At 42.3% G+C, this 72089-nt stretch overlaps 4 protein-coding genes across 7 annotated transcripts; all 4 read right to left on the reverse strand.

Annotated features, from left to right (window-relative positions):
- Positions 1-3033: 3033 nt before the first annotated feature.
- On the reverse strand, positions 3034-56520 carry LOC124287222. 3 transcript variants are annotated; one of them, XM_046723729.1, is made up of 6 exons: positions 56086-56520; positions 10598-10682; positions 9399-9725; positions 4725-4877; positions 3409-3531; positions 3034-3211 (listed from the first exon to the last, which is right to left on the reverse strand). In XM_046723729.1, the coding sequence occupies exons 2-6, from the start codon at positions 10659-10661 to the stop codon at positions 3039-3041; spliced, it is 840 nt and encodes a 279-aa protein (XP_046579685.1). In that variant the 5' UTR covers positions 10662-10682; positions 56086-56520; the 3' UTR covers positions 3034-3038. The 3 variants fall into 3 exon arrangements, with proteins under 3 accessions (XP_046579685.1, XP_046579680.1, XP_046579694.1); XM_046723724.1 differs by lacking the exon at positions 10598-10682 and adding an exon at positions 33915-33999; XM_046723738.1 differs by lacking the exons at positions 9399-9725; positions 10598-10682; positions 56086-56520 and adding an exon at positions 7803-8128.
- LOC124287261 lies at positions 15655-30563 on the reverse strand. The gene is made up of 4 exons (XM_046723764.1): positions 30531-30563; positions 17359-17415; positions 16062-16184; positions 15655-15866 (listed from the first exon to the last, which is right to left on the reverse strand). Exons 2-4 carry the CDS (start codon positions 17402-17404, stop codon positions 15694-15696), a joined length of 342 nt encoding a protein of 113 aa, XP_046579720.1. The 5' UTR covers positions 17405-17415; positions 30531-30563; the 3' UTR covers positions 15655-15693.
- LOC124287245 lies at positions 39803-43325 on the reverse strand. Of its 2 annotated transcripts, none has more exons than XM_046723747.1 (4): positions 43190-43325; positions 41897-42019; positions 41531-41699; positions 39803-40244 (listed from the first exon to the last, which is right to left on the reverse strand). In XM_046723747.1, the coding sequence occupies exons 1-4, from the start codon at positions 43233-43235 to the stop codon at positions 40097-40099; spliced, it is 486 nt and encodes a 161-aa protein (XP_046579703.1). In that variant the 5' UTR covers positions 43236-43325; the 3' UTR covers positions 39803-40096. The 2 variants fall into 2 exon arrangements, with proteins under 2 accessions (XP_046579703.1, XP_046579708.1); XM_046723752.1 differs by having other exon boundaries at positions 41516-41699.
- Positions 49220-54692, reverse strand: LOC124287303. Its single transcript, XM_046723803.1, has 5 exons — positions 54577-54692; positions 53414-53733; positions 50749-50901; positions 49604-49726; positions 49220-49407 (listed from the first exon to the last, which is right to left on the reverse strand). The coding sequence occupies exons 1-5, from the start codon at positions 54690-54692 to the stop codon at positions 49235-49237; spliced, it is 885 nt and encodes a 294-aa protein (XP_046579759.1). The 3' UTR covers positions 49220-49234.
- Positions 56521-72089: the final 15569 nt, after the last annotated feature.

A 72089-nucleotide genomic window follows, 5' to 3' on the forward strand; every position in this document is an offset into this window, starting at 1 on the left:
TACATGTACTGTTGCAAATCCGGTAGCGTATGAATATTGATATGTACTTTTCAACGTTTGCTAAGAATCAAGTTTTGATTATATCAAACATTAATCCAGCAGATAAAGATTAAAATATCCCGGTACACGATGATAGGTAACCCCTACTGGACCTCAGTTTCAAGATGAACGAGCTGCAGATTGCCTTCTCCGGACATCCTGTCTCCCAACAACCCTTCGGTTTTGTTACTTTGTTATGTAACGTCGAACTCAGAAGTATTCCAGCTATATGGCGGCAGTCTGTAAATAATCCAGTCTTGACCAGACAAGCCAGTGATCAACAGCATGAGCATCGATATACGCAGTTGGGATACGATGACATGTGTCAACCAAGTCAGGGAGCCTGACCACCCGATCACGTTGCTCGCCCCTCACGGAATGCATGGGTTGCTGGAGACCAATTCTAACCCGGGCCTTCACGGGTTCCAACAGCACTACAGGAGCCCAGCAATGAAGAGCGAGACAATCATCCATTGGCAATCGGAGATGATGGCGCTTGGATGTAATCTTGTGTGTTTTAAATATGGGTCTGTTTCTGTGATTTGCTGACGTTTCAATTTCGGTCAGATACTTTAATTTTGACATGTCATCTGAGTGATTATTGCTCACATGCTGTTAGTCATTGTCATGTCAGACCACAGACTTCACGCCATGTTGACTGTGGTTATCTCAACACATACACTTGATTAGATTATTTCCTTAAAAGGTCATCAATAACATAGAGAAGCATACGCTCAAACATGGACGATGTGAACATGTCTGTTTACACTAGTGGTGGTCCGATTAATTAAAATAATCGAAGATAAGTCGCAGTGACTAAACGACCAAGCAATCGATTATGTTTTCTCATAATCGAATGCAAACAATTCTTGAAACACTTGTTTTCATAAACAATATTTTTCACAAGGTTGGTTTTGTCTGTTACATTTCATAAGCACTACAAGCTCGTTTCAAGTCATGATTGAATTTATCTTAAAGACTCCAAGAAATGTATGCTCCTGGCATACTAGTCATCCTTTAAAGAAGTGAAATTTTGCCAAAAACACCCCAAAAGAACTACATGTTTTTTCCTTATATTTATGTGCTTTAACAAACATTAATGACGCTAACCAATTTGTTTCGATGATTGATCGGTTGTAATAAACCAATCATCAATTATGAGATTTTAACCAATTCCCAACACTAGTGTACACACATTAATCAAGGGTTCTTTGTTCTGTTACGCCCATTAATGATTTTATGAGCACTTCAGTCAGTTTACCCTAATAGAGTTACCTCCCCCGGTGGGACTCTTCCGGAGAAGATAGACTTGTGATCCCTCACAACATGATGTCGTCTGCTTTCAGCAGCTCATATTTATAGGAACCAATTAACCAAGGTTAGACAATTACACAGTCCCCCCAGTGGAAGTTTTATTCCCTTTTATCTCTGTAAGGTTTTTGCCACTTTCACTATTACTTTTAGTCAGGAAATGAGCATTAAATGTAATTTTAAATGTTTTGAACTTGTTCTGTGTTTTGGCTCCATTAGCGGAGGTCACACATTTTTACTTCACTGAAAATATGATTTTATATTTGAATTCTCTCTTTATTAATTATTGATGTAGGAATCATTTCCATGAATTAAATGCATTCTTGTTTCATATTAGAATGTCTAAATAAGCTTAAACATTTTGTACAGTTTTATTTCAATGACCTTTTGAATTAGTCATTACTGATTTATCTAGCCACTATTGTAGAACTAATTCGAATCCATTTCAGTCTTTTATACAAGACTGAATAACTGGTTGTACATTCTTGCCATTAGGTGTGCTGTTATTTATCAACTTCAATATTTACGTTTAACTTCAACTAAAGATAGTTTGCATGGAACTAATGCGACTCAACACAACGCCAAATAGGGGGTCTCCTAATCTCAGGTACTCTGACACCGCCCACAGCCTCACTATTGTTTTACAACAAAGTACTCCTCATCTCGGGTGTCTTGGGCGCCAAGTAGGTACGCGTTTTATAAGTACCGCCATCTTCACTGGGACAATACCATGTCAGGGCATCTTGTACCTAAATATAGAATGTGACCTGGGCTGGGAGGGAACGTCTGTATTCAAAGCCTTGTAGGTGTGGTCAGGGTGAGTGTTCGGACATATGTCTGTGCCACACCTCCACGGTGTTCACTGTGTAGTGTTGTAGTCGGCCGTGTCTCCTGTCTGTATTCACGTAGTGTGGTGTCTCTGTACCTCCACGGTGTTCACTGTGTAGTGTTGTAGCTGTGTAGTGTTGTAGGCCGTGCATCTTGTACCACTGTCTGTATTCACGTAGTGTGGTGTCTCTGTACCACCACGGTGTTCACTGTGTAGTGTTGTAGTCGGTGTTCGTGCATCTTGTACCACTGTCTGTATTCACGTAGTGTGGTGTCTCTGTACCTCCACGGTGTTCACTGTGTAGTGTTGTAGTCGGCCGTGTCTCCTGTCTGTATTCACGTAGTGTGGTGTCTCTGTACCACCACGGTGTTCACTGTGTAGTGTTGTAGTAGGCCGTGTCTCCTGTCTGTATTCACGTAGTGTGGTGTCTCTGAACCTCCACGGTGTTCACTGTGTAGTGTTGTAGTAGGCAGTGCCTCTTCTATCACTGTCTGTATTCACGTAGTGTGGTGTCAGTGTACCACCACGGTGTTCACTGTGTAGTGTTGTAGTAGGCTGTGTCTCCTGTATCCCTGTCTGTCACGTAGTGTGGTGTCTGTACCACCACGGTGTTCACTGTGTAGTGTTGTAGTAGGCCGTGTCTCCTGTATCCCTGTCTGTATTCACGTAGTGTGGTGTCACTGTACCACCACGGTGTTCACTGTGTAGTGTTGTAGTAGGCTGTGTCTCCTGTATCCCTGTCTGTATTCACGCAGTGTGGTGTCTCTGTACCTCCACGGTGTTCACTGTGTAGTGTTGTAGTAGGCCGTGTCTCCTGTCTGTATTCACGTAGTGTGGTGTCTCTGTACCTCCACGGTGTTCACTGTGTAGTGTTGTAGTAGGCCGTGTCTCCTGTATCCCTGTCTGCATTCACGTAGTGTGGTGTCTCTGCACCCTCCACGGTGTTGACGTACTGCCTCGGAGCCATGGCGTATTGGTGATCGACGTCATCGTACGCTGATGTAGAGGCGTATACGTTTGTAGCTTGGGCATCTGAAACAAATAACACTTCAAATGTTACTTCAAGTACGGAGAGTATTTTATGACAAATTTCCGTTTACGTCACTCGTGTCCTAGCATGTTTAGTGTACAAAGCATTCTTGTGTTTTTGACTGTCTAAGTCATTCTCATTCTTGTTTTTTTGTGATAACATCATGCATGTAACACCTATAACAAGGCATGTTCCACACCTTTGGTCTTGTTCTTGTTGTGCGTCCACAGGGCGACGACAACGACAGTGACGACGCTGCCGAACACAGCACCGCCAACAGTTCCAGCTGCTACGTAGACGCCACTGGGGGAGGTAACACACGCTGTAAATGGGAAACAACAGTCACTATCCTGGGTCAAAATTCGAATTTTGTTAGGGCTCGGGGCTCACGCTACCAGAACAGAGTCGGAATTACAATCAGTGAACGGTTTCCCAACACGTGGACACAAATATCTCCCCGAATCTGTTGTCGTGCTCTATGAATGAATACTACAGACATTAATGACCATAACAGTGTTAAACTGAGTAGATGTAACATTGCTCAAACATACTACACAATCTAAACAATAAACATAAAACAACATGGTAATCGTTTAAGTGTATATACTTTATTATTATAATGTATGCAATTTTAAACAATGTGAAAACGTATCACTCCAGTTGTTTTAAGTCATTGCATATGTTTAACTGGTCAACTACACAATATGGAACAGTATATGTAACTCTGGTTAAAGTTATACAACATTCTCGGTGTCTTCAATGATGGTCAGTTCTGTGACAATCTTGTAGGTTGAGCTCCTGATTTCAGAAGAGATATTGATAACTTTTAACAATTGATTCACTTTTCTAGTACTTTTTCTGTTATTATTATATGCCACATTTCTTTAGCGCCCTATATGACCTACTTCCAGATCACTCTAAGGCGCATCACAAGTTGTTTTCCCCTCGATTATTGGATGTCAGTCTCAAACGTCACATTACATTATCAATCGCAACTCCCTGGGGCATCATACAACTCTTGCAGCCACTAGGCGCACCGAGTTAATGTGACTTTCGCATCCTTACTAGGTACCCATTCACAGCTGGGTGGACTGGGACACATAGTCACAGTACTTTGTCCAAGTTTACTGCACATTGCTGCACTCGCAACTAAGTGTTTGAACGTATTCATGTGGCCACCATCTGGTCATATACCACCGGATTGGGTTGTTTAAGTACTGTACACTAAGGGTTGTGACAACACTGAGAGACTCTGCACACAGAGTTGTGCACTGTACACTAGGGGTTGTGACAACACTGAGAGGTTCTCACTACACTGAGAGAGTCTGCCGGTCACAGGTTGGCACTGAAAGAGTCTGCACACAGATACTGTACCGGGGTTGTCAAGCTCGTTGGATCACTAGCCTCGCGCCTTAGACAGCTCGCCCACCACGCCCACGAAATATGTTTTGTTTTACTTGTCCAGCAGATCTGGGTTTTATCTGAAGGTAAAGCCAGCGTCCGTTACGAGCCTACCTGGACATTGCTGTGTCGTTGTCACAGGGGGAGTACTGATGGACATACTAGTGTCACCTGGGGAAACTGTTGACGCAGACGATGATGATGTTGTGGTTGTTGTAGAAACTGTAGAAACTGATGCAGAGTGTGTTGACTGGTGAACAGTCACATCTGAAGCAAAGGGGACAAGTTAATAAGTACCAAAAGGTTAAAACTTTCCGTCTTAGGCACATTCTGTTAGAGAGCGAATGAGTGAGTGGTTTACGTCATTAAAGGCACAATGTCACACAATAGTTTGGCCTATATTATATATACTACAAACAAAAAGTATGGGAACACCCTACAATTTGATAGTTATATATAAACCTAAACGTGGTGAGGTCATTCATACTCTAAGGTAAATGCAACGTTTTGTGTGCTTAATGGGTACTTTGAACGACATGTTGGAAAAACATGCAGTGAAGCAACTGATTCAATATTCTTAGAGGTTCAGTGTAATGACTCATTGTCAAAAACAGCGAAAAACAAGGGTGCTAAAACACACCAACACCGTGTTTGATTCATAGGTCCAAACACAGCAGCCTAGTGCATGTGGAAGTCAGACAGACAGACAGACGGCGGGGGGGGGAAAGAGAGAAAGAGAGGAGAAGAAGAGAGTGTGTGTGTGTGTGTGTGTGTGCGTGTGTGTGTGTGTGTGTGTGTGTGTGTGTGTGTGTGTGTGTGTGTGTGTGTGTGTGTGTGTGTGTGTGTGTGTGTGTGTGTGTGTGTGTGTGAGAGAGAGCATCCTAGGGCTGATATTTTTCCCTAATTTGTGTACGCCAGCTACGTATATACCGCTAGCTAAGTATATACCGCTGACCAATCAGCGTGGTCCGTCTGTAAAATACACAGCAGCTGCTCATCCATTCTGTTATTCAAAATGTTGGTGACCTAGGCAGTTCCGATATTCCAGGACAGTGTCACAGTATGCACTCTCTTCTCTTATTTATCTCTGAAATAACGTTCTTTGATGTCAGCGTCTAAATCGCGTACTTTATATTACACATCTCTATCCCCCTGAAAGTAAACCTGTGTATACATGTAGCAATGACACAACACCCTGTAATCACTGTGTCGTTTATATTGACAGTAAACGAGTCGAGAGTACACATGTAACGGATACTGATCAGGTGCAAAGGTATGTATTCTCTCCAAGCGGAAAAGGGCCCTCATTCCTATAAATACTTTGATATGTTGACCTAATGTGAATGCCAGAATACCTTCGAAATATTCCAGAATAATGCACCAAGGAGTGAGTGAGTGAGTATGGTTTTACGCCACTTTTAGCAATATTCCAGCAATATCACGGCGAGGGACACCAGACATGGGCTTCACATATTGTACCTATGTGGGAAACCGAACCCTGGTCTTCGGCGTGACGAGCGGGCGCTCTGGCCACTAAGCTACCCCACCGGCCCTTGTACAAAGGAAGTGAGATGTAGGGATTTGTCCCGGTCAGTGTCACCATCCTCATCTTGATTCATAGGTCCAAACACAGCAGCCTAGTGCAAGTGGAAGTCAGACAGACAAACAGACACGGGGGGGGGAGAGAGAAAGAAGAGAGAGAGTGTGTGTGTGTGTGTATGTGTGTGCGTGTGCGTGCGTGTGTGTGCGCGTGCGTGCATGTGTGTGTGTGTGAGAGCATCCTAGGGCTGATATTTTTCCCTAATTTGTGTATGCCAGCTACGTATATACCGCTAGCTAAGTATATACCGCTGGCTACGTATATACCGCCACTGATGACCTCTCCTGGTACACACACACTGCACATTTTGAATAAAAAAGTACTAGCAGTGCATCAACTAACAAAATCCTCTGGCACAAAGATTCCTAAAACCAAATATGTGATAGCAAAGTCTTTTAGTACAGCCTGGATCCTTCAGTCATAGCACATGGCTTGTATGCATTTACTTTCCACTTTCGCCTTCATCTTCATCTTATGTATTTGACACATTATCGGATAGGGTTCCCACCTGTTCCTGTGATTTCCTGAACTGTTCTGTGGGTAATTATGTTGTTAAAATCATTAATCAACCTCACTGCATGAATGAAAGCAGTTTCATTTGATTCATTTGACATGCATGTGAAGCAGTATAAAAGCATTCGTGTGGCATACATGTAAAAACGCCTATCGCATCCTGTCACACTCATTAACCTTTGAAGTAATTTTGCACTTAATATGCAAATTTTGTGATCTAAACAGTTTGCCTGGAATATAATTCTGTCAACAATAAGAAAACATTCAGCCTTGCTTTGCATTTGTTTGCCAAAATGCTTGTAAAAAGTAGCCCTTCACGCAAAATCTAAAAGTCGCTCCATAAGGGAAATATTTGCAAAAATACAAATTTTTTCCTTCAGCATTTCCATGAATCCAACATTTTGAAATCCTGTGGTAACATTATTAATCAATATATTGTAAAAAGAGTTCATTGTATGGATGGAGAATGATAAATAAAACATTTTTTTTTAAATTTGGATTTTGCACTCATTGACCTTTGACCCCAATTTGTGACCTAATTAGGCATTTTTGAGCTTAGCAAACAACAGATTCGTATTCAGCACGAAAAACTACCCTAGAAAATGCTATTTGCTGGCTTTTACTCAAAAATGCCTCATGCATCATTAAACTCCACATTTCTTAGAAATGTGACGAGACGATAAGCGGGTGAGTTGTGACAGGCGCTGACAGTCTAAGGGAGATAACTTTAGCTACCTGAAGTTAGAATTAATGCAGACACTATCAGTGAGTTGGGATATATGCACGGCAACTGGTAAGTAAATCTACATTATTGAAGCAGTTTTGTACATCTCACCAGGATATCTGGTGGTTTCAGATTATGTTGATGTACAGATATTGTAGAAACAGCCGTTTTGCGTCTGGTTACAGAATGTATGTTGTAACAGGCTGTGCTGAAGACTGATCTTTCAGTTGGGGGAATGTCCAAACTGATGCATGTCTTGGGTGTTTATTTTGTTGTCGACCAACGGCTTGGTGCTGACAAATCTAATGATGCAATGTTGTTGCTGATAATGAACAAAGAAAACACAGCGCCTCACATATCGCCATCGTATTGCTCGTCTGTCTGTCGAAAGCATCCCAACACTGCCACCTGAATCCATTGTCTAGGGCGGAGTTGATCCTGAGAGTCACATTGTGTTGTGTGACATCACAGCTCACATTGACACGACCTGACAGAATCCTGTCGAAGATGTAACTGTTGCCTACACTGGGACTGGTGGAACTTTGTTTTGTGGTGAAGACTGGTGATACACCATCTCTGTTCCACTGTCTATCTTGTCCCCCAGTTGTGTTACTGCTGCAGATCAGGGTGAACAGTTCTCCGTCTGTCACTGTCATGGGGGAACTTGTCAGCACTAAAGAACCTGATAAAAATCGCACATGAAAAAAGATATCACAATCTTATTAAACCCGGGGACAAAAATAAGTTAGTAAGTATAATGTGATGTACAAAAGATAAGGATTGCTCGTATGGATCCTTCAGTCATAGCACATGGCTTGTATGCATTTACTTTCCACTTTCGCCTTCATCTTCATACTATGTATTTGACACATTATCGGATAGGGTTCCCACCTGTTCCTGTGATTTCCTGAACTGTTCTGTGGGTAATTATGTTGTTAAAATCATTAATCAACCTCACTGCATGAATGAAAGCAGTTTCATTTGATTCATTTGACATGCATGTGAAGCAGAATAAAAGCATTCGTGTGGCATACATGTAAAAACGCCTTTGAAGTAATTATGAACTTCATATGCAAATTTTGTTATCTAAACAGTTTGCCTGGAATATAATTCTGTCAACAATAAGAAAACATTCAGCCTTGCTTTGCATTTGTTTGCCAAAATGCTTGTAAAAAGTAGCCCTTCACGCAAAATCTAAAAGTCGCTCCATAAGGGAAATATTTGCAAAAATACAAATTTTTTCCTTCAGCATTTCCATGAATCCAACATTTTGAAATCCTGTGGTAACATTATTAATCAATATATTGTAAAAAGAGTTCATTGTATGGATGGAGAATGATAAATAAAACATTTTTTTTTAAATTTGGATTTTGCACTCATTGACCTTTGACCCCAATTTGTGACCTAATTAGGCATTTTTGAGCTTAGCAAACAACAGATTCGTATTCAGCACGAAAAACTACCCTAGAAAATGCTATTTGCTGGCTTTTACTCAAAAATGCCTCATGCATCATTAAACTCCACATTTCTTAGAAATGTGACGAGACGATAAGCGGGTGAGTTGTGACAGGCGCTGACAGTCTAAGGGAGATAACTTTAGCTACCTGAAGTTAGAATTAATGCAGACACTATCAGTGAGTTGGGATATATGCACGGCAACTGGTAAGTAGTAAATCTACATTATTGAAGCAGTTTTGTACATCTCACCAGGATATCTGGTGGTTTCAGATTATGTTGATGTACAGATATTGTAGAAACAGCCGTTTTGCGTCTGGTTACAGAATGTATGTTGTAACAGGCTGTGCTGAAGATTGATCTATCAGTTGGGGGAATGTCCAAACTGATGCATGTCTTGGGTGTTTATTTTGTTGTCGACCAACGGCTTGGTGCTGACAAATCTAATGATGCAATGTTGTTGCTGATAATGAACAAAGAAAACACAGCGCCTCACATATCGCCATCGTATTGCTCGTCTGACTGTCAAAATGATCCACACACTGCCACCTGGATCCATTGTCTACGGCGGAGTTGATCCTGAGAGTCACATTGTGTTGTGTGGCATTACAGCTCACATTGACACGACCTGACAGATACCTGTCGAAGATGTAACTGTTGCCTACACTGGGACTGGTGGAACTTTGTTTTGTGGTGAAGACTGGTGATACACCATCTCTGTTCCACTGTCTATCTTGTCCCCCAGTTGTGTTACTGCTGCAGATCAGGGTGAACAGTTCTCCGTCTGTCGCTGTCATGGGGGAACTTGTCAGCACTAAAGAACCTGATAAAAATCGCACATGAAAAAAGATATCACAATCTTATTAAACCCGGGGACAAAAATAAGTTAGTAAGTATAATGTGATGTACAAAAGATAAGGATTGCTCGTATGCTGTTCTGCATTACAAGTAAAGACATTTTTCCATGCCGTTAATGTCATCCCATATGAACGACTGTCTTTTTTAGTCTTCCTAATTGAAGGTTATTTCACCTTCTCGAATGTTTCTGAGTACATAGACATTCTTTCAATATTGAGAAGTAACTACTAATAACATGCTGATGAATTCATAGCTGCAGAGCTAAAGTGAGTGAGTGAGTTTAATTTTACGCCGCACTCAGCAATATTCCAGCTATATCGCGGCAATCTGTAAATAATCCAGTCTGGACCATACAATCCAGTAATCAACAGCACGAGCATCGACCTGTGCAACTGGGAACCGATGACATGTGTCAACCAAGTCAGCGAGCCTGACCAGCTGATCCCGTCAGTCGCCTCTTACGACAAGAATATGCATGGGTTACTGAAGGTTCATTCTGACCCGCATCTTACACGGGTTTGCAGCGCTAAAGACGTTGATTTAGTTTTCTGTTACATTAAATCCGAATCGGGATTCGAACCCACTGCCCTCAGAAAGTACTCAATGATGTATTCCGAAATACAGCATGTGTTACATCTGACCACTTTCTGAAAGGCACTGTGTATTGCATCACCGTTGTTGTGAGTCACATTAACACGACACTGCAAACATTGGATTGGAAGACTATTCTGCATGAAGAACATATGCACAAGAGTAAGTAGTTTATATTACGATACTAGTATCAGGTAGCTAACTGCATATGTCAGGAAAATACTAGTCCGTTTAACGAACACCCACCTACGTGTTCTGTGAAACCAACGAATGTCAGTAGCATCAGTCGTGAAATCCGATACATGACCATCCTACAGTCAGTGTGGTCCGTCTGTAAAATACACAGCAGTTGCTCATCCATTCTGTTATTCTACATATTGGTGACCTTAGCAGTTCCGATATTCCAGGACAGTGTCACAGTATGCAATCTCTTCTCTTATTTATCTCTGAAATAACGTTCTTTGATGTCAGCGTCTAAATCGCGTACTTTATATTACACATCTCTATCTCCCTGAGAGTAAACCTGTGTATACATGTAGCAATGACACAACACCCTGTAATCACTGTGCCGTTTATATTGACAGTAAACGAGTCGTGTGTACTCATGTAACGGATACTGATCAGGTGCAAAGGTATGTATTTTCTGCAAGTGAAAAAAAGCCCTCACTCCTATAAATACTTTGATACGTTGACCTAATGTGAATGCCAGAATACCTTCGAAATATTCCAGAATAATGCACCAAGGAGTGACTGAGTGAGTATGGTTTTACGCCACTTTTAGCAATATTCCAGCAATATCACGGCGAGGGACACCAGACACGGGCTTCACACATTGTACCTATGTGGGGAACCGAACCCGGGTCTTCGGCGTGACAAGCGGGCGCTCTGGCCACTAAGCTACCCCACCGCCCCTTGTACAAAGGTAGTGAGATGTAGAGATTTGTCCGGGTCAGTGTCACCATCCTCATCTAGCACTGCAGCACTAAAGGAACTAAAGGAACCCCGCAATGAAGACAATCATCCATTGGCAATCGGAGATGATGGCGCTTGGATGTAATCTTGTGTGTTTTAAATATGGGTCTGTTTCTGGGATTTGCTGACGTTTCAATTTCGGTCAGATACTTTAATTTTGACATGTCATCTGAGTGATTATTGCTCACATGCTGTTTGTCATTGTCATGTCAGACCACAGACTTAACGCCATGTTGACTGTGGTTATCTCAACACATACACTCGATTAGATTATTTCGTTTAAAGGTCATCAATAAGATAGAGAAGCATACGCTCAAACATGGACAATGTGAACATGTCTGTGCACACACATTAATCAAGGGTTCTTTGTTCTGTTACGCCCATTAATGATTTTATGAGCACTTCATTCAGTTTACCCTAATAGAGTTACCTCCCCCGGTGGAACTCTTCCGGAGGTGATAGACTTGTGATCCCTCACAACATGATGTCGTCTGCTTTCAGCAGCTCATATTTGGGGTAATTAACCAAGAATAGGCAATTACACAGTCCCCACAGTGGGAGTTTCATTCCCATTTATCTCTGTAAGGTTTTTGCCACTTTCACTATTACTTTTAGTCAGGAAATGAGCATTAAATGTAATTTGAATTTGTTCTGTGTTTTGGCTCTATTAGCAGAGGTCACACATTTTTACTTCACTGAAAATATGATTTTATATTTGAATTCTCTCTTTATTAATTCTTGATGTAGGAATCATTTCCATCAATTAAATGCATTCTTGTTCATATTAGAACGTCTAAATTAGCTTAAACATTTTGTACAGTTTTATTTCAATGACCTTATGAATTATCAAGTCATTACTGATTTATCTAGCCACTATTGTAGAACTAATTCGATCTTTTTATGTCCATTTCAGTCTTTTAGTACATTCTTGCTATTAGGTGTGCTGTTATGACTTCAATATTTACGTTTAACTTCAACCAAAGATAGTTCAAGTGCATATGTAACAGCTGCGATCACTCAACACAACGCCAAATAGGGCGGGTCTCCTAATCTCAGGTCCATTCTGACGCCGCCCACAGCCCTCGCGGTGCATTGCTCGGTTTCCCCAGACGCATCAGCAAGTTTATACCTTGGGAAGTGATGTCAATGTGACGGCAAGGGAAGAAATATTATCGTTATAACACTGCACTGAAATAGAGGATAATGTCAGTTACGACTTAAAACCGAGAGCATCGTCACCGTCAGTAAGATGAAATAACTATCATCTAACACTATTGTTTTACAACAAAGATCAACAATATTACTCCTCACATATCGGGTGTCTTGGGCCAGGTACATGTTTTATAAGTACAGCAGTTTTATAAGTACAGCCGTTTTATAAGTGCCGCCATTTTATAAGTACAGTCGTTTTATAAGTGCCGCCATTTTATAAGTACAGCCGTTTTATAAGTACCGCCGTTTTATAAGTACAGCCGTTTTATAAGTACAGCCGTTTTATAAGTACAGCCGTTCTATAAGTACCGCCGTTTTATAAGTACAGCCGTTTTATAAGTACAACCGTTTTATAAGTACTGCCGTTTTATAAGTGCAGACGTTTTATAAGTACAGACGTTTTATAAGTACCACCGTTTTCACTGGTATAAGACAATACCATGTCAGGGATACCAGGAATGAGCTTCAGACAACGTACCTAAACATAGAATGTGACCTGGGCGTGGGAGGGAACGCTTTAACCACTCGGCCACCTCACCGCCGGACCAAACCACCAAAGCCTTGACACCAGATGAAAGGTGTGGATTCGAGGGTCTAAGAGATCAGTTCGGACATATGTACCCAAGTAGCGTCTGCCACATCTGGCCTACTAGTGTCATGTAGGGATGAACGTCGTTGTTTTCTGATGCTACACTCATGTTCCAGAAGTTCAGGTAATACACATAGTGTGGTGTCTCTGTACCTCCACGGTGTTCACTGTGTAGTGTTGTAGCAGGCCGTGCATCTTGTACCACTGTCTGTATTCACGTAGTGTGGTGTCTCTGTACCTCCACGGTGTTCACTGTGTAGTGTTGTAGTAGGTCGTGCATCTTGTACCACTGTCTGTATTCACGTAGTGTGGTGTCACTGTACCACCACGGTGATCACTGTGTAGTGTTGTAGTCGGCCTTGTCTCCTATCTGTATTAACGTAGTATGGTGTCTCTGTATCACCACGGTGTTCACTGTGCAGTGTTGTAGTAAGCTCTGCCTCTTGTACCACTGTTTGTATTCACGTAGTGTGGTGTGTCCGTACCACCACGGTGTTCACTGTGTAGTGTTGTAGTAGGCCGTGCATCTTGTACCACTGTCTGTATTCACGTAGTGTGGTGTCTCTGTACCTCCACGATGTTCACTGTGTAGTGTTGTAGTACGCAGTGCCTCTTCTACCACTGTCTGTATTCACGTAGTGTGGAGTCTCTGTACCTCCACGGTGTTCACTGTGCAGTGTTGTAGTAAGCTCTGCCTCTTGTACCACTGTTTGTATTCACGTAGTATGGTGTGTCCGTACCACCACGGTGTTCACTGTGTAGTGTTGTAGTAGGCCGTGTCTCCTGTCTGTATTCACGTAGTGTGGTGTCTCTGTACCACCACGGTGTTCACTGTGTAGTGTTGTAGTAGGCCGTGCATCTTGTACCACTGTCTGTATTCACGTAGTGTGGTGTCTCTGTACCTCCACGATGTTCACTGTGTAGTGTTGTAGTACGCAGTGCCTCTTCTACCACTGTCTGTATTCACGTAGTGTGGAGTCTCTGTACCTCCACGGTGTTCACTGTGCAGTGTTGTAGTACGCTTTGCCTCTTGTACCACTGTTTGTATTCACGTAGTGTGGTGTCTCTGTACCACCACGGTGTTCACTGTGTAGTTTTGTAGTAGGCTGTGTCTCTTGTTTGTATTCACGTAGTGTGGTGTCTCTGTACCGCCACGGTGTTCACTGTGTAGTGTTGTAGTAGGCCGTGCATCTTGTACCACTGTCTGTATTCGAGTAGTATGGAGTCTCTGTACCTTCACGGTGTTCACTGTGTAGTGTTATAGTATGCCGTGTCTCCTGTCTGTCTTCAAGTAGTGTGGTGTGTCCGTACCACCACGGTGTTCACTGTGTAGTGTTGTAGTAGGCTTGTGTCTCCTGTATCCCTGTCTGTATTTACGCAGTGTGGTGTCTCTGAACCTCCACGGTGTTCACTGTGTAGTGTTGCAGTAGGCTGTGTCTCCTGTATCGCTGTCTGTATTCACATAGTGTGGTGTCTCTGAACCTCCACGGTGTTCACTGTGTAGTGTTGTAGTAGTCCGTGTCTCCTGTATCCCTGTCTGTGTTCACGTAATGTGGTGTCTCTGCACCCTTCACTGTGTAGTGTTGTAGTACGCTCTGCCTCTTGTACCACTGTCTGTATTCACGTAGTGTGGTGTCTCCGTACCACAACGGTGTTCACTGTGTAGTGTTGTAGCAGTCCGTGTCTCCTGTATCCCTGTCTGTGTTCACGTAATGTGGTGTCTCTGCACCCTTCACTGTGTAGTGTTGTAGTACGCTCTGCCTCTTGTACCACTGTCTGTATTCACGTAGTGTGGTGTCTCTGTACCACCACGGTGTTCACTGTGTAGTGTTGTAGTAATTCGTGTCTCCTGTATCCCTGTCTGTGTTCACGTAATGTGGTGTCTCTGCACCCTTCACTGTGTAGTGTTGTAGTACGCTCTGCCTCTTGTACCACTGTCTGTATTCACGTAGGGTGGTGTCTCTGAACCACCACGGTGTTCACTGTGTAGTGTTGTAGTAGTCCGTGTCTCCTGTATCCCTGTCTGTATTCACGTAGTGTGGTGTCTCTGCACCCTCCACGGTGTTCACTGTGTAGTGTTGCAGTAGGCTGTGTCTCCTGTATCGCTGTCTGTATTCACATAGTGTGGTGTCTCTGAACTTCCACGGTGTTCACTGTGTAGTGTTGTAGTAGGCTGTGTCTCCTGTATCCCTGTCTGTATTCACGTAGTGTGGTGTCTCTCTACCACCACGGTGTCCACTGTGTAGTGTTGTAGTAGGCTGTGTCTCCTGTATCCCTGTCTGTATTCACGTAGTGTGGTGTCTCCATTACCACCACGGTGTTCAGTGTGTAGTGTTGTAGTAGTCCGTGTCTCCTGTATCCCTGTCTGTGTTCACGTAATGTGGTGTCTCTGCACCCTTCACTGTGTAGTGTTGTAGTACGCTCTGCCTCTTGTACCACTGTCTGTATTCACGTAGTGTGGTGTCAGTGTACCACCACGGTGTTCACTGTGTATTGTTGTAGTAGGCTTGTGTCTCCTGTATCCCTGTCTGTATTCACGCAGTGTGGTGTCTCTGAACCTCCACGGTGTTCACTGTGTAGTGTTGTAGTAGGCTGTGTCTCCTGTATCCCTGTCTGTGTTGACGTAATGTGGTGTCTCTGCACCCTCCACGGTGTTGACGTACTGCCTAGGAGCCATGGCGTATTGGTGATCGACGTCCTCGTACGCTGATGTAGAGGCGTATACGTTTGTAGCTTGGGCATCTGAAACAAATAACACTTCAAATGTTACTTCAAGTACGGAGTGTATTTTATGACAAATTTTCGTTTGCGTCACTCGTGTCCTAGCATGTTTAGTGTACAAAGCATTCTTGTCTTTTAGACTGTCTAAGTCATTCTCATTCTTGTTTTTTTGTGATAACATCATGCATGTAACACCTATAACAAGGCATGTTCCACCTTTGGTCTTGTTCTTGTTGTGCGTCCACAGGGCGACGACAACGACAGTGACGACGCTGCCGAACACAGCACCGCCAACAGTTCCAGCTGCTACGTAGACGCCACTGGGGGAGGTAACACACGCTGTAAATGGGAAACAACAGTCACTATCCTGGGTCAAAATTCGAATTTTGTTAGGGCTCAGGGCTCACGCTACCAGAACAGAGTCGAAATTACAATCAGTGAACGGTTTCCCAACACGTGGACACAAATATCTCCCCGAATCTGTTGTCGTGCTCTATTAATGAATACTACAGACATTAATAACAGTGTTAAACTGAGTGGATGTAACATTGCTCAAACACACTACACTCTAAACAATAAACATAAAAACAACATTGTAATCGTTTAAGTGTATATACTTTATTTTTATAATGTATGCAATTTCATACAATGTGAAAACGTATCACTCCAGTTGTTTCAAGTCATTGCATATGTTTAACTGGTCGACTACACAACATGAAACAGTATATGTAACTCTGGTCAAGTTATACAACATTCTCGGTGTTTTCAATGATACTTAGTTCTGTGACAATCTTGTAGGTTGAGCTCCTGATTTCAGGAAGAGATATTGATAACTTTTAACAATTGATTCACTTTTCTAGTACTTTGTTTGTTATTATTATATGCCACATTTCTTTGGCGCCCTATATGACCTACTTCCAGATCACTCTAAGGCGCTTCACAAGTTGTTTTCCCCTCGATTATTGGATGTCAGTCTCAAACGTCACATTGCATTGTCAATGTCAACTCCCTGGGGCATCATACAACTCCTGCAGCCACTAGGCGCACCGAGTCAATGTGACTTTCGCTTCCCTACAAGGTACCCATTCACAGCTGGGTGGACTGGGACACATAGTCACAGTACTCTGTCCTAGTTTACTGCACGTTGCTGCACTCGCAACTAAGTGTTTGCGCGTGTTCATGTGGCCACCATCTGGTCATTTATCAACGGATTGGGTTGTTTAAGTGCTGTACACAGGGGTTGTGACAACACTGAGAGAGTCTGCACACAGGGTTGTGTACTGTACACTAGGGGTTGTGACAACACTGAGAGAGTCTGCACACAAAGTTGACTCCAAGGTTTTTACACCCGGTCACAGGTGGGCTCGATCCCGGCACCTCAAGCTCGTTGGATCACTAGCCCGGCGCCTTAGACAGCTTCCCCACCACGCCCCACGAAATATGTTTTTGTTTTACTTGTCCAGCAGATCTGGGTTATATCTGAAGGTAAAGCCAGCGTCCGTCACGAGCCTACCTGGACATTGCTGTGTCGTTGTCACAGGGGAAATACTGATGGACATACTAGTGTCACCTGGGGAACCTGTTGGGATATCATATGCTTGAAAACGGTAAAAGAATCTATACCAAAACATCACCAAAGTTGCGAAAATTCAGAAGTTGGTCATGCATAAAGTTTTGTCATCTCTGGTTGCTACACTTGGTTACAGAGAAAGTCATAATGTAACTGTAACTGTAATTGTGTTGAACAGAGAATACTGTACTCGTGGGATACCATGGAAGGTAAACGGGTTCCGGTAACACGGTATCTATAGTGGGGTGTGTATTATTTTTGTCACCCAATTCAAATGACACATGTAATACATGTATATATGACAATGTCTGTTTGTTTTAATGAAATACGTCGTCATATGAGCGAAATAGTCTCAAGCACGACGTAAAACCCAATTTCACCTCACCTCACCTCTAATGAAATACATGTACTGCTGAAAATCCGGTTGCGTATGAATATTGACATGTACTTTTCAACGTTTGCTAAGAATAAGGTTTTGATTATATCAAGCAATAATCCAGCAGATAAAGATTAAAATATCCCGGTACACGATGATAGGTAACCCCTACTGGACCTCAGTTTCAAGATGAACGAGCTGCAGATTGCCTTCTCCCGACATCCTGTCTCCCAACAACTGTTCAGGTTTGTTACTTTGTTATGTAACGTCGAAATCAGAAGTATTCCAGCTATATGGCGGCAGTCTGTAAATAATCCAGTCTGGACCAGATAATCCAGTGATCAACAGCATGAGCATCGATATACGCAACTGGGATACGATGACATGTGTCAACAAAGTCAGCAAGCCTGACCACCCGATCCCGTGGTGGAGTCTACTAATGCCTACAGTGAATAATGCCTACAGTGTTAAATAAACAACTTTACGCACCACTGCTGCTGATTGCACCTGCCTTCAACCTTTCAATAAAGTGGCATGGTCCTATTTCAAAGTGCACTAATGCCTACAGTATATAGAAAACAGTAACTTTCTATGTTGAGAGACATTTTATTTGGTCATTCATATACATATGTACAGTCATATACATATCTTTCACATTGTTGTCATATTTTTCTTAATTTTCTTAAACTTTATTCATATCTTTCACATAGTAGTTTGTTTTGAGATAAATAAATTTACATAAATAAACATAATCATTTATTTGGATTAAAATGTAATTAAAACTTAATTTGATTCATGTTTATATATACTACCACATTCATTAATAAAGTCATTGTGGTAACCAAAAGTAATTTACATGTATACACACAGTTTCACACATTCATCAACATAGTCATTTGGTTTTCAAGCTAGCTTGATCAAATATCTTGCAGCAGTCAGGAATTCCAGGGGTGTCTTGATACCAGATGTCAGCTGGGCCTTCAGACGAGTGAGTCTCTGGTCAATTTCTGTGTACGTCCTCTTGCGGGGTGGGGGACGGGCGCCATGAGCCATCTGCACCAGCTTATTTCTCTCCGCTTTCTCCAGCTTCTGCAGAACCTTCACAAGAGCGAAAATGTTCGGGTGGGCTCTCTGGACGGTCTTGTTGAGATGCGAATGCCAACCCTCGAGATGATTGTTCGTCCTTGGGCCGCTGGTGTCGTGGTGATTCCATAGTCCGGCTCGGAACCGTGCATGGTCGTCTACCCAGGTGCTGGTGATGTAGTCCTGGAACTCATCCTTCTGTCCAATGGCAGGGGCGTCGTCCATGACCTCTATCCAGGCATTTTGTACCATGGCCACTGGGAGGAGGTGGAGTGCTGCTGCTCGTCGGACCCATCTGTGGACCTCAGGATCCTGCTGGTAGGCTTCGCTGAAGCCGAGGTTCTGTACTTCTCCTCCAGAGAGCCTGGCTGTAGTGGAAATAGCATCCACGGACGTCGCAGTTGGGGAAGACGGTCTCAACAGCGTTGATGGCAGCGATTTCGAAATCCGTCTGGATGACATCAGGCTGAAGGGCGATCCGTTGTCTGCTGGATCTTGTCGTTCAGGAGACGTAGCAGGCGTTCATAGGTGCGGCGTTGACGATTCGGCAGTAGACAGAAGACCAACTGGGTCATCTTCCTCCGACTAGGCCATGGATGACGTACAGCTGATCCCAGAGAGGAGGACAGGAGTAGAAGGTGCCGTCCATGTAGAGGGTGTCCACTTCTTGCAGGAGGGTCAGGCGGTCACTTGTGGCGAAGCAGAGAATCTTGTCATCATCGCCGTCATCAATGCAGAGGAAGGGCAGTCCATCTGTAGTCTCCTTGAAGAAGTCGGGTAGATTCACCTCGCTGAGCGTCTGGGGAAGTGGCGGCATCATCTTACGTCTCTGCTTGTAGAGTCCACTCTTCATGGAATGGAACGACTTGACTGTTGCTGCTTCACCTCGGTCAAGTCGGGAAATCTCCTCATCGTAGATCACCTGAACTGGCGTCGTCTCAGTCTGTACCCGCTGCCTCAGAGAACTGGCAATCTTCAGGGCTACCTGGTCTTCTTGTGGGTGGTTGTGTGGGGTCTGATTCCGAACAAACTGTCCGACTGTCGTACACTTGCCAAAGCAGCCACCTTGAACACACTTCCAGTGTACACGTCTGTCGCCTGTTGTTGAGTCTGTGGCGGTATCCTCCAAGAGTACCTGCTGTCCTCCTTTCTGTGATGTGAAGTATTCGACTTTCTTGGGATTTGCCATGATTTGCAATGAAGATTTGTATCACAAGCATTTTAAAGCAATACATTTCCTTCTCCTTTAATAATCTCTCAATTAATTACTCTATTCTTCAATTTTAAAGCAATACATTTCCTTCTCCCTTTAATAATCTCTCTATTAATTACTTTACTCTTCAATTTCCTTCTCGTGTGAGAACTAAATGCGTATGGAATTATCAAAACATAAGCTAGCTAACGATTTAATACTCTTGATCTTACTCTTTACTCTCCTTGCTGGCCTCCCCTAATCCCTTTGTAGGCAATAGTGCACACTAAGTGGAACAATCTACTTGTGTGCAAGTAAGCGTATCGCTGTCACTGCAAACGTTGTAGCTATTATTCCCTGTAGGCATTATTCACTGTAGGCATTAGTAGACCTAACCGATCCCGTTGGTCGTCTCTTACGGAATGCATGGGTTGCTGGAGATTAATTCTAACCTTGGTCTTCACGTGTTCCAACAGCACTACAGGAGCCCAGCAATGAAGAGCGAGACAATCATCCATTGGCAATCGGAGATGATGGCGCCTGGATGTAATCTTGTGTGTTTTAAATATGGGTATATTTCTGTGATTTGCTGACGTTTCAATTTCGGTCAGATACATTAATTTTGACATGTCCTCTGAGTGATTATTGCTCACATGCTGTTAGTCATTGTCATGTCAGACCACAGACTTCACGCCATGTTGACTGTGGTTATCTCAACACATACACTCGATTAGATTATTTCCTTAAAAGGTCATCAATAAGATAGAGAAGCATACGCTCAAACATGGACGATGTGAACATGTCTGTGTACACACATTAATCAAGGGTTCTTTGTTCTGTTACGCCCATTAATGATGTTATGAGCACTTCGGTCAGTTTACCCTAATAGAGTTACCTCCCCCGGTGGGACTCTTCCGGAGGAGATATACTTGTGATCCCCCACAGCATGATGTCGTCTGCTTTCAGCAGTTCATATTTAGGAACCAATTAATCAAGGTTAGACAATTACACAGTCCATGAATTAATGCATTCTTGTTCATATTTGAATGTCTAAATAAGCTTAAACATTTGTACAGTTTTATTTCAATGACCTTTTGAATGATCATTACTGATTTATCTAGCCATTATTGTAGAACTAATTCGATCTTTTTATGTCCATTTCAGTCTTTTATACAAGACTGAATAACTGGTCACAGTACATTCTTGCTAGTAGGTGTGCTGTTATGACAGTAGCAAGGATCAACTTCAATATTTACCTTTAACTTCAACTAAAGATAGTTTAAGTGCATGGAACAGCTGCAATCACTCAACACAACGCCAAATAGGGCGGGTCTCCTAATCTCAGGTCCACATTCTGACACCGCCCACAGCCTCGTGGTGCATTGCTCGGTTTCCCAGACGCATCAGCAAGTTTATACCTTGGGAAATGATGTCAATGTGACGGCAAGGGAAGAAATATTATCTGTATAACACTGCACTGAAATAGAGGATAATGTCAGTTACGACTTAAAGCCGAGAGCATCGTCACCGTCAGTAAGAAGAAATAACTATCATCTAACACTATTGTTTTACAACAGAGATCAACAATATTACTCCTCACATCTAAGGTGTCTTTGGCGCCAAGTCTGAAGCCAGGTACGCGTTTTATAAGTACAGCCGTTTTATAAGTACCGCCGTTTTCACTGGTATTCGACAATACCATGTCAGGGACACCAGAAATGAGCTTCAGACAACGTACCTAAACATAGAATGTGAACTGGGCGTGGGAGGGAACGCTTTAACCACTCGGCCACCTCACCGCCTGACCAAACTACCAAAGCCATGACACCAGATGAAAGGTGTGGATTCCAGGGTCTAAGACATCAGTTCGGACATGTGTACCCAAGTAGCGTCTGCCACATCTGACCTACTAGTGTCATGTTGGGATGAACGTCGTTGTTTTCTGATGCTACACTCATGTCCCAGAAGTCCAGGTAATACACATAGTGTGGTGTCTCTGAACCTCCACGGTGTTCACTGTGTAGTGTTGTAGATAGATAGATAGATATTCTTTATTTCCTCCATAGTTTGCAGATTACAAAGTGTATGTATATTATACAGTCATATTAATGGTACATGATACAACAGAAATGCTCATGAAATAATTTATACAGGGTGGTAAGGTGAAATACAACAGTTATAAATATTTTTCCATTTACATACAGAATTTGAGACACATATTATAACATTTGCCCACACATCATAGTTTAGCTGGTCCTTTACATCTTTTGGTATTCCGCCAAGTAGAAATTTCAGAAATTCATCATCATCATCGTAGGTCCATAATTTTACAAAGATATTAACATCAAGTAAGTCACAAATTTGTTCAAATAAGACATTTCTTTCAGCAATATTAACCTTACAAGACAAAAAAACGTGCTTTAAAATATCGTGCGCCACAGTGCCACATTCACATTCCTTTGACTGAATGGGAACAGAACCCAGTTTAATAAGAAAACCAATACGTTTATAGTACCTTGGTCTCTCAAGCGCCAGTTGCCATAGTCGATTTACACCGTCCGATCTTATTGACTGATACCATATCAATGACAGCCTTGACTGCATGGCATACTCTGCTGCTTTTCTATCACATTGTAAGACCTTTTCCCGTACCATTCTTGACCATTTCCTTCCACATAAACATTTAGAACATACTACATATTGTTTAATTTCTTCCTGGATACCTATTTAGCAAATAATTCCAACATATGAAATATAGGAGATTTCATATCTCGTTTATGCTTTCTGCCAATCATAATTTCATTGTCATATTGCAAGATTCTATGTAAAAACAGCTGTTTAAAAGAAAACTTAATACTGCTGTTACATAATCTGCCAAGTAGCAACAGAGAACGTTGATCTATATAAGCTTGTAATGATAAAATACCAAGGTTATCCACAACAACTTCATTAGGTATATACCTATCAAAACCCTGCATCCTATTACAGAAATAACGCTGTGTGGTTTCCAACATATCATATTCTTCATTAGATAGCTTCCCCCCATACACTGCATCCATATAGGCAGCATGGCAATGTAACTCTGTCCCATATACGAATTGCAGCAATAGGATTTAATCCTCCAAAATGCAACCCTGAGTCATGGTTAATATTAATCATTTTTCTCAGTTTCTCACAAACATTACCTGTTCTATTAACAGATGATTTGGAGGTAGTAAAATACACTCCGGCATAAATAATGAATTGTTTTACAGGTACATGGATATTACAAAATAAAAGGTCATTGGGCGATACATTTTTGTTGTTACCAAACATCAATACAGCACTCTTACTTACATTATATTTCAGCTTCCATTTGTTTGCATAACATTGAGTTACGCCTAACAAACATTGTAATCCCTTGGGGTTGGAGCTGGTAAGGGTTGTGTCATCAGCTATCAATAAGCCGGGACATTTTCCCCATGGGAGGCATAATCCACAACTTGTTCTACTGAGATCATATAATAAATCATTTATGTACAGTGTAAAAAAGCCACGTTGATATAACACGGACTTGCCCGACACCTTGTTTAACATGAAATTGGTTCGATTTGAACCCTGCAAAACCAACATAAGAGTGCATAGACATATAAGATAAACGAAGGCGTCTCCACATTTTACCAGATATACCAAGTCTGTCTAATTTATAAAATAGACCATCAAGCCACACACGATCAAACGCTTTCTCATTGTCGAGAAAAGCACAGTATACTGGTGAGTTCTTTTCATTGTAATATGCAATGGTTTCAGTAATTGTAAGCGCTGCCATCTCAGCTCCTGCGTGTTTTCTGAAGCCAAACTGGAAAGGGTGGGGGAAGGAAGTTTTATTATCTGTCCATTTCTCAATTCTATCTAGGAGCAGACGTTCCAGGAGCTTACTCAGGGTAGATGTTAACGTTATGCCACGATAATTAGATGGATCAGTTTTACTTTTGCCTTTACCTTTGTGTATTGGGAGAATTTCGCCAAGATTATACATAAGTGGCACGTACTCATATCGGATGATGGCATTAAACAAGGCGACAATATGAGTGATTAATGATCTCCCTGCGTATTTGATATGTTCATTGCTCAGACAATCTGGGCCCGGGGCTTTGTTGTTTTTTAACCCTTTCACTGCATTTAGTACCTCTCTAAATGTAATAGCACATGATAAGGGGGAGGTAGTATCATCTGCTTCAGATTGTTTGGCTTCAGTTTCAGAAACATACTTTTCGCATTCATCTGAAAAAAGCACTATCAAAGGCACTGTCTAAGTGGGGAATCGAAAGATGCTTGAAATATTCACCAAAAATAGTGCATATGCTTTCAGCATCTGAGCCTGTATTACCATCATATACTAGTTTGTTAATAGTACCAGAATTTCGTTTATACCGTTTACTGGCCTTAAAATATTCATGAATATCAACTTCAGCAGCTTCACAAACTTCATTAAATCTATTTTCTAAAAGGGATTGTTTAGATTTTCGATGCTGCCTTCGAAAGATACGTTTTGCCTTTTTGTAGGATGCATAGGAACTATCATTTTGATTATGTGATTTCCCATTCTCTATCCAGAAACGTCTTTTGCAGCGCATATCATAATGAAGATCTTGTAAATCATCCTTTTTCCAGTAAGGTTTAAGATGTGGGTGGAATTTGGAAGAAGGGATATACATGATTGCAGATGCAGTAAGTGCGTTTGTAATTGATTGATTATATGACTCAATGAAGTCGGCATTGGATGAAAAGTGGAAAGGGTTACATATATCGTTACAGAAATAACTTTCTGTTTCATAACGATATAACATATGATCTGTTTCAGAGGCTTTCCTCCAACTTAATTTAGATCCACCGTAGGTAACATTTCTAAATCAAAACCTACTAGAATAGGTTTATGATCAGATACATTGTATGGAATAGTACAGTCAAAAGTCAACTACGTTATGTAAATTGTCAATATGTACAAATACATTATCCAACATTGTTTTAACCTCATTACATTTTGTTGAGAATGAATACTTAGCCTCATCGCCCAAGGGTACAACCGAGAATAAAGATCGTTCATCCAGCACTCTCTGTAACAGACGAGATCTGGTTTTATTGTTAACACAATGACGAATGTTTGCATTGAAATCACCAACAAGTATGGCCGTCCCCTGCTGTGAATATATATCAAATAGGTCCATCGTGTACTGTAACTGTTCTCGGTAGGCCGTGCATCTTGTACCACTGTCTGTATTCACGTAGTGTGGTGTCTCTGTACCACCACGGTGTTCACTGTGTAGTGTTGTAGTCGGCCGTGCATCTTGTACCACTGTCTGTATTCACGTAGTGTGGTGTCTCTGTACCTCCACGGTGTTCACTGTGTAGTGTTGTAGTAGGCCGTGTCTCCTGTCTGTATTCACGTAGTGTGGTGTCTCTGTACCTCCACGGTGTTCACTGTGTAGTGTTGTAGTACGCACTGTCTCTTGTACCACTGTCTGTATTCACATAGTGTGGTGTCTCTGTACCACCACGGTGTTCACTGTGTAGTGTTGTAGTAGGCCGTGTCTCCTGTCTGTATTCACGTAGTGTGGTGTCTCTGTACCACCACGGTGTTCACTGTGTAGTGTTGTAGTAGGCTGTGTCTCTTGTACCACTGTCTGTATTCACGTAGTGTGGTGTCTCTGTACCACCACGGTGTTCAGTGTGTAGTGTTGTAGTAGGCCGCATCTGTCTCCTGTCTGTATTCACGTAGTGTGGTGTCTCTGTACCACCACGGTGTTCCCTGTGTAGTGTTGTAGTACGCACTGTCTCTTGTACCACTGTCTGTATTCACGTAGTGTGGTGTCTCTGTACCACCACGGTGTTCAGTGTGTAGTGTTGTAGTAGGCCCTGTCTCCTGTCTGTATTCACGTAGTGTGGTGTCTCTGTACCACCACGGTGTTCACTGTGTAGTATTGTAGTAGGTGGTGCCTCTTGTACCACTGTCTGTATTCACCTAGTGTGGTGTCTCTGTACCACCACGGTGTTCACTGTGTAGTGTTGTAGTAGGCCGTGTCTCCTGTCTGTATTCACGTAGTGTGGTGTCTCTGTACCACCACGGTGTTCACTGTGTAGTGTTGTAGTAGGCTTTGCCTCTTGTACCACTGTCTGTATTCACCTAGTGTGGTGTCTCTGTACCACCACGGTGTTCACTGTGTAGTGTTGTAGTAGGCCGTGTCTCCTGTCTGTATTCACGTAGTGTGGTGTCTCTGTACCATCCACGGTGTTCACTGTGTAGTGTTGTAGTCGGCCGTGTCTCCTGTCTGTATTCACGTAGTGTGGTGTCTCTGTACCTCCACGGTGTTCACTGTGTAGTGTCGTAGTACGCTCTGCCTCTTGTACCAATGTCTGTATTCACGTAGTGTGGTGTCTCTGTACCACCACGGTGTTCACTTTGTAATGTTGTAGTAGGCTGTGTCTCCTGTCTGTATTCACGTAGTGTGGTGTCACTGTACCACCACGGTGTTCACTGTGTAGTGTTCTAGTAGGCTGTGTCTCCTGTATGTATTCACGTAGTGTGGTGTATCTGTACCACCACGGTGTTCACTGTGTAGTGTTGTAGTAGGCTGTGTCTCCTGAATCCCTGTCTGTATTCACGTAGTGTGGTGTATCTGAACCTCCACGGTGTTCACTGAGTTGTGTTGTAGTAGGCTGTGTCTCCTGTATCGCTGTCTGTATTCACGTAGTGTGGTGTCTCTGAACCTCCACGGTGTTCACTGTGTAGTGTTGTAGTACGCTCTGCCTCTTGTACCACTGTCTGTATTCACGTAACGTGGTGTCTCTGTAACATCACGGTGTTCACTGTGTAGTGTTGTAGTAGGCTGTGTCTCCTGTCTGTATTCACGTAGTGTGGTGTCTCTCTACCACCACGGTGTTCACTGTGTAGTATTGTAGTAGGCGGTGCCTCTTGTACCACTGTCTGTATTCACGTAGTGTGGTGTGTGTCTCTGTACCACCACGGTGTTCACTGTGTAGTGTTGTAGTAGGCTCGTGTCTCCTGTCTGTATTCACGTAGTGTGGTGTCTCTGTACCACCACGGTGTTCACTGTGTAGTGTTGTAGTAGGCCGTGCCTCTTGTACCACTGTCTGTATTCACGTAGTGTGGTGTCTCTGTACCACCACGGTGTTCACTGTGTAGTGTTGTAGTAGGCCGTGTCTCCTGTCTGTATTCACGTAGTGTGGTGTCTCTGTACCGCCACGGTGTTCACTGTGTAGTGTTGTAGTAGGCCGTGTCTCTTGTACCACTGTCTGTATTCACATAGTGTGGTGTCTCTGTACCGCCACGGTGTTCACTGTGTAGTGTTGTAGTAGGCCGTGTCTCTTGTACCACTGTCTGTATTCACGTAGTGTGGTGTCTCTGTACCACCACGGTGTTCACTGTGTAGTGTTGTAGTAGGCCGTGTCTCCTGTCTGTATTCACGTAGTATGGTGTCTCTGTACCTCCACGGTGTTCACTGTGTAGTGTTGTAGTAGGCCGTGTCTCCTGTCTGTATTCACGTAGTGTGGTTTATCTGTACCACCACGGTGTTCACTGTGTAGTGTTGTAGTAGGCCGTGCATCTTGTACCAATGTCTGTATTCACGTAGTGTGGTGTCTCTGTACCTCCACGGTGTTCACTGTGTAGTGTTGTAGTAGGCTGTGTCTCCTGTATGTATTCACGTAGTGTGGTGTCTCTGTACCACCACGGTGTTCACTGTGTAGTGTTGTAGTAGGCTGTGTCTCCTGTATGTATTCACGTAGTGTGGTGTATCTGTACCAACACGGTGTTCACTGTGTAGTGTTGTAGTAGGCTGTGTCTCCTGTATCCCTGTCTGTATTCACGTAGTGTGGTGTCTCTGAACCTCCACGGTGTTCACTGTGTAGTGTTGTAGTAGGCTGTGTCTCCTGTATCGCTGTCTGTATTCACGTAGTGTGGTGTCTCTGAACCTCCACGGTGTTCACTGTGTAGTGTTGTAGTACGCTCTGCCTCTTGTACCACTGTCTGTATTCACGTAATGTGGTGTCTCTGTACCACCACGGTGTTCACTGTGTAGTGTTGTAGTAGGCTGTGTCTCCTGTATCGCTGTCTGTATTCACGTAGTGTGGTGTCACTGTACCACCACGGTGTTCACTGTGTAATGTTGTAGTAGGCTGTGTCTCCTGTATCGCTGTCTGTATTCACGTAGTGTGGTGTCTCTGAACCACCACCGTGTTCACTGTGTAGTGTTGTAGTACGCTCTGCCTCTTGTACCACTGTCTGTATTCACGTAGTGTGGTGTCACTGTACCATAGGCCACGGTGTTCACTGTGTAGTGTTGTAGTAGGCCTCCTGTATTGCTGTCTGTATTCACGTAGTGTGGTGTCTCTGTACCACCACGGTGTTCACTGTGTAGTGTTGTAGTACGCTCTGCCTCTTGTACCACTGTCTGTATTCACGTAATGTGGTGTCTCTGTACCATCACGGTGTTCACTGTGTAGTGTTGTAGTAGGCTGTGTCTCCTGTATCGCTGTCTGTATTCACGTAGTGTGGTGTCTCTGTACCACCACGGTGTTCACTGTGTAGTGTTGTAGTACGCTCTGCCTCTTGTACCACTGTCTGTATTCACGTAGTGTGGTGTCTCTGTACCATCACGGTGTTCACTGTGTAGTGTTGTAGTAGGCTGTGTCTCCTGTATCGCTGTCTGTATTCACGTAGTGTGGTGTCACTGTACCACCACGGTGTTCACTGTGTAGTGTTGTAGTAGGCTGTGTCTCGTGTATCGCTGTCTGTATTCACGTAGTGTGGTGTCACTGTACCACCACGGTGTTCACTGTGTAGTGTTGTAGTACGCTCTGCCTCTTATACCACTGTCTGTATTCACGTAGTGTGGTGTCACTGTACCACCACGGTGTTCACTGTGTAGTGTTGTAGTAGACTGTGTCTCCTGTATCGCTGTCTGTGTTGACGTAATGTGGTGTCTCTGCACCCTCCACGGTGTTGACGTACTGCCTCGGAGCCATGGCGTATTGGTGATCGACGTCCTCGTACGCTGATGTAGAGGCGTACACGTTTGTAGCTTGGGCATCTGAAACAAATAACACTTTAAATGTTACTTCAAGTACGGTGTGTATTTTATGACAAATTTTCGTTTGCGTCACTCGTGTCCTAGCTTGTTTAGTGTACAAAGCATTCTTGTGTTTTTGACTGTCTAAGTCATTCTCATTCTTGTGTTTTGTGATAACATCATGCATGTAACACCTACACACCTTTGGTCTTGTTCTTGTTGTGCTTCCACGACAACGACAGTGACGACGCTGCCGAACACAGCACCGCCAACAGTTCCAGCTGCTACGTAGACGCCACTGGGGGAGGTAACACACGCTGTAAATGGGAAACAACAGTCACTATCCTGGGTCAAAATTCGAATTTTGTTAGGTCTCGGGGCTCACGCTACCAGAACAGAGTCGGAATTACAATCAGTGAACGGTTTCTCAACACGTGGACACAAATATCTCCCCGAATCTGTTCTGGTCTTCTATGAATGAGTACTACAGACATTAATGACCATAACAGTGTTAAACTGAGTAGATGTAACATTGCTCAAACATACTACACAATCTAAACAATAAACATAAAACAACATGGTACTCGTTTAAGTGTATATACTATCTTTTTATAATGTATGCAATTTCAAACAATGTGAAAACGTATCACTCCAGTTGTTTTAAGTCATTGCATATGTTTAACTGGTCAACTACACAACATGGAACAGTATCTGTAACTCTGGTCAAGTTATACAACATTCTCGGTGTCTTCAATGATGGTTAGTTCTGTGACAGTCTTGTAGGTTGAGCTCCTGATTTCAGGAAGAGATATTGATAACTTTTAACAATTGATTCACTTTTCTAGTACTTTTTTGGTTATGATTATATGCCACATTTCTTTAGCGCCCTATATGACCTACTTCCAGATCACTCTAAGGCGCATCACAAGTTGTTTTCCCCTCGATTATCGGATGTCAGTTTCAAACGTCACGATGCATTATCAATGTCAACTCCCTGGGGCATCATACAACTCTTGCAGCCACTAGGCACACCGAGTTAATGTGACTTTCGCATCCTTACGAGGTACCCATTCACAGCTGGGTGGACTGGGACACATAGTCACAGTACTTTGTCCAAGTTTACTGCACATTGCTGCACTCGCAACTAGTTTCACTCCGAGGTTTTCACTCCCGGTCACAGGTGGGCTCGATCCCGGCACCTCAAGCTCGTTGGATCACTAGCCTGGCGCCTTAGACAGCTCGCCCACCACGCCCCACGAAATATGTTCTTGTTTTACTTGTACAGCAGATCTGGGTTTTATCTGAAGGTAAAGCCAGCGTCCGTCACGAGCCTACCTGGACATTGCTGTGTCGTTGTCACAGGGGGGGGGAGTACTGATGGACATACTAGTGTCCCCTGGGGGAACTGTTGACGGAGACGATGATGATGTTGTGGTTGAGTGAGTGAGTGGTTTACGTCATTAAAGGCACAATGTCACACAATAGTTTGGCCTATATTATATATACTACAAACAAAAACTATGGGAACACCCTACAATTTCATAGTCATATATAAACTTAAACGGACATACTAGTGTCACCTGGGGGAAGTGTTGACGCAAACGATGATGATGTTGTGGTTGTTGTAGAAACTGTAGAAACTGATGCAGAGTGTGTTGACTGGGGAACAGTCACATCTGAAACAAATGGGGACAAGTTAATAAGTACCAAAAGGTTAACACTCTTCGTCTTAGTCACATTCTCTTAGTGAGCGAGTGAGTGAGTGGTTTACGTTATTAAAGGCACAATGTCACACAATAGTTTGGCCTAAAGTGCGTGCGTGCGTGCGTGCGTGTGTGTGTGTGTGAGCATCCTAGGGCTGATAGTTAGTATTATTGAGAGAAAAGCAGTATTTCCTTTTAGAGAAGTGTGGTGTGATATAGTGCCTTATCACGGACAATAATAAGTTTCTGCCCTTTTGGCATCCCACAGAAATTTCTATAATACGTACAAAGACCTTGTGTGCATATTTTGCATTTGTGTACACTTTAGAATGTATTATTAGGGTAGAAACATGGCTCGTTTTCTGCTTGCTTTCGTGACTCTGACAGAAAATACACAAGGTCAAGTCCACTGTTGAAGTACCCCTGCGTAAAGAGCAGTATCCTTCATCTGAAACACCAGTCTGTTCATTTCCTTGTGAAGCATTCGACTGTTCCTTCGCCAGCCTTACATTTATTTTTCCCTAATGTGTGTATGCCAGCTACGTATATACCGCGTATATGGCTACGTATATACCGCTGGCTACGTATATATACCGCCACTACGATGACGTCTCCTGGTACACACACACTGCACTTTTGAATAAAAAGTACAAGCAGTGCATCAACTAACAATATCCTCTGGCACAAAGATTCCTAAAACCAAATATGTGATAGCAAAGTCTTTTAGTACAGCCTCGATCCTTCAGTCATAGCACATGGCTTGTATGCATTTATTTTCCACTTTCGCCTTCATCTTCATACTATGTATTTGACACATTATCGGATAGGGTTCCCACCTGTTCCTGTGATTTCCTGAACTGTTCTGTGGGTAATTATGTTGTTAAAATCATTAATCAACCTCACTGCATGAATGAAAGCAGTTTCATTTGATTCATTTGACATGCATGTGAAGCAGTATGAAAGCATTCGTGTAAAAACGCCTATCGCATCCTGTCACACTCATTAACCTTTGAAGTAATTATGCGCTTAATATGCAAATTTTGTGATCTAAACAGTTTGCCTGGAATATAATTCTGTCAAAAGGAAAACATTCAGCCTTGCTTTGCATTTTTTAGCCAAAATGCTTGTAAAAAGTAGCTCTTCACGCAAAATCTCAAAATCTTTCCTTCAGCATTTCCATGAAATCCAACATTGTGAAATCCTGTGGTAACATTATTAATCAATATTAATCCTGTGGTAACATTATTAATCAATATATTGTAAAACGAGTTCATTGTATGGATGGAGAATGATAAATAAAACACTTTTTTTAAAATTTGAATTTTGCACTCATTGCCCTTTGACCCCAATTTGTGACCTAATTAGGCATTTTTGAGCTTAGCAAACAACAGATTCGTATTCAGCACGAAAAACTACCCTAGAAAATGTTATTTGCTTGCTTTTACTCAGAAATGCCCCATGCATCATTAAACTGCACATTTCTTAGAAATGTGACTAGACGATAAGCGGGTGTGTTGTGACAGGCGCTGACAGTCTAAGGGAGATAACTGTAGTTACCAGAAGTTAGAATTAATGCAGACACTATCAGTGAGTTGGGATATATTAATGTTGCACGGCAACTGGTAAGTAAATCTACATTATTGAAGCAGTTTTGTACATCTCACCAGGATATCTGGTGGTTTCAGATTATGTTGATGTAAAGGTATTGTAGAAACAGCCGTTTTGTGTCTGGTTACAGAATGTAGGTTGTAACAGGGTGTGCTGAAGATTGATCTTTCAGTTGGGGGAATGTCCAAACTGATGCATGTCTTGGGTGTTTATTTTGTTGTCGACCAACGGCTTGGTGCTGACAAATCTAATGATGCAATGTTGTTGCTGATAATGAACAAAGAAAACACAGCGCCTCACTTATCGTCATCGTATTGCTCGTCTGACTGTACGCAGCATCCATACACTGCCACCTGGATCCATTGTCTATGGTTGAGTTGATCCTGAGAGTCACATTGTGTTGTGTGGCATCACAGCTCACATTGACCCGACCTGACAGATGCTTGAAGATGTCATTGTTGGATACTCTGGGACTGAAGGAACCTTGCATTGTGGAGAAGACTATTGTATCATCTCTGTACCACTGTCTATCTTGTCCCCCAGTTGTGTTTCTGCTGCAGATCAGGGTGAACAGTTCTCCGTCTGTCGCTGTCAACGGGGAACTTGTCAGGACTAAAGAACCTGATAAAAATCGCACATGAAAAAAGATATCAAAATCTTATTAAACCCGGAGACAAAAATAAGTTAGTAAGTATAATGTGATGTACAAAAGATAAAGATTGCTCGTATGCTGTTCTGCATTACAAGTAAAGACATTTTTCCATGCCGTTAAAGTCATCCCACGACTATCTGTTTTAGTCTTCCTGATTGAAGGTTATTTCACCTTCATAGACATTCTTTCATTTTTGAGAAATAACTACTAATAACATGCTGATGAATTCATAGCTGCAGAGCTAAAGTGAGTGAGTGAGTTTAGTTTTACGCCGCACTCAGCAATATTCCAGCTATATGGCTGCAGTCTGTAAATAATCCAGTCTGGACCAGACAATCCAGTAATCAACAGCACGAGCATCGACCTGTGCAATTGGGAACCGATGACATGTGGCAACCAAGTCAACGAGCCTGACCACCCGTTCCCGTCAGTCGCCTCTTACGACAAGCATATGCATGGGCTACTGAAGGTACATTCTGACCCACATCTTACACGAGTTTGCAGCGCTAAAGACGTTGATTTAGTTTTCTGTTACATTAAATCCGAATCGGGATTCGAACCCACTACCTTCATAAAGTACTCAATGATGTATTCCAAAATACAGCATGTGTTACATCTGACCACTTTCTGAAAGGCACTGTGTATTGCATCACCGTTGTTGTGAGTCGCATTAACACGTCACTGCAAACATTGGATTGGAAGACTATTCTGCATGAAGAACATACACACAAGAGTAAGTGGTTTATATTACGATACTAGTATCAGGTAGCTCAACGCATATGTCAGGAAAATACTAGTCCGTTTAACGAACACCCACCTACGTGTTCTGTGAAGCCAACGAATGTCAGCAGCACCAGTCGTGAAATCCGATACATGACCATCATACAGTCAGCGTGGTCCGTCTGTAAAATACACAGCAGTTGCTCATCCATTCTGTTATTCTACATATTGGTGACCTTGGCAGTTCCGATATTCCAGGACAGTGTCACAGTATGCACTCTCTTCTCTTATTTATCTCTGAAATAATGTTCTTTGATGTCAGCGTCTAAATCGCCTACTTTATATTACACATCTCTATCTCCCTGAGAGTAAACCTGTGTATACATGTAGCAATGACACAACACCCTGTAATCACTGTGTCGTTTATATTGACAGTAGACGAGTCGTGTGTACACATGTAACGGATACTGATCAGGTGCAAAGGTATGTAGTTTCTCCAAGCGAAAAAAAGCCCTCATTCCTACAAATACTTTGATACGTTGACCTAATGTGAATGCCAGAATACCTTCGAAATATTCCAGAATAATGTACCAAGGAGTGACTGAGTGAGTATGGTTTTACGCCACTTTTAGCAATATTCCAGCAATACCACGGCAAGGGACACCAGACATTGGCTTCACACATTGTACCTATGTGGGGTACCGAACCCGGGGTCTTCGGCGTTACGAGCGGGCGCTCTGGCCACAAAGCTACTCACCGCCCCTTGTACAAAGGAAGTGAGATGTAGGGATTTGTCCGGGTCAGTGTCACCATCCTCATCTACCACTGCAGTGATGACCTATCTACAGATAACAGTATTATCCTTACACCCTGTAAACAGCCGAACATCGTTGTGTTGAAGTTAAAGAAACACGTAAATACGTCGAGTTTCACAAGGTTCAACACAACATTAGATAATGGCTGAAACAAATTCGGGAGGCATTTACTTCAAGACAACCGTTGGTTCCATACATCAAAGTTCCACACAACGGTGTTTATCTGTACTTCAAGAGCTTCGTGTCAACAGAGCTGCATTAACCTGTGTATGTACATAACATGGAACTGCCACGGGCGTCCCGGAGTCTCCGTGGCGTAGTCAGTGAGCTATCCGTCACAAGATAAGATAATGTTATACAGTCAGCTTGGTATTTATTTTCTCAAACAAGGAAGTTATTGTTGTTACGCACTCATTACAGTGCAATATTACCACGCTATTATTATCAGCGTATACACTCACCATCTGCGGGAGTACGGCAGGCTAACTTTAATCTCATCCTCGATAATCTCCACTGGAGAGTTATCGTAACGTATACCCTGGAGATTATCGAGGATGACTTTCATCTGTGCGAGATCATTTCAGCGGTCTGATGAGTTTTACTTTCATTCCTTGGTTCTGTTAAGGTGTGAGAGTCAGACGCTATAGTTCCCGTACCTCTTCACAGAACTTTAATGTATACCTTCCCTCGAATAATCACATTTTATTTAGGAAATAAAGTTCGCTCTACCCCAATGTGTTTTGTAATAAAGTATAGTTTTGCCCTGAACTATTATAATTAAAGCACGAGGACGGTAGTTATTGATGTTATAATAGTTCAGGGCAAAACTATACTTTATTACAAAACACATTGGGGTAGAGCGAACTTTACATCTTTTCTAAGATGCTAAATTTAATACTTTCTAAGGATAATTACGATTAATTTAAGGCAGAAAACAAATGACGGTGTCGGTGACCTAAATTAAGAATCCTCGCACAGGGCTAACTGGTGCGCTGTTCTATTGATGTGTCTGCCCCCCTACGTTAAGATGAACGTTACCAGAAAAAAACAAATGATAACAGTTTGATGACGGTTTACGTTCGGATTAAATATCTTCTCTGAATTATTTTAATTACATCTGTCATTAACGTAAACCATATGGGGCAATATGAACGTCGCATTTCTACTACCAACGTAAGTTTAGATCAGTACATCCAGATGAAGCTGAGTAGTCAAGCGACATTCCACGGTTGCATTGTGGGAATGTAAACATTGCGAACGTTACCGTGTCGCTGAAAACTTGTGAGTCGAATTGACACATTTTAACGTCGTAAAACATAAACGTAATGTTTCCACCAGTGATGTTAGCTGCGTGAAGCAACTGCAAACCAAGAAACGGGATGCAACGGAGTAGTTTACTGTAGGAGGCCGTACGAGGCGATGACAACTGACATGCATCGTGACGTCACTTACATTGTGACGTAATGTAAAATAATTCGATTACGAGGGGGCACACTAGAATGGCGCAGTGACGGGATAACGTCATTCAATTGTTACGTCATCAAAAAACTATACCTTTATTGTCTCATAATGTTGGTTTTTTTCGATTGTTCTAACCGCTAGGCATCTTAGAATATTCATTCTAAAATAGTTTTTAAACTTGATAAGTAACTCAATGCACCAATGTTTGTTGTATGTTATGTAAAAGATAAACCAGTTAGGGCTTTCCTCAGAGATACCATTTGGTGTACAGGACAAAAGAGCTGTGAAAATCATGTGGATGGATCACAGAAAATCAGTGATGACACCAGGTGTTCGCGAAAAGAGTAAGTATGTCCTGCCCTACTGGTAGCAAATGCCATTGTTACGGCATTCCCCTTGTAGTCTCTCTGTGTGAATGTCAATATAGAAGTACAATGTATGCGTTTCACATTACAGCGACAAGTGTATTATACCAGTACTTACTTAGCTTAGCCTCTCTCTCTCTCTCTCTCTCTCTCTCTCTCTCTCTCTCTCTCTCTCTCTCTCTCTCTCTCTCTCTCTCTCTCTCTCTCTCTCTCTCTCTCTCTCTCTCTCTCTCTCTCTCTCTCTCTCTCTCTCTCTCTCTCTCTCTCTCTCTCTCTCTCTCTCTCTCTCTCAATGGTATATCACTCTCTCTCTCTCTCAATGGTATATCACACAATACTTTCATTGCCGCTTTTACACTGATGCAGTTCCAAATGATGCAGTTACAAACAATAAGAGTTGTTAGAATAGTGCAGATTGCGACTTTGAAATGCATATTTCAAAAAGGTCAAGTCAATGTTGATATTGACATCGACAATACTAGTGAACGGTAACAAACTCCCACTTCCTAACCCGTTATCAACTTGTGTGAACCAGTTTGAGTCCTGTGGATGAAAAACCTGTGTTACACAGGGACGTGTAGTCTGTCTCACAGTCCCTGAACCACATTATTTTCCCTACTGCCTAGCCCTCTCTGCAGTGCTAAAGCCCTAAATAAAGCAAGTCTAGATTTCCTCAGGTTCAGGTTCTGAATCTCTGGTCTTCCTAGGGCTCCTTTTCAATTTACATGAGCTTGTTTGTTCCTATCAAAATTATATATATTCAGACACTAAGCATTAGTCGAAGGGACGTGCTGCGATCCCCTCTCGTGCTACGATGTGACACAGTGTGAGCACCCAGACTGTACTTTAGATGAACCAGTAACGCATACTCCTCTGAAGTCTCCTCTGACGAATTGTGTTCCACCCTCGTTTAAGCCTGGTTGTTACATTTGTTTGAGTGGCATTCTAGAAGTTGGTGGTATAGAGATGACACAACTTTAGGGATATCATATGCTTGAAAACGGTAAAAGAATCTATACCAAAACATCGTCATTGCCAAAATAAAGAAATTGATCATCCATAACGTTTCGTCATCTCAGGCTGCTACACTTGGTTACAGAGGGTGTGTTAGTTTGATCACCCAATTCAAATGACACATGTAAATATATATGACAATGTCTGTTTGTTCCAAGGAAATTATTCGTCATATGAGCGAAATATTCTCAAGCACGACGTAAAACCCAATTTCACCTCACCTCTAATGAAATACATGTACTGTTGCAAATCCGGTAGGGTATGAATATTGATATGTACTTTTCAACGTTTGCTAAGAATAAGGTTTTGATTATATCAAGCAATAATCCAGCAGATAAAGATTAAAATATTCCGGTACACGATGATAGGTTACCCCTACTGGACCTCAGTTTCAAGATGAACGAGCTGCAGATCGCCTTCTCCCGACATCCTGTCTCCTAACAACTCTTCGGTTTTGTTACTTTGTTATGTACCGTCGAACTCAGAAGTATTCCAGCTATATGGCGGCAGTCTGTAAATAATCCAGTCTGGACCAGACAAGCCAGTGATCAACAGCATGAGCATCGATATACGCAGTTGGGATACGATGACATGTGTCAACCAAAGTCAGCATCCGATCACGTTGCTCGCCCCTTACGGAATGCATGGGTTGCTGAAAATCAATTCAAACCTTGGTCTTAACGGGCTCCAACAGCACTGGATGAAATCTTGTGTGTTTTGAAATATGGGTCTGTTTCTGTGATTTGCTGACGTTTCAATTTCGGTCAGATACTTTAATTTTGACATGTCATCTGAGTGATTATTGTTCACATGCTGTTAGTCATTGTCATGTCTGACCACAGACTTCACGCCATGTTGACTGTGGTTATCTCAACACATACACTCGATTAGATTATTTCCTTAAACAGGTCATCAATAAACAGGTCATACAAGCTCGTTTCAAGTCATGATTGAATTTATTTTAAAGACTCCAAGAAATGTATGCTCCTGGCATACTAGTCATCCTTTAAAGAAGTGAAATTTTGCCAAAAACACTCCAAAAGAACTACATGTTTTTTCCTTATATTTATGTGCATTAACAAACATTAATGACGCTAACCAATTTTTTTCGATGATTGATCGGTTGTAATAAACCAATCATCAATTATGAGATTTTAACCAATTCCCAACACTAGTGTACACACATTAATCAAGGGTTCTTTGTTCTGTGGGGCGGTGGGGTAGCCTAGTGGTTAAGGCGTTCGCTCGTCACGCCGAAGACCCGGGTTCGATTCCCCATATGGGTACAATGTGTTCAGCCCATTTCTGGTGTCCCCCGCCGTGATATTGCTGGAATATTGCTAAAAGCGGCGTAAAACCAAACTCACTCACTCACTCTTTGTTCTGTTACGCCCATTAATGATTTTATGAGCACTTCAGTCAGTTTACCCTAATAGAGTTACCTCCCCCAGTGGGACTCTTCCGGGGACATTTAGGAACCAATTAACCAAGGTTAGACAATTACACAGTCCCCACAGTGTAAGTTTTATTCCCTTTTATCTCTGTAAGGTTTTTGCCACTTCCACTATTACTGTTAGTCAGGAAATGAGCATTAAATGTAATTTAAATGTTTTGAACTTGTTCTGTGTTTTGGCTCCATTAGCAGAGGTCACACATTTTTACATCACTGAAAATATGATTTTATATTTGTATTCTCTCTTTATTAATAATTGATGTAGGAATCATTTCAATGAGTTAAATGCATTCTTGTTTCATATTAGAATGTCTAAATAAGCTTAAACATTTTGTACAGTGTTATTTCAATGACCTTTTGAATTATCAAGTCATTACTGATTTATCTAGCCATTATTGTAGAACTTATTCGATCTTTTTATGTCCATCTCAGTCTTTTATACAAGACTGAATAACTGGTCACAGTACTTTCTTGCTATTAGGTGTGCTGTTATGACAGTAGCAAGGATCAACTTCAATATTTACCTTTAACTTCAACTAAAGATAGTTTAAGTGCATGGAACAGCTGCGATCACTCAACACAACGCCAAATAGGGCGGGTCTCCTAATCTCAGGTCCACATTCTGATACCGCTCACATCCTAGCGGTGAATTGCTCGGTTTCCCAGACGCATCAGCAAGTTTATCCGGGAAGTGATGTCAATGTGACGGCAAGGGAAGAAATATTATCTGTATAACACTGCACTGAAATAGAGGATAATGTCAGTCACGACTTAAAGCCGAGAGCATCGTCACCGTCAGTAAGAAGAAATAACTATCATCTAACACTATTGTTTTACAACAAAGATCAACAATATTACTCCTCACAGGTACGCGTTTTATAAGTACAGCCGTTTTATAAGTACCGCCGTTTTATAAGTACCGCCGGTTTATAAGTACAGCCGTTTTATAAGTACAGCCGTTTTATAAGTACCGCCGTTTTATAAGTACCACCGTTTTCACTGGTATTAGACAATACCATGTCAGGGACACCAGAGATGAGCTTCAGACAACGTACCTAAATATAGAATGTGACCTGGGCGTGGGAGGGAACGCTTTAACCACTCGGCCACCTCACCGCCTGACCAAACCACCAAAGCCATGACACCAGATGAAAGGTGTGGATTCGAGGGTCTAAGAGATCAGTTCGGACATATGTACCCAAGTAGCGTCTGTCACATCTGGCCTACTAGTGTCATGTTGGGATGAACGTCGTTGTTTTCTGATGCTACACTCATGTCCCAGAAGTCCAGGTAATACACATAGTGTGGTGTCTCTGAACCTCCAGGGTGTTCACTGTGTAGTGTTGTAGCAGGCCGTGCATCTTGTACCACTGTCTGTATTCACGTAGTGTGGTGTCTCTGTACCTCCACGGTATTCGCTATGAGTGTTGTAGTAGGCCGTGCATCTTGTACCACTGTCTGTCTTCACGTAGTGTGGTGTCTCTGTACCTCCACGGTGTTCACTGTGTAGTGTTGTAGTAGGCCGTGTCTCCTGTCTGTATTCACGTAGTGTGGTGTCTCTGAACCTCCAAGGTGTTCACTGTCTAATGTTGTAGTAGGCCGTGTCTCCTGTCTGTATTCACGTAGTGTGGTGTCTCTGTACCTCCACGGTGTTCACTGTGTAGTGTTGCAGTCGGCCGTGTCTCCTGTCTGTATTCACGTAGTATGGTGTCTCTGAACCTCCACAGTGTTCACTGTGTAGTGTTGTAGTAGGCTGTGTCTCCTGTCTGTATTCACTTAGTGTGGTGTCTCTGTACCTCCACGGTGTTCACTGTGTAGCGTTGTAGTACGCTCTGCCTCTTGTACCACTGTTTCTATTCACGTAGTGTGGTGTCTCTGTACCACCACGGTGTTCACTGTGTAGTGTTGTAGTAGGCCGTGCATCTTGTACCACTGTCTGTATTCACGTAGTGTGGTGTCTCTGTACCTCCACGGTGTTCACTGTGTAGTGTTGTTGTCGACCGTGTCTCCTGTCTGTATTCACGTAGTGTGGTGTCTCTGTACCTCCACGGTGTTCACTGTGTAGTGTTGTAGTCGGCCGTGTCTCCTGTCTGTATTCACGTAGTGTGGTGTATCTGTACCACCACGGTGTTCACTGTGTAGTGTTGTAGTAGGCTGTGTCTCCTATCTGTATTCACGTAGTGTGGTGTCTCTGTACCACCACGGTGTTCACTGTGTAGTGTTGTAGTACGCAGTGCATCTTGTACCACTGTCTGTATTCACGTAGTGTGGTGTCTCTGTACCACCACCGTGTTCACTGTGTAGTGTTGTAGTAGGCCGTGTCTCCTGTCTGTATTCACGTAGTGTGGTGTGTCTAAACCTCCACGATGTTCACTGTGTAGTGTTGTAGTAGGCTGTGTCTCCTGTCTGTATTCACGTAGTGTGGTGTCTCTGTACCTCCACGGTGTTCACTGTCTAGTGTTGTAGTAGGCCGTGTCTCCTGTCTGTATTCACGTAGTGTGGTGTCTCTGTACCTCCACGGTGTTCACTGTTTAGTGTTGTAGTCGGCCGTGTCTCCTGTCTGTATTCACGTAGTGTGGTGTGTCTAAACCTCCACGGTGTTCACTGTGTAGTGTTGTAGTAGGCTGTGTCTCCTGTAACCCTGTCTGTATTCACGTAGTGTGGTGTCTCTGCACCCTCCACGGTGTTGACGTACTGCCTCGGAGCCATGGCGTATTGGTGATCGACGTACTCGTACGCTGATGTAGAGGCGTATACGTTTGTAGCTTGGTCATCTGAAACAAATAACACTTCAAATGTTACTTCAAGTACGGTGTGTATTTTATGACAAATTTTCGTTTGCGTCACTCGTGTCCTAGCTTGTTTAGTGTACAAAGCATTCTTGTGTTTTTGACTGTCTAAGTCATTCTCATTCTTGTTTTTTTGTGATAACATCATGCATGTAACACCTATAACAAGGCATGTTCCACACCTTTGGTCTTGTTCTTGTTGTGCGTCCACAGGGCGACGACAACGACAGTGACGACGCTGCCGAACACAGCACCGCCAACAGTTCCAGCTGCTACGTAGACGCCACTGGGGGAGGTAACACACGCTGTAAATGGGAAACAACAGTCACTATCCTGGGTCAAAATTCGAATTTGTTTTGTTAGGGCTCAGGGCTCACGTTACCAGAACAGAGTCGGAATTACAATCAGTGAACGGTTTCTCAACACGTGGACACAAATATCTCCCTGAATCTGTTATCGTGCTGTATGAATGAATACTACAGACATTAATGACCATAACAGTGTTAAACTGAGTAGATGTAACATTGCTCAAACATACTACACAATCTAAACAATAAACATAAAACAACATGGTAATCGTTTAAGTGTATATACTTTATTTTTATAATGTATGCAATTTCAAACAATGTGAAAACGTATCACTCCAGTTGTTTTAAGTCATTGCATATGTTTAACTGGTCACCTACACAACATGGAACAGTATCTGTAACTCTGGTCAAGTTATACAACATTCTCGGTGTCTTCAATGATGCTTAGTTCTGTGACAATCTTGTAGGTTGAGCTCCTGATTTCAGGAAGAGATATTGATAACTTTTAACAATTGATTCACTTTTCTAGTACTTTTTTGGTTATTATTATATGCCACATTTCTTTAGCACCCTATATGACCTACTTCCAGATCACTCTAAGGCGCTTCACAAGTTGTTTTCCCCTCGATTATTGGATGTCAGTCTCAAACGTTACGATGCATTATCAATCGCAACTCCCTGGGGCATCATACAATTCTTGCAGCCACTAGGCGCACCGAGTTAATGTGACTTTGGCATCCTTACGAGGTACCCATTCACAGCTGGGTGAACTGGGACACATAGTACTTTGTCCAAATTTACTGCACATTGCTGCACTCGCAACTAAGTGTTTGCACGTATTCATATGGCCACCATCTGGTTGTTTAAGTGCTCTACACAGGGGTTGTGACAACACTGAGAGAGTCTGCACACAGGGTTGTGTACTGCACTAGGGGTTGTGACAACAATGAGAGAGTCTCCACACAGAGTTGACTCCGAGGTTTTTACACCCAGGCACAGGTGGGCACCCGACACAGGTCGATCCCGGCACCTCAAGCTCGTTGGATCACTAGCCTGGCAACAGCTCACAGCTCACCCACCACGCCCGACGAAATGTGTTTTTGTTTTACTTGTCCAGCAGATCTGGTTTATATCTGAAGGTAAAGCCAGCGTCCGTCACGAGCCTACCTGGATATTGCTGTGTCGTTGTCACAGGGGGAGTACTGATGGACATACTAGTGTCACCTGGGGGAACTGTTGACGTAGACGATGATGGTGCTGTTGTGGTTGTTGTAGAAACTGTAGAAACTGATACAGAGTGTGTTGACTGGGGGAACAGTCACATCTGAAACAAAGGGGACAAGTTAATAAGTACCAAAAGGTTAACACTTTTCGTCTTAGTCACATTCTGTTAGTGAGCGAGTGAGTGAGTAGTTTATGTGATTAAAGGCACAATGTCACACAATAGTTTGGCCTATATTATATATACTACAAACAAAAAGTATGGGAACACCCTACAATTTGATAGTCATATATAAACTTAAACGTGGTGAGGTCATTTATACTCTAAGGTAAATGGGTACTTTGAACGACAGGTTGGAAGAACATGCAGTGAAGCAACTGATTCAATATTCTTAGAGGTTGAGTGTAATGAAACATTGTCAAAAACAGCGAAAAACAAGGGTGCTGAAACACACCAACACCGTGTTTGATTCAAAGGTCCAAACACAGCAGCCTAGTGCTTGTGGAAGTCAGAAAGACGGGGTGTGTGTGTGTGCGTGCGTGCGTGCGTGCGAGCGAGCGTTCGTGTGTGTGTGTGTGAGCTTCCTAGGGCTGATAGTTAGTATTATTGAGAGAAAAGCATTCTTTCTTTTTAAAGAAGTGTGCTGAGATATAGTGCCTTATCAAGGACAATAATAAATTTAAGCTCTTTTGGCATCCCACAGAAATTTACAGTCAGTGTGATAGCATGATTCGGCTGCTATTAAATCATTCACGTCTATAATACGTACAAAGACCTTGTGTGCATATTTTGTATTTGTGTACACTTTAGAATGTATTATTAGGGTAGAAACATGGTTCGTTTTCTGCTTGCTTGACTCTGACAGAAAATACACAAGGTCAAGTCCACTGTTGAAGTACCCCTGCGTAAAGAGCAGTATCCTTCATCTGAAACACCAGTCTGTTCATTTCCTTGTGAAGCATTCGATTGTTCCTTCGCCAGTCTTACATTTATTTTTCCCTAATGTGTGTATGCCAGCTACGTATATACCGCTGGCTACGTATATACCGCTGGCTACGTATATACCGCCACTGATGACGTCTCCTGGTACACACACACTGCACTTTTTGAATAAAAAAGTACAAGCAGTGCATCAACTAACAAAATCCTCTGGCACAAAGATTCCTAAAACCAAATATGTGATAGCAAAGTCTTTTAGTACAGCCTCGATCCTTCAGTCATAGCACATGGCTTGTATGCATTTATTTTCCACTTTCGCCTTCATCTTCATACTATGTATTTGACACATTATCGGATAGGGTTGCCACCTGTTCCTGTGATTTCCTGAACTGTTCTGTGGGTAATTATGTTGTTAAAATCATTAATCAACCTCACTGCATGAATGAAAGCAGTTTCATTTGATTCATTTGACATGCATGTGAAGCAGTATGAAAGCATTCGTGTAAAAACGCCTATCGCATCCTGTCACACTCATTAACCTTTGAAGTAATTATGCGCTTAATATGCAAATTTTGTGATCTAAACAGTTTGCCTGGAATATAATTCTGTCAAAAGGAAAACATTCAGCCTTGCTTTGCATTTTTTAGCCAAAATGCTTGTAAAAAGTAGCTCTTCACGCAAAATCTAAAAATCTTTCCTTCAGCATTTCCATGAAATCCAACATTTTGAAATCCTGTGGTAACATTATTAATCAATATATTGTAAAAAGAGTTCATTGTATGGATGGGGAATGATAAATAAAACACTTTTTTCTAAAAATGTGAACTTTGCACTCATTGACCTTTGACCCCAATTTGTGACCTAATTAGGCATTTTTGAGCTTAGCAAACAACAGATTAGTATTCAGCACGAAAAACTACCCTAGAAAATGCTATTTGCTTGCTTTTACTCAAAAATGCCTCATGCATCATTAAACTCCACATTTCTTAGAAATTTGACTAGACGATAAACGGGTGTGTTGTGACAGGCGCTGACGGTCTAAGGGAGATAAATTTAGCTACCAGAAGTTAGAATTAATGCAGACACTATCAGTGAGTTGGGAAATATTAATGTTGCACGGCAACTGGTAAGTAAATCTACATTATTGAAGCAGTTTCGTACACCTCACCAGGATATCTGGTGGTTTCAGATTATGTTGATGTAAAGGTATTGTAGAAACAGCCGTTTTGCGTCTGGTTACAGAATGTATGTTGTAACAGGCTGTGCTGAAGATAGATCTTTCAGTTGGGGGAATGTCCAAACTGATGCATGTCTTGGGTGTTTATTTTGTTGTCGACCAACGGCTTGGTGCTGACAAATCTAATGATGCAATGTTGTTGCTGATAATGAACAAAGAAAACCCAGCGCCTCACATATCGCCAGCGTGTTGCTCCTCTGACTGTCGACATTATCCACACACTGCCACCTGGATCCATTGTCTAGGGCTGAGTTGATCCTGAGAGTCACATTGTGTTGTGTGGCATCACAGCTCACATTGACCCGACCTGACATATACATGTTGAAGATGTAAGGGTTGTTTACAGTGGGACTGTGGGAACCTTGTGTTGTGTAGAAGACTGGTGATACACCATCTCTGTTCCACTGTCTATCTTGTCCACCAGTTGTGTTTCTGCTGCAGATCAGGGTGAACAGTTCTCCGTCTGTCGCTGTCATGGGGGAACTTGTCAGGACTAAAGAACCTGATAAAAATCGCACATGCAAAAAGATATCACAATTTTATTAAACCCGGGGACAAAAATAAGTTAGTAAGTATAATGTGATGTACAAAGAACGCCGCACTCCAGCAATATTCCAGCTATATGGCGGCAGTCTGTAAATAATCCAGTCTGGACCAGACAATCCAGTGATCAACAGCATGAGCATCGATATACGCAGTTGGGATACGATGACATGTGTCAACCAAGTCAGCAAGCCTGACCATCCGATCACGTTGCTCGCCCCTTACGGAATGCATGGGTTGCTGGAGACTAATGCTAACCCTGGTCTTCACGGTTCCAACAGCACTAAAGGAACCCCGCAATGAAGAAGTGAGACAATCATCCATTGGCAATCGGAGATGATGGCGCCTGGATGTAATCTTGTGTGTTTTAAATATGGGTCTGTTTCTGTGATTTGTTGACGTTTCAATTTTGGTCAGATACTTTAATGTTGACATGTCATCTGAGTGATTATTGCTCACATGCTGTTTGTCATTGTCATGTCAGACCACAGACTTCACGCCATGTTGACTGTGGTTATCTCAACACATACATTCGATTAGATTATTTCGTTTTAAAGGTCATCAATAAGATAGAGAAGCATACGCTCAAACATGGACAATGTGAACATGTCTGTGTACACACATTAATCAAGGGTTCTTTGTTCTGTTACGCCTATTAATGATTTTATGAGCACTACAGTCAGTTTACGCCCTAATAGAGCTACTTCCCTCGGTGGAACTCTTCCGGAGGAGATAGACTTGTGATCCCTCACAACATGATGTCGTCTGCTTTCAGCAGCTCATATTTGGGGTAATTAACCAAGAATAGGCAATTACACAGTCCCCACAGTGGGAGTTTCATTCCCATTTATCTCTGTAAGGTTTTGCTACTTTCACTATTACTTTTAGTCAGGAAATGAGCATTAAATGAAATTTGAACTTGTTCTGTGTTTTGGCTTCATTAGCAGAGGTCACACATTTTACTTCACTGAAAATATGATTTTATATTTGAATTCTCTCTTTATTAATTATTGATGTAGGAATCATTTCCATGAATTAAATGCATTCTTGTTCATATTAGAATGTCTAAATAAGCTTAAACATTTTGTACAGTTTTATTTCAATGACCATTTGAATTATCAAGTCATTACTGATTTATCTAGCCACTATTGTAGAACTAATCTGATCTTTTTATGTCCATTTCAGTCTTTTATACAAGACTGAATAACTGGTCACAGTACATTCTTGCTAGTAGGTGTGCTGTTATGACAGTAGCAAGGATCAACTTCAATATTTACCTTTAACTTCAACTAAAGATAGTTTAAGTGCATGGAACAGCTGCGATCACTCAACACAACGCCAAATAGGGCGGGTCTCCTAATCTCAGGTCCACATTCTGACGCCGCCCACAGCCTCGCGGTGCATTGCTCGGTTTCCCAAGTTTATCCGGGAAGTGATGTCAATGTGACGGCAAGGGAAGAAATATTATCGTTATAACACTGCACTGAAATAGAGGATAATGTCAGTTACGACTTAAAACCGAGAGCATCGTCACCGTCAGTAAGATGAAATAACTATCATCTAACACTATTGTTTTACAGCAAAGATCAACAACATTACTCCTCACTCATCGGGTGTCTTGGGCGCCAAGTCTGAAGCCAGGTACGCGTTTTATAAGTACAGCCGTTTTATAAGTAAAGCCGTTTTATAAGTACTGCCGTTTTATAAGTACAGCCGTTTCATAAGTACCGCCGTTTTATAAGTACAGCCGTTTTTATAAGTACAGCCGTTTTATAAGTACCGCCGTTTTCACTGGTATTAGACAATACCATGTCAGGGACACCAGAGATGAGCTTCAGACAACGTACCTAAACAAAGAATGTGACCTGGGCGTGGGAGGGAACGCTTTAACCACTCGGCCACCTCACCGCCTGACCAAACCACCAAAGCCATGACACCAGATGAAAGGTGTGGATTCCAGGGTCTAAGAGATCAGTTCGGACATATGTACCCAAGTAGCGTCTGCCACATCTGGCCTACTAGTGTCATGTTGGGATGAACGTCGTTGTTTTCTGACGCTACACTCATGTCCCAGAAGTCCAGGTAATACACATAGTGTGGTGTCTCTGTACCTCCACGGTGTTCACTGTGTAGTGTTGTAGCAGGCCGTGCATCTTGTACCACTGTCTGTATTCACGTAGTGTGGTGTCTCTGTACCTCCACGGTGTTCACTGTGTAGTGTTGTAGTAGGCCGTGCATCTTGTACCACTGTCTGTATTCACGTAGTGTGGTGTCTCTGTACCTCCACGGTGTTCACTGTGTAGTGTTGTAGTAGGCCGTGCATCTTGTACCACTGTCTGTATTCACGTAGTGTGGTGTCTCTGTACCTCCACGGTGTTCACTGTGTAGTGTTGTAGTCGGCCTTGTCTCCTATCTGTATTAACGTAGTATGGTGTCTCTGTACCTCCACGGTGTTCACTGTGTAGTGTTGTAGTAGGCCGTGTCTCCTATCTGTATTAACGTAGTATGGTGTCTCTGTACCTCCACGGTGTTCACTGTGTAGTGTTGTAGTAGGCCGTGTCTCCTATCTGTATTCACGTAGTGTGGTGTCTCTGTACCTCCACGGTGTTCACTGTGTAGTGTTGTAGTAGGCTCTGCCTCTTGTACCACTGTCTGTATTCACGTAGTGTGGTGTATCTGTACCACCACGGTGTTCACTGTGTAGTGTTGTAGTAGGCCGTGTCTCCTGTCTGTATTCACGTTTTGTGGTGTCTCTGAACCTCCACGGTGTTCACTGTGTAGTGTTGTAGTACGCAGTGCCTCTTCTACCACTGTCTGTATTCACGTAGTGTGGTGTCAGTGTACCACCACGGTGTTCACTTTGTAGTGTTGTAGTAGGCTGTGTCTCCTGTATCCCTGTCTGTATTCACGTAGTGTGGTGTCTCTGAACCTCCACGGTGTTCACTGTGTAGTGTTGTAGTAGGCTGTGTCTCCTGTATCCCTGTCTGTGTTGACGTAATGTGGTGTCACTGTACCCCACGGTGTTCACTGTGTAGTGTTGTAGTATGCCGTGTCTCCTGTATCCCTTTCTGTATTCACGTAGTGTGGTGTCAGTGTACCACCACGGTGTTCACTGTGTAGTGTTGTAGTAGGCTGTGTCTCCTGTATCCCTGTCTGTATTCACGCAGTGTGGTGTCTCTGTACCACCACGGTGTTCACTGTGTAGTGTTGTAGTAGGCCGTGTCTCCTGTCTGTATTCACGTAGTGTGGTGTCTCTGTACCTCCACGGTGTTCACTGTGTAGTGTTGTAGTAGTCCGTGTCTCCTTTATCCCTGTCTGCATTCACGTAGTGTGGTGTCTCTGCACCCTCCATGGTGTTGACGTACTGCCTCGGAGCCATGGCGTATTGGTGATCGACGTCATCGTACGCTGATGTAGAGGCGTATACGTTTGTAGCTTGGGCATCTGAAACAAATAACACTTCAAATGTTACTTCAAGTACGGAGAGTATTTTATGACAAATTTCCGTTTGCGTCACTCGTGTCCCTAGCATGTTTAGTGTACAAAGCATTCTTGTGTTTTGACTGTCTAAGTCATTCTCATTCTTGTTTTTTGTGATAACATCATGCATGTAACACCTATAACAAGGCATATTCCACACCTTTGGTCTTGTTCTTGTTGTGCGTCCACAGGGCGACGACAACGACAGTGACGACGCTGCCGAACACAGCACCGCCAACAGTTCCAGCTGCTACGTAGACGCCACATGGGGAGGTAACACACGCTGTAAATGGGAAACAACAGTCACTATCCTGGGTCAAAATTCGAATTTTGTTAGGGGCTCAGGGCTCACGCTACCAGAACAGAGTCGAAATTACAATCAGTGAACGGTTTCCCAACACGTGGACACAAATATCTCCCCGAATCTGTTGTCGTGTTCTATGAATGATTACTACAAACATTAATGACCATAACAGTGTTAAACTGAGTAGATGTAACATTGCTCAAATATACTACACAATCTAAACAATAAACATAAAACAACATGGTAATCGTTTAAGTGTATATACTTTTATTTTATAATGTATGCAATTTTAAACAATGTGAAAACGTATCACTCCAGTTGTTTTAAGTCATTGCATATGTTTACTGGTCAACTACACAACATGAAACAGTATATGTAACTCTGGTTAAAGTTATACAACATTCTCGGTGTCTTCAATGATGGTCAGTTCTGTGACAATCTTGTAGGTTGAGCTCCTGATTTCAGGAAGAGATATAGATAACTTTTAACAATTGATTCACTTTTCTAGTTCTTTTTCTGTTATCATTATATGCCACGTTTCTTTAGCGCCCTATATGACCTACTTCCAGATCATCACTCTAAGGCGCATCACAAGTTGTTTTCCCCTCGATTATTGGATGTCAGTCTCAAACGTCACATTACATTATCAATCGCAACTCCCTGGGGCATCATACAACTCTTGCAGCCACTAGGCGCACCGAGTTAATGTGACTTTCGCATCCTTACTAGGTACCCATTCACAGCTGGGTGGACTGGGACACATAGTCACAGTACTTTGTCCAAGTTTACTGCACATTGCTGCACTCGCAACTAGTTTCACTCCGAGGTTTTCACTCCCGGTCACAGGTGGGCTCGATCCCGGCACCTCAAGCTCGTTGGATCACTAGCCTCGCGCCTTAGACAGCTCGCCCACCACGCCCCACGAAATATGTTTTTGTTTTACTTGTCCAGCAGATCTGGGTTTTATCTGAAGGTAAAGCCAGCGTCCGTTACGAGCCTACCTGGACATTGCTGTGTCGTTGTCACAGGGGGAGTACTGATGGACATACTAGTGTCACCTGGGGAAACTGTTGACGCAGACGATGATGATGTTGTGGTTGTTGTAGAAACTGTAGAAACTGATGCAGAGTGTGTTGACTGGTGAACAGTCACATCTGAAGCAAAGGGGACAAGTTAATAAGTACCAAAAGGTTAAAACTTTCCGTCTTAGGCACATTCTGTTAGAGAGCGAATGAGTGAGTGGTTTACGTCATTAAAGGCACAATGTCACACAATAGTTTGGCCTATATTATATATACTACAAACAAAAAGTATGGGAACACCCTACAATTTGATAGTTATATATAAACCTAAACGTGGTGAGGTCATTAATACTCTAAGGTAAATGCAACGTTTTGTGTGCTTAATGGGTACTTTGAACGACATGTTCGAAAAACATGCAGTGAAGCAACTGATTCAATATTCTTAGAGGTTGAGTGTAATGACTCATTATCAAAAACAGCGAAAAACAAGGGTGCTGAAACACACCAACACCGTGTTTGATTCAAAAGTCCAAACACCGCAGCCTAGTGCATGTGGAAGTCAGACAGACAGACAGACGGGGGAGAGAAAAGCATTATTTCTTTTAGAGAAGTGTGGTGTGATATAGTGCCTTATCACGGACAATAATAAGTTTCTGCCCTTCTGGCATCCCACAGAAATTTACTTTAGACAGTCAATGTGATAGCATGATTCTCCTGCTATTAAATCATTCACGTCTATAATACGTACAAAGACCTTGTGTGCATATTTTGCATTTGTGTACACTTTAGAATGTATTATTAGGGTAGGAACATGGCTCGTCTTCTGCTTGCTTTCGGGACTCTGACAGAAAATACACAAGGTCAAGTCCACTGTTGAAGTACCCCTGCGTAAAACGCGGTATCCTTCATCTGCAACATCAGTCTGTTCATTTCCTTGTGAAGATTTGACTGTTCCTTGGCAAGCCTTACATTTATTTTTCCCTAATTTGTGTATGCCAGCTACGTATATACCGCTGGCTACGTATATACCGCTGGCTACGTATATACCGCTGGCTACGTATATACCGCTGGCTACGTATATACTGCTGGCTACGTATATACCGCTGGCTACGTATATACCACTGGCTACGTATATACCGCTAGCTACGTATATACCGCTGGCTACGTATATACCGCTGGCTACGTATATACCGCTGGCTACGTATATACCGCTGGCTACGTATATACCGCTGGCTACGTATATACCGCTAGCTACGTATATACTGCTGGCTACGTATATACCGCTGGCTACGTATATACCGCTGGCTACGTATATACCGCTGGCTACGTATATACCGCTGGCTACGTATATACCGCCACTGATGACCTCTCCTGGTACACACACACTGCACCTTTTGAATAAAAAGTACAAGCAGTGCGCCAACAAACAAAATCCTCTGGCACAAAGATTCCTAAAACCAAATATGTGATAGCAAAGTCTTTTAGTACAGCCTGGATCCTTCAGTCATAGCACATGGCTTGTATGCATTTACTTTCCACTTTCGCCTTCATCTTCATACTATGTATTTGACACATTATCGGATAGGGTTCCCAACCGTTCCTGTGATTATGTAATTATGTTGTTAAAATCATTAATCAACCTCACTGCATGAATGAAAGCAGTTTCATTTGATTCATTTGACATGCATGTGAAGCAGTATGAAAGCATTCGTGTAAAACGACTATCGCATCCTGTCACACTCATTAACCTTTGAAGTAATTATGCGCTTAATATGCAAATTTTGTGATCTAAACAGTTTGCCTGGAATATAATTCTGTCAACAAAAGGAAAAACATTCAGCATTGCTTTGCATTTTTGGCCAAAATGCTTGTAAAAAGTAGCTCTTCACGAAAAATCTAAAAGTCGCTCCACAAGGGAAATATTTGCAAAATGCAATTCGTTTCCTTCAGCATTTCCATGAAATCCAACATTTTGAAATCCTGTGGTAACATTATTAATCAATATATTGTAAAAATAGTTCATTGTATGGATGGAGAATGATAAATAAAACACTTTTGTCTAAAAATGGGAACTTTGCACTCATTGACCTTGACCCAAATTTGTGACCTAATTAGGCATTTTGAGCTTTAACAAACAACAGATTTAGTATTCAGCACGAAAACTACTTTGCTGGCTTTTACTCAAAATACCTCATGCACCCATTAAACTCCACATTTCTTAGAAATTTGACGAGACGATAAACGGGTGTGTTGTGACAGGCGCTGACAGTCTAAGGGAGATAACTTTAGCTACCCTAAGTTAGAATTAATGCAGACACTATCAGTGAGTTGGGATATATTAATGTTGCACGGCAACTGGTAAGTAAATCTACATTATTGAAGCAGTTTTGTACATCTCACCAGGATATCTGGTGGTTTCAGATTATGTTGATGTACAGATATTGTAGAAACAGCCGTTTTGCGTCTGGTTACAGAATGTATGTTGTAACAGGCTGTGCTGAAGATTGATCTTTCAGTTGGGGGAATGTCCAAAATGATGCATGTCTTGGGTGTTTATTTTGTTGTCGAACAATGGCTTGGTGCTGACAAATCTGATGATGCAATGTTGTTGCTGATAATGAACAAAGAAAACACAGCGCCTCACATATCGCCAGCGTATTGCTCGTCTGACTGATGACAATATCCTCACACTGCCACCTGGATCCATTGTCTACGGCGGAGTTGATCCTGAGAGTCACATTGTGTTGTGTGACATCACAGCTCACATTGACCCGACCTGACAGATATCTGCTGAAGACGTCAGGGTTGGATACACTGATACTGGTGGAACCTTGTGTTGTGTAGATGACTACAGTATCATCTCTTCCACTGTCTATATTCTCCCCAGTTGTGTTACTGCTGCAGATCAGGGTGAACAGTTCTCCGTCTGTCGCTGTCATGGGGAACTTGTCAGGACTAAAGAACCTGATAAAAATCGCACATGAAAAAAGATATCACAATTCTATTAAACCCGGGGACAAAAATAAGTTAGTAAGTATAATGTGATGTACAAAAGATAAAGATTGCTCGCATGCTGTTCTGCATTACAAGTAAAGACAGTTTTCTATGCCGTTAATGTCATCCCATATGAACGACTGTCTGTTTTAGTCTTCCTGATTGAAGGTTATTTCACCTACATAAACATTCTTTCAATATTGAGAAGTAACTACTAATAACATGCTGATGAATTCATAGCTGCAGAGCTAAAGTGAGTGAGTGAGTTTACTTTTGCGCCGCACTCAACAATATTCCAGCTATATCGCGGCAGTCTGTAAATAATCCAGTCTGGGCCTGACAATCCAGTGATCAACAGCATGAGCATCGACCTGTGCAACTGGGAACCGATGACATGTGTCAACCAAGTCAACGAGCCTGACCACCCGATCCCGTCAGTCGACTCTTACGACAAGCATTGGCTACTGAAGGTTCATTCTGACCCGCATCTTACACGGGTTTGCAGCGCTAAAGACGTTGATTTAGTGTTACATTAAATCCGAATCGGGATTCGAACCCACTACCTTCATAAAGTACTCAATGATGTATTCCGAAATACAGCATGTGTTACATCTGACCACTTTCTGAAAGGCACTGTGTATTGCATCACCGTTGTTGTGAGTCGCATTAACACGACACTGCAAACATTGGATTGGAAGACTATTCTGCATGAAGAACATACACACAAGAGTAAATGGTTTATATTACGATACTAGTATCAGGTAGCTAAACGCATATTTCAGGAAAATACTATTCCGTTTAACGAGCACCCACCTACGTGTTCTGTAGAAGCCAACGAATGTCAGTAGCATCAGTCGTGAAATCCCATACATGACCATCATACAATCAGCGTGGTCCGTCTGTAAAATACACAGCAGTTGCTCATCCATTCTGTTATTCTACATATTGGAGACCTAGGCAGTTCCGATATTCCAGGACAGTGTCACAGTATGCACTCTCTTCTCTTATTTATCTCTGAAATAACGTTCTTTGATGTCAGCGTCTAAATCAAGCGTACTTTATATTACACATCTCTATCTCCCTGAGAGTAAACCTGTGTATACATGTAGCAATGACACAACACTCTGTAATCACTGTGTATTTTATATCGACAGTAAACGAGTCGGGTGTACATGTAACGGATACTGATCAGGTGCAAAGGTATGTATTTTCTTCAAGCGAAAAAAGGCCCCTCATTCCTATAAATACTTTGATACGTTGACCTAATGTGAATGCCAGAATACCTTCGAAATATTCCAGAATAATGTACCAAGGAGTGACTGAGTGAGTATGGTTTTACGCCACTTTTAGCAATATTCCAGCAATATCACGGCAAGGGACACCAGACATGGGCTTCACATATTGTACCTATGTGGGGTACAAAGTTCCCACACAACGGTGTTAATCTGTACTTCAAGAGCTTCGTGTCAACAGAGCTGCATTAACCTGTGTATGTACATAACATGGGACATCTGTACTTACGGGCGTCCCGGAGTCGAGTCTCCGTGGCGTAGTCAGTAAGCTATCCGTCACAAGATACGATAATGTTATACAGTCAGCTTGGTATTTATTTACTCAAACAAGGAAGTTGTTGTTGTTACGCACTCATTACAGTGCAAATATTATGACGCTATCATTATCAGCGTATACACCCTCTGCCATCTTCACTCACCATCTGCGGGAGTACAGCAGGCTAACTTTTTCATCTTATCCTCGATAATCTCCACTGAGAGTTATCGTAACGTATACCCTGGAGATTATCGAGGATGACTTTCATCTATGCGAGATCATTTCAGCGGTCTGATGAGTTTTACCTTCATTCCTTGGTTCTGTTAAGGTGTGAGAGTCAGACGCTATGTGCTCGGGTTCCTGTAATCTCTTCACAGAACTTTAATGTATACCTTCCCCTTAATCACATTTTATTATTCATTCTAAAATAGTTTGTAAACTTGATAAGTAAACACAATGCACCAATGTTTGTTGTATGTTATATAAAATATTAATCAGTTAGGGCTTTCCTCAGAGATACCATTTGGTGTACAGGACAAAAGAGCTGTGAAAATCACGTGAATGGATCACAGAAAATCAGTGATGACACCAGGTGTTCGCGAAAAGAGTAGGTATGTCCTGCCCTACATGGACCGTACCATTGTTACAGCATCCCCCTTGTAGTTCTCTCTGTGTGAATGTCAATATAGAAGTACAATGTATGCGTTTCACGTTACAGCGACAAGTGTATTATACCAGTACTTACTTATCTTAGCCTGGTGGACGGGTACTCACCTATGTTATCTGTGCAGCCTACAAGGAACACGAGACGGAAGACAAATGTGCCAACTGAAGTTTCCTCTCCTCACCGTCAGTGTTGACAACACCAACCAACAGTCTGTATAGCATATGGATACACCCAGAGTGATAGCAGCTACTGTGACAACTGAAGCTTCCTCTTCTCCCCGTCAGTGTTGACAACACCAACCAACAGTCTGTATAGCATATGGATACACCCAGAGTGATAGCAGCTACTGTGACAACTGAAGCTTCCTCTTCTCCCCGTCAGTGTTGACAACACCAACCAACAGTCTGTATAGCATATGGATACACCCAGAGTGATAGCAGCTACTGTGACAACTGAAGCTTCCTCTTCTCCCCGTCAGTGTTGACAACACCAACCAACAGTCTGTATAGCATATGGATACACCCAGAGTGATAGCAGCTACTTTGTCACCACAGTTTGCAGAATAGAGCTGCGCATTTCTCGAGTCACAATATATTGTAAATAGTAACTAGGGCGTGAATCTTTCCAACCCGGAAGTACGTTCAATGAATTAGGCTGAACACGACCGGGATGCGGTTTCATCTACCCACTGATATGAGGGCATGTTAAAGTCATGTTGCATACCATTCACAATTTCATGCTAAACCTCAATGGTATATCACACAATGCTTTCATTGCTGCCTTTACAACACTGATGCAGTTCCAAATGTTTGTACTACAAACAGTACGAGTTGTTAGAAACGTGCAGATTGCGATTTTGAAAAGCATATTTCAAAAAGGTCAGTCAATGTTGATATTGACATCAACAATACCAGTGAACGGTAACAAACTCCCACTTCCTAACAGACTGTTTGGGTCCCGCACACCATCACCACTACCCGTTATCACCATCACCACTACACGGGTGTATCCCGTTATCACCATCACCACTACATGGGTGTAACCCGTTATCACCATCACCACTACACGGGTGTAACCCGTTATCACCATCACCACTACACGGGTGTAACCCGTTATCACCATCACCACTACACGGGTGTAACCCGTTATCACCATCACCACTACATGGGTGTAACCCGTTATCACCATCACCACTACACGGGTGTAACCCGTTATCACCATCACCACTACACGGGTGTAACCCGTTATCACCATCACCACTACACGGGTGTAACCTGTTATCACCATCACCACTACACGGGTGTAACCCGTTATCACCATCACCACTACACGGGTGTAACCCGTTATCACCATCACCACTACACGGGTGTAACCCGTTATCACCATCACCACTACACGGGTGTAACCCGTTATCTACTTGTGTGAACCAGTTTGAGTCCTGTGGATGACAAACCTGTGTTACACGGGGACGTGTTGCGATCCCCTCTCGTGCTACGATGTGAAACAGTGTGAGCACCCAGACTGTACTTTAGATGAACCAGTAACGCATACTCCTCTGAAGTCTTAGTAACAAATGTATCAATGAACGAATTGCGTTCCACCCTCGTTTAAGCCTGGTTGTTACATTTGTTTGAGTGGCATTCTAGAAGTTGGTGGTATAGAGATGACACAACTTTAGGGATATCATATGCTTGAAAACGGTATAAGAATCTATACCAAAACGTCGCCATTGTGAAAATAAAGAAGTTGGATCATCCATAACGTTTCGTCATCTCTGGCTGCTACACTTGGTTACAGAGAAAGTCACAATGTAACTGTAATTGTGTTGAACAGAGAATACTGTACTCGTGGGATACCATGGAAGGTAAACGGGTTTCGGTAACACGGTATCTAATGGGTGGGTGTGTTAGTTTGATCACCCAATTCAAATGACACATGTAATACATGTCACAATGTCTGTTTGTTCCAAGGAAACACGTCGTCATATGAGCGAAATATTCTCAAGCACGACGTAAAACCCAATTTCACCTCACCTCACCTCTAATGAAATACATGTACTGTTGCAAATCCAGTAGCGTATGAATATTGATATGTACTTTTCAACGTTTGCTAAGAATCACGTTTTGATGATATCAAGCAGTAATCTAGCAGATAAAAAATAAAATATCTCGGTACACGATGATAGGTAAGGTAACCCCTACTGGACCTCAGTTTCAAGATGAACGAGCTGCAGATCGCCTTCTCCCGACATCCTGTCTCCCAACAACTGTTCAGGTTTGTTACTTTGTTATGTAACGTCGCACTCAGCAATATTCCAGCTTTATGGCGGCAGTCTGTAAATAATCCAGTCTTGACCAGACAATCGAGTGATCAACAGCATGAGCATCGATATACGCAGTTGGGATACGATGACATGTGTCAACCAAGTCAGCAAACCTGACCACCCGATCACGTTGCTCGCCCCTTACGAGAAGCATGGGTTACTGAAAACCAATTCTAACCCGGGTCTTCACGGGTTCCAACAGCACTGGATGTAATCTTGTGTGTTTTGAAATATGGGTCTATTTCTGTGATTTGCTGACGTTTCAATTTCGGTCAGATACTTGTTGACATGTCATCTGAGTGATTATTGCTCACATGCTGTTAGTCATTGTCATGTCAGACCACAGACTTCACGCCATGTTGACTGTGGTTATCTCAATACATACACTCGATTAGATTATTTCCTTAAAAGGTCATCAATAACATAGAGAAGCATACGCTCAAACATGGACGATGTGAACATGTCTGTGTACACACATTAATCAAGGGTTCTTTGATCTGTTACGCCTATTAATGGTTTTATGAGCACTTCAGTCAGTTTACCCTGATAGAGTTACCTACCCCGGTGGAACTCTTCCGGAGGAGATAGACTTGTGATCCCTCACAACAAGATGTCGTCTGCTGTCAGCAGCTCATATTCAGGAACCAAGGTTAGACAATTACACAGTCCCCACAGTGGAAGTTTTATTCCCTTTATCTCTGTAAGGTTTTGCCACTTTCACTCATTACTTTTAGTCAGGGAAATGAGCATTAAATGTAATTTTAAATGTTTTGAACTTGTTCTGTGTTTTGGCTCCATTAGCGGAGGTCACACATTTTTACTTCACTGAAAATATGATTTTATATTTGAATTCTCTCTTTATTAATTATTGATGTAGGAATCATTTCCATTAATTAAATGCATTCTTGTTTCATATTAGAATGTCTAAATAAGCTTAAACATTTTGTACAGTTTTATTTCAATGACCTTTTGAATTATCAAGTCATTACTGATTTATCTAGCCACTATTGTAGAACTAATTCGATCTTTTTATGTCCATTTCAGTCTTTTATACAAGACTGAATAACTGGTCACTGTACATTCTTGCTATTAGGTGTGCTGTTATGGCAGTAGCAAGGATCAACTTCAATATTTACGTTTAACTTCAACTAAAGATAGTTCAAGTGCATGGAACAGCTGCGATCACTCAACACAACGCCAAATAGGGCGGGTCTCCTAATCTCAGGTCCACATTCTGACGCCGCCCACATCCTCGTGGTGCATTGCTCGGTTTCCCAGACGCATCAGCAAGTTTATACCTTGGGAAGTGATGTCAATGTGACGGCAAGGGAAGAAATATTATCTGTATAACACTGCACTGAAATAGAGGATAATGTCAGTTACGACTTAAAGCCGAGAGCATCGTCACCGTCAGTAAGAAGAAATAACTATCATCTAACACTATTGTTTTACAACAAAGATCAACAATATTACTCCTCACATCTCGGGTGTCTTGGGCGCCAAGTCTGAAGCCAGGTACGCGTTTTATAAGTACAGCCGTTTTATAAGTACCGCCGTTTTATAAGTACCGCCGTTTTATAAGTACCGCCGTTTTCACTGGTATTAGACAATACCATGTCAGGGACACCAGAGATGAGCTTCAGACAACGTACCTAAACATAGAATGTGACCTGGGCGTGGGAGGGAACGCTTTAACCACTCGGCCACCTCACCGCCTGACCAAACCACTCAAAGCCATGACACCAGATGAAAGGTGTGGATTCGAGGGTCTAAGAGATCAGTTCGGACATATGTACCCAAGTAGCGTCTGCCACATCTGGCCTACTAGTGTCATGTTGGGATGAACGTCGTTGTTTTCTGATGCTACACTCATGTCCCAGAAGTCCAGGTAATACACTTTGTCCTGATGTCTTCAAACTCTTTCTTCAGTATCTGTTGATGAATACTTCCCCAGTAGTCCTCGATCACACCACGTGCGTACGTAGTGATGCGGAACGAGGGGACCTTTCACGAACACCCTCGCTTTGGGAGCTCGTTCCAGAAGCGCCTTCACTGATTGGACGGTCCGTCTGACGTGTGTCCTTAGCAACGTCGGAGGGTAGGCAGTGAAGTGGAGGTAGAGGTGGATGATGACGATGTCTCTGTTGCCTCTCTCGGAAGCTCGTCTATGTAGACATGGGTTGCCTTGTGGGCTTCCAGAGGAGTAAATTCACCAGAGTTTGTAAACGGCAGCTCGTGGGTGCCCCAGAATACAGCGTAGTTGTAGGCAGCGTTGAATAGAGTCGACGGGAGTGGCCATGCTGGGTAGCGCCATACATCGGACACCAGAGTCACATTCTGACGTTGTTTCAGGTATGAGAACCACTGGCGTAATGTGGAGTCTCCGTGCATCCATATTCTTCTGTTACGTAGACACAGGTCCCAGCTCCGTACAGTGTCAGGAAGGGTGTTGGTGCAGGCTGTGGAACGCCATTTCCAGTTGAGGAAGTAGCCGACAGGGGGCGCTTGTCTCCACGTGACCAGTGCTGGAATTTGGTTGCATGGTGTCTGTACAGTGAACGGGTCTCTACCTGGACAAAAGGACATAAATGAGTGGCTGATGAAGTATGACGATGATCATCGATTGACGTTAAGAAAATTATTAACTACAGCACTTCAAGGGGATTCTAGGATTCAGTACGCCGTTTACTTTGCCTTTTGATTAAAAGAGATACAATTTACAACATTTTGCCCGTATGAATAATTTACTGACTGGGGTAATAACATGTATTTTTAATATGACAGTAATATAAATCTTACCATGAGCCTCCGTGGTGACGTGCGTGCGAACATTTTGTTGTGCATTATGTCTGCAATTGGAAGTTATGCAATGAATCTGATCAATATGCACATGAATCTGTGTTGATAATAATAAAGTATACGATAGCTTAATCGAAATGTCGTTACCATGGACTGAACACCAAGTGCATGTATATGTATTTTGGATGATTGCATTGATGTACTTTAGCTGATTTACTTTTCAAACAGCTTCCGTTCCTCTTCTAACATCGGCCATGGAGGCTGAGAACCACCTATCCGGGTCCACTCTGCGCATGTCAGCACTTCCGAATGTCCACAGAACCAGGGGAGGCCATAATGTCGTCTTGTGAGGTTACACACTCGCGAGTACCCGGCCAAAAACGGGGAGGGGCCACATAGAGTCATCTCATACATAAACCTCCTCTGAAATATGGCAAACAGCTGCCTAACTAAGTGACCTTCTCTGTGGATCTTATACAACACCCTCACAGCCTCCCTGGACAAGGCCACTGCCGCGAGAACCTCCACCCGCCCTGGCCATAAGACACGAACAACGCCAGTATAACTTCCGTTTCGGTGATCAACGACATATCCCCTTGCGCATGCGCCTTGACTTACTTCCTTTATCCAAACCCTGACCCTGTCTCCACCTCGAAGTAGGCGTTTGTTGTATCCATTCAGCAACTCGACTGATACGTGTATGACGTCACCCACTTCCATAATATGGTTTGGGATTCACAAGTGTAAGTCTCGAATAAGAAGCGTTCGCTATAGCCAACTCATTGATACTTCGATCCCCGTCTAATCTATAATCGATTACATATTCCCCGTCCTCGTATAGCCCATTCAGGACATTATCGTCGAATTCCGTAAACAGATCTTCGTGTTTTAGCCTCTGAAGACGCTCGGGAAACACAACGTCTGTGTCACTGGTGGAAGTGTCCGACAGAGATCCTATTGGTGCATCTGCGTGGTTCCCGAGACGTCCCCGGTTTGCTGGAAATGTTGACCTGTGAAAAAAAAACATTTGAAATTCCATAAATTCGCTACAAGTAATGTGCTTTACCCGCCCCCGCAATCCAGACACTTTTCTTGACTTAATACAAACTAGCATTATTTTTTGTAAGTAATATTTCATCATCTGTCAATGATTACGTCACTTGACCTACTTTGAGAATTCGTCTCATACACGTCATAACACGTCCACAACAAGACCTGTGACCGCAGCATAGCAACGGGATTTCTGGGGGCATCGGTGGTAACAAAGGTCCTACCAGTGACGTGACATCTCTGCCAGCCCAACGATGTCGTCTACGCCCACAATCTCACGTTTTTTGGATAAGTGGGACGGGGGATAGCCTAGTGGTTAAAGCGTTCGCTCGTCACGCCGAAGACTCGGGTTCGAGTCCCCACATGGGCACAATGTGTTAAGACCGTTTCTGGTGTCCCCGCCGTGATGTTGCTGGAATATTGCTAAAAGTGGCGTAAAACAAAACTCATTCACTCACACACTTTCGGATATGTTCGGACATTTCGGCAACTAGCGACACAGAATGTCACATGAGATCTGATATAACATATATGCTCTTTCTTACAAGCATCTGTTCCAAGGGCCGTGTGGTTTCAGAAATGTGTCGACTTAAATGTGTGTCGAAGTCTGTGTTCATTAACTTTAATCTCCTGATCTGTAATACCCACAGCTGTTATGTACAACAGAGTCAAGTGGTTACTCATATTGTGATATTCAACCGCGCTCTACAGCTGTATTTGTACAAGTTCTGTTACACGTCAGTTGGGACTGGGGATTTAGTAATCATACAGGAATTTCATACATTTGTAATTTATCTTCGACTGTCTGTGTTAGTTCAGGTTTGGCTGTGCATAGTACACATATATTTATGTTGTTATTTCTTAATATTATTTTACCGGAACACCTAAATTCACAAAATTTGTCACAATAATGAAAGCGAGACCAGTATTTCCATTTTCCAACCCGCCGTTTCCGCGAGTTTTCAACGGAGTCATTGCGTGAATTCAGTAAGTAAGGGAGGTAAATGCATGTCAGGCAAAACAATAATGGGGTCAGTGAGTGAGTGAGTAAAGTCTTACGCCGCTTTTAGCAATATTCCAGCAATATCACGGCGGAAGACACCAGAAATGGGCTTCACGCATTGTACCCATGTAGGGAATCGAACCCGGGTCTTCGGCGTGACGAGCGAACACTTTAACCACTAGGCTATCCCACCGCCCCCATCCAATCTAGAAGTATTTGTACTATGGATCGATCGCTACCCCACATCTTATGTTTGCTATGTATTAAATGGCCGCCCAAACAGATTACATAGATTAGCGATAAAATCCTCACATACGTAACGTCCCACAAATTTGGGTTCTGTATATTTTATCAGTACTCATGTAAACTGCTGGGCAAATAAATATGTACCCGTCAAGTTCTGAAAATTGAATGTCCCACTGGACAAGGATCTGTGGGTTGTAGGGGCTAATTGGGGCTAGGAATGTACGTTACCAAAATACCTCTTTTCTCGCATGCAGTCCCGTTAGAGATAAAGACTCCAGTTGCTAAGTCATGGGGATTAGATGGTTACTACGTGTATACAGCCCATAAGGGGTTAAATATGTGATCTTATTATGAAACGTAGTAGGCGAACACGTGGACCTGGATATACAGGTATATACAAGACTTTATGGGTGTATAAAGGAGCACAGTCTGTTGCCTACAGTGTCTGTCTACACGTTGAGATTCTGTCCTGTGGACCTGGATATACAGGTATATACAAGACTTTATGGGTGTATAAAGGAGCACAGTCTGTTGCCTACAGTGTCTGTCTACACGTTGAGATTCTGTCCTGTGTGGACCTGGATATACACGTATATACAAGACTTTATGGGTGTATAAAGGAGCACAGTCTGTTGCCTACAGTGTCTGTCTACACGTTGAGATTCTGTCCTGTGTGGACCTGGATATACAGGTATATACAAGACTTTATGGGTGTATAAAGGAGCACAGTCTGTTGCCTACAGTGTCTGTCTACACGTTGAGATTCTGTCCTGTGTGGACCTGGATGTACAGGTATATACAAGACTTTATGCGGGTATATAAAGGAGCACAGTCTATTGCCTACAGTGTCTGTCTACACGTTGAGATTCTGTCCTGTGTGGACCTGGATATACACGTATATACAAGACCTTATGGGTGTATAAAGGAGCACAGTCTGTTGCCTACAGTGTCTGTCTACATGTTGAGATTCTGTCCTGTGTGGACCTGGATATACACGTATACACAAGACCTTAAGGGTGTATAAAGGAGCACAGTCTGTTGCCTACAGTGTCTGTCTACACGTTGAGATTCTGTCCTGTGTGGACCTGGATATACAGGTATATACAAGACTTTATGGGTGTATAAAGGAGCACAGTCTGTTGCCTACAGTGTCTGTCTACACGTTGAGATTCTGTCCTGTGTGGACCTGGATATACACGTATATACAAGACCTTATGGGTGTATAAAGGAGCACAGTCTGCTGCCTGCGCAGTGTCTGGTCCCGTTGAGATTCTGTCCTGTGGACTCTGGATATACACGTATATACAAGACCTTATGGGTGTATAGCGAGCACAGTCTGTTGCCTACAGTGTCTGTCTACACGTTGAGATTCTGTCCTGTGTGGACCTGGATATACAGGTATATACAAGACTTTATGGGTGTATAAAAGAGCACAGTCTGTTGCCTAGGCAGTGTCTGTCTACACGTTGAGATTCTGTCCTGTGTGGACCTGGATATGGCAGGTATATACAAGACTTTATGGGTGTATAAAGGAGCACAGTCTGTTGCCTACAGTGTCTGTCTACACGTTGAGATTCTGTCCTGTGTGGACCTGGATATACACGTATATACAAGACCTTATGGGTGTATAAAGGAGCACAGTCTATTGCCTACAGTGTCTGTCTACACGTTGAGATTCTGTCCTGTGTGGACCTGGATATACAGGTATATACAAGACTTTATGGGTGTATAAAGGAGCACAGTCCTGTTGCCTACAGTGTCTGTCTACACGTTGAGATTCTGTCCTGTGTGGACTGATATATACAGGTATACAAGACTTTATGCGGGGTGTATAAAGGAGCACAGTCTGTTGCCTAACAGTGTCTGTCTACACGTTGAGATTCTGTCCTGTGTGGACCTGGATATACAGGTATATACAAGACTTTATGGGTGTATAAAGGAGCACAGTCTGTTGCCTACAGTGTCTGTCTACACGTTGAGATTCTGTCCCAGTGGACCTGGATATACACGTATATACAAGACCTTATGGGTGTATAAAGGAGCACAGTCTGTTGCCTACAGTGTCTGTCTACAGTCGTTGAGATTCTGTCCTGTGTGGACCTGATATACACGCATATACAAGACCTTATGGGTATATATAAAGGAGCGGCCAGTCTGCCACGCCTACAGTGTCTGTCTACACGTTGAGATTCTGTCCTGTGTGGACCTGGATATACACGTATATACAAGACTTTATGGGTGTATAAAAGAGCACAGTCTGTTGCCCTTACAGTGTCTGTCTACACGTTGAGATTCTGTCCTGTGTGTGGACCTGGATATACACGTATATACAAGACCTTAAGGGTGTATAAAGGAGCACAGTCTGTTGCCTGCAGTGTCTGTCTACACGTTGAGATTCTGTTGTCCCGTGTGGACCTGGATATACAGGTATAGCGGCAAGACTTTATGGGTGTATAAAGGAGCACAGTCTGTTGTTGCCTACAGTGTCTGTCTACACGTTGAGATTCTGTCCTGTGTGGACCTGGATATACACGTATATACAAGACCTTAAGGGTGTATAAAGGAGAATAGTCTGCTTGCCTACAGCGTCTGTCTACACGTTGAGATTCTGTCTCTTGTGTGGACCTTGGATATACAGGTATATACAAGACCTTATGGGTGTATAAAGGAGCACAGTCTGTTGCCTTAGCAGTGTCTGGTCTACACGTTGAGATTCTTGTCCTGTGTGGACCTGGATATACACGTATATACAAGACCTTATGGGTGTATAAAGGAGCACAGTCTGTTGCCTACAGTGTCTGTCTACACGTTGAGATTCTGTCCTGTGTGGACCTGGATATACAGGTATATACAAGACCTTAATGGTGTATGCTTTTGAGCACATTGCTGTCTGTTGCCTACAGTGGGTTCGTCTACACGTTGAGATTCTGTCTCCGTGGACCGTGGACCTTGGATATACAGGTATATACAAGACTTTATGGGTGTATAAAGGAGCACAGTCTGTTGCCTACAGTGTCTGTCTTCACGTTGAGATTCTGTCCTGTGTGGATCTGATATACACGTATATACAAGACCTTATGGGTGTATAGCTGAGCACAGTCTGTTGCCTACAGTGTCTGTCTACACGTTGAGATTCTGTCCCTGTGTGGGACCTTGGATATACACGTATATACAAGACTTTATGGGTGTATAAAAGAGCACAGTCTGTTGCCTACAGTGTCTGTCTACACGTTGAGATTCTGTCCTGTGTGGACCTGGATATACAGGTATATACAAGACTTTATGGGTGTATAAAGGAGCACAGTCTGTTGCCTACAGTGTCTGTCTACACGTTGAGATTCTGTCCTGTGTGGACCTGGATATACAGGTATATACAAGACCTTATGGGTGTATAAAGGAGCACAGTCTATTGCCTACAGTGTCTGTCTACACGTTGAGATTCTGTCCTGTGTGGACCTGGATATACAGGTATATACAAGACTTTATGGGTGTATAAAGGAGCACAGTCTGTTGCCTACAGTGTCTGTCTACACGTTGAGATTCTGTCCTGTGTGGGAACTGAAACATATTGTGTTGCAGTTATTCAAGGTAATAATTTACTGATCGATCCACATTCTAACCTGTCAGCTGGACAACCTAAGCTGTGTTGAGTTTGGCTGAGCCTTCTGGTCTCCCTTTCAAGACGGCAAGTTACGTTCGTTTCACTGATACTAAGGCTTCAGTTTTCACAATTATGTCTTAAATAAATCTATAGGAATACGCAATACCATTTAGAAAGTGGTCAAATGTAACATATGTTATATTTGGGATTACACTTCTCAATTGAGTACAGATTCCAGTACTTTTGTCGGGTTGAGTCCCAGCACACAAAGTCAGCCAGCCAAAGTCAGCCCGCCTCAGCCACCGCGACTTCCACTGAGCGGGTTCGAACTCCTGGATGGGACTCAACCCAACAAAAGTACTAGAATCTGTACTGTACTGAGAAATTGTAATCCCAAATATAGCATGTTAAATTACATACAGCGCACTACGTCCTACTCGCTTAAAACTTCAATGATTTTTTAGAATTTCATCCATTTAAAGAAAACTTTTTCTTACCACGTAATAATTGTCCAGTAGAAAACCAGGAGTCCGATGCAGACTGTGAACACAACAAATAGCAGTCTGAGAGAAGCATTGGGAAGTGTCTGCACCATTATGTGACGCCCAAACTACCTCACCTGCAGCTGAAGCTTGAATGTGCAGGCAGGAAATAGATGTCCATAAAAATATTCCCCTAAATCAAGGAAACACAATATTTAGTGCACAAAAAAACTAAAGAATAAGCCTTGAGACGGAAGACATTTAAGGGATTTGTTTTTAAATTTAAGACCATGAAAATATTTAGGCTTTCATTAAGTAACTTTAGTGCATCGCATTATTTTGGCAAATACAACATGTACTTAAAATGGTAGGCATTTATGTAGAAATTATCTAAGTTAGTATTCAAGAAATTATCTTTAGTAAAACGCTTCATAATATTATTTTTATTATTAATACAGCTGCAGATTAACGGTAATAGTATGTAGATTAACTATATTTTTTGCTTCACACGCAGATGTTGTTCTAAATGATATGATTGCTCCGTGAATGAACAATATTACTAACTGTAATCTGCAGATGTATTTATTTAGTGAACAATGGACGACATTTTTAAAGTGGTTTTAATAAAAAAATCTACGTCATTGTGATATATTCCGATATATTGCAAGCAATAATATCACATCATCTGTGAGCATTAATCATGTGACATATTTTCTGTCATCTCGGAACCCAGGACTTCGATTTCCTTTCCCTGAAAATTACTCTGCGGGAAACAATAAAACACATGTTGACCACAACAGAGGCCGTGTGCTATTGTCAGACATACACAGTGGCTATGTGGTCGCTGATCTGTGTCACTACTTGCCTGGTGTCAAGTCAGTGGAATGGAATGGAAAATGCGTAAGTTATTATCTACTCGTGAAGATACTTGCAAATTAACATTTTAATCTGATTATGTTTTCTTTTCAGCAAATGGAGTTTTCATGTCACGGACCAAAAATACAGCATAAACTGTTTCCCCTATAAACCTACGTTCATTGGTGGCAGTATATAGTATACAGCATGGTTACAGGACATGCATTCCAATACATGTATAGCTTTCGAAAAAATATGTGCGTAAAGGTTTGAAAGGTGCGTTAATGAAATATTATCTTACCTTCATGTAAAATACTTTAATTTCATTGGTCAATGACGCTTTAACAAAGTTTCCGTGTCACCTTCTCCCAGGAGGGTGACAACTGGAAAAAATATTACCCGCTGCTACAGTAACCGCTAAACTCTCCGCCGACAAACTGTATCGCTAACAATCGTATGACGTCATAAATGACGCATGCAGGAGTTGGAAAACCGTTCGATTAGCTGTTGTTTAGTTCTTACTGTGTACACATTTATTTTACCGACTTTCACTGCATTATTTTAAACTATTTTATACATTGAATCGTTTGCACACTCAACGTAAACATAATTAACCATTTTTATAGCAGTTTTGCAAGCTTGTCGGAATATGTTTCACTGATGTTAAAAGTCCAGTTGAGAGACAGACGCCATTTTGTTTACATGTCATACAGTCGGAAGCAATCTTCAAAATTAAAATGAAATGACATTTTGTCCATTTAACATGGCGGTAAGATAAATACGTTGTATGCTCCCCCTCGGGTAATACGGTCTGATGTACGCCTCTTTGTAGCAGTGTCATCCCTCACATACCGGCTCCGGTAACACTGTACAAAGAGGCGTACATCAGACCGTATTACCCGAGGAGAAGCATACAACTTATATTACCGCTCGACCCAATTTGAATATGGTGCTAATTTCGGATGGAATCTTGCACTGCTTTGGCTAATTTGAAATAGGTTTCTGCTACAACAGAACTTTGTTTTAATTTAAGGTAGAGTACTGTTAGTTTTGACTTTCTGGTTTTAATGTCTGATAAAGGAAGAGTGTATTTTTTCGAAATGCTTCAAATCAGATTATTGTTACATTTCCAAACAAACGTTGGATGTGTGTAAGTGAAAGTAGAGTTCATTTCCGGAGCCTCATGCATGATATAACACAGCAAAATAACTTAGTTTCCGTTCTTGCGGAAACCTAATGGATACTGGGTAATGTAGGTTTCCGCTAGGTTTCCGTATGCGGAAACAGACAATGCGAGTTTCCGCATAGTTTACAAAACTGAAACTAACAAATCTGGTTTCCGTCAAGTTTCTACAACTGAAACTATCATTATGCGTTTCCATTTAGTTTCAGTTCGCTGAAACATTCATAGCAAAATGACTTAGTTTCCGCTATTGCGGAAACCTATTGAATACTGGGTAATGTAGGTTTCCGGTAGGTTTCTGTTGGTTTCAGCTTAGATGAAATGGCAAACTTAGCTTTGTGCTGTTCCATTGGGGACAATATTTACTTACTGTTACATTTGCAAGATAATTTCTATATACAGAATCCAGCTAGGGTCCATGCAGGAAGCAAAAGTACTGTACGTTCCCGTAGTCCCTAGTATGTTGATCAACCTTCAGGTGTTTGCAATCTATAGCCCATTTTATACTGTACCGTTTAAGTGTTTATGGTTACATGCCAGTTTTAGTGTACATTTGTGATAGACTAGTTATTTTACTGTCCTTCGAAGACAGGTAAGTATATAAGTTTGTTTTTATTTCATGTACACATTTAGAAATTTAGATTTACGACTTTCCTAGTCACGATATGGCTGCCGATGTGACTTTGTAACTCACTACCATTCTGCATAACTTGTGAATGTACCATTTATTACATTTTACACGAAAACAACAAACACAGTAACACAGTCACTAATATGATTCATCTGTTTCATTATTTTGAACAGCTCACATTTCAACAGAACCCAACAGGAACGCGCATACACTTATATTTACATAACCAGGCGTCAGCTCCATGGCTCACGAGTCTGTACGAGAAGGCGAAGAGCTGTACATGTATACAAACAATTGTACATGTAGATTAACAGTTGTACATGTATAGAAATTACAACACCTTCCCACAATGAGAGAGTTAGAGTACATGGCTTGTGTCCAGTGTGCAACTATAACTTTATCCGAAACATGTTTGTGAAACACCATTCAGTATTTCTAGCTATGTACGGAAACACAGCATCACCTATGTGAGTGAGTGATTTGATTTTGTATGTATGTATGTATGTGTGTGTGTGTGTGTGTGTGTGTGTGTGTATGTATGTATGTATGTATGTGTGTGTATGTGTGTATGTATGTGTGTATGTAGGTGGTGGTAGGTAGCAGTAGGTAGGTAGGTAGGTAGGTGCGTGCAGGCAGGCAGGCAGGTAGGTAGGTACGTACGTATGTGAGAAGCCACATCAAGAGGGAATCTTCGGCATTGGAGAACACAACTTCTGTATGAATATGCAAATACAAATATGTCAAAACCCTACAACATTTTATGCATATGATGAAATGATGTCTACTAGTGCAGGCATAACATACTTGCTGTGGTATTTATTAAACAGATTTCAAATTCAAATGTTTATTGTATGAAGGTCATGGGCCCATATACATGAAATGTATATTTGAAGCTGCCTCAATGTATCTTAACATATACACACTAACAATCTCAAATAGTAAAGGCTTGGCAACTTGCTGACAATCATGAAGCTTCTATTGCACTCATACTGAGCAGACAGCCATCCTGTGATCTGGTACATATGAAGCAGAGCCTGAAATGAGACATTTATTTTGCCACACAGAGAAAGGGGAAATATAACCAAGTTGATTAAAACAAGGCTTGAACCAGTCCACAACTGCAAACAGATGGTGTATGCTCTACTTAAGATCTGTGGGTGAATATGAAGAGTCCTGGTTGATGTCTGGCACAAACATCGTTGCCATGCTCATCGTCCCCACACAGACTCTGTATCATCCTGCAAATACAATACATACAATGCTTAGTAAAACTACAAAACAGCCAAAGTAACTCATGTATACATATTCTAAAAAACATGCACAGTGGTACATCTGATCACAATGAAATTATAAAATTAGAACGACTAATTTGTAGATGTAACCAAAAGATTTTTTCACAATCACAAAGGAAAGCTCTGTAGTATACATGTATATTGTATCTTCCATTGGACATGTCACTTATTTGATTGATTGGTACCCAGAAAATAGTAGCCAACCCAGTATTCTGAAGCAAATTGTGGTAATATTTGTTACTGTGCTCATATTCAAGGTAACATCTACTACGAAATCGCCAATTGAAATCTAAGCATAGGTAAGACGGTACATACATATTTTAAATAGATACGAATGAAAAACATATCAACTTATAATTACACTGGAATCCACGCACTGTTACATTTTGAGTGATTATATTTTTCACAAAGATAAAGAAATTTATTCTATGTATCGTGTTTACTTGTTTTGACTAAATGCTGATGAATAAAAAATATTGGTATGGTGTAACTATAAATGATTACCAAGCCAAGCCTCTTGTCAATCTCCAACAAGTCAGTGGATCCACAATACGTATCTGTAAATTGAAAAAATGATTCTTTTAGAAATGTTATACGTGACTTGTGTCAATGCATTGTAAGGCTAAGAGGTTTAATAATTGATTAC

Source organism: Haliotis rubra, unplaced genomic scaffold (genome assembly GCF_003918875.1).
Source record: "Haliotis rubra isolate DU_JTF1 unplaced genomic scaffold, ASM391887v1 Scf1106, whole genome shotgun sequence".
NCBI classification, from domain to species: Eukaryota; Metazoa; Mollusca; class Gastropoda; order Lepetellida; family Haliotidae; genus Haliotis; species Haliotis rubra.

Excerpts from the sequence above, each read along its gene's own strand:
- LOC124287303 (XM_046723803.1), bottom strand. The coding sequence starts at position 54,692 with ATGGATGAGCAACTGCTGTGTATTTTACAGACGGACCACGCTGATTGT. Across the intron at positions 53,734-54,576 it reads GGCTTCTACAGAACACGTAG|GTTCTTTAGTCCTGACAAGT; the intron begins GTGGGTGCTCGT and ends GATTTTTATCAG. Across the intron at positions 50,902-53,413 it reads GAGCAATACGCTGGCGATAT|ATGTGACTGTTCACCAGTCA; the intron begins GTGAGGCGCTGT and ends CCTTTGCTTCAG.
- LOC124287245 (XM_046723747.1), bottom strand. The coding sequence starts at position 43,235 with ATGTCCATCAGTACTCCCCCTGTGACAACGACACAGCAATATCCAG. Across the intron at positions 42,020-43,189 it reads AACGACACAGCAATATCCAG|CGTGTGTTACCTCCCCCAGT; the intron begins GTAGGCTCGTGA and ends TCCCATTTACAG. Across the intron at positions 41,700-41,896 it reads CAACAAGAACAAGACCAAAG|ATGACCAAGCTACAAACGTA; the intron begins GTGTGGAACATG and ends TATTTGTTTCAG.
- LOC124287222 (XM_046723724.1), bottom strand. The coding sequence starts at position 33,981 with ATGATGGTCATGTATCGGATTTCACGACTGGTGCTGCTGACATTCGTT. Across the intron at positions 4,878-9,398 it reads GAGCAATACGATGGCGATAT|ATGTGACTGTTCACCAGTCA; the intron begins GTGAGGCGCTGT and ends CCTTTGCTTCAG. Across the intron at positions 3,532-4,724 it reads AACGACACAGCAATGTCCAG|CGTGTGTTACCTCCCCCAGT; the intron begins GTAGGCTCGTAA and ends TCCCATTTACAG.
- LOC124287261 (XM_046723764.1), bottom strand. The coding sequence starts at position 17,404 with ATGTCCATCAGTATTTCCCCTGTGACAACGACACAGCAATGTCCAG. Across the intron at positions 16,185-17,358 it reads AACGACACAGCAATGTCCAG|CGTGTGTTACCTCCCCCAGT; the intron begins GTAGGCTCGTGA and ends TCCCATTTACAG. Across the intron at positions 15,867-16,061 it reads CAACAAGAACAAGACCAAAG|ATGCCCAAGCTACAAACGTA; the intron begins GTGGAACATGCC and ends TATTTGTTTCAG.